Source organism: Sapajus apella, unplaced genomic scaffold (assembly GCF_009761245.1).
Source record: "Sapajus apella isolate SASKATOON/1434 unplaced genomic scaffold, GSC_monkey_1.0 scaffold152, whole genome shotgun sequence".
Classification (NCBI taxonomy): domain Eukaryota; kingdom Metazoa; phylum Chordata; class Mammalia; order Primates; family Cebidae; genus Sapajus; species Sapajus apella.
The window spans coordinates 535,415-601,180 of NW_022437092.1; the positions used below are offsets into that span (position 1 = coordinate 535,415).

The 65,766-nt window shown below is 54.5% G+C and overlaps 6 protein-coding genes across 21 annotated transcripts in view; 3 read left to right on the top strand and 3 right to left on the bottom strand.

Moving 5' to 3' along the window:
* Nucleotides 1-3,659, top strand: part of BEST2 (bestrophin 2) — an 8,016-nt gene extending 4,357 nt beyond the window's left edge. For all 3 annotated transcript variants that reach the window (XM_032265857.1, XM_032265858.1, XM_032265856.1), the window contains 4 exons: nucleotides 42-194; nucleotides 282-362; nucleotides 555-709; nucleotides 2,841-3,659. In XM_032265857.1, coding sequence (XP_032121748.1) covers nucleotides 42-194; nucleotides 282-362; nucleotides 555-709; nucleotides 2,841-3,273 — 822 coding nt within the window. In that variant the 3' untranslated portion in view covers nucleotides 3,274-3,659. The remainder of the gene's footprint in view (nucleotides 1-41; nucleotides 195-281; nucleotides 363-554; nucleotides 710-2,840) is intronic.
* Nucleotides 3,660-7,672: 4,013 nt separating this feature from the next.
* HOOK2 (hook microtubule tethering protein 2) lies at nucleotides 7,673-25,813 on the bottom strand. Of its 7 annotated transcripts, XM_032265815.1 has the most exons (23): nucleotides 21,454-21,661; nucleotides 20,869-20,954; nucleotides 20,726-20,798; nucleotides 18,516-18,566; nucleotides 18,302-18,434; nucleotides 18,134-18,201; nucleotides 17,709-17,771; nucleotides 16,937-17,017; nucleotides 16,699-16,859; nucleotides 16,471-16,611; nucleotides 15,270-15,471; nucleotides 13,790-13,900; nucleotides 13,601-13,688; nucleotides 13,181-13,250; nucleotides 11,624-11,761; nucleotides 11,451-11,538; nucleotides 11,353-11,358; nucleotides 11,216-11,250; nucleotides 10,216-10,298; nucleotides 10,031-10,134; nucleotides 8,334-8,444; nucleotides 8,194-8,265; nucleotides 7,673-8,100 (listed from the first exon to the last, which is right to left on the bottom strand). In XM_032265815.1, exons 1-23 carry the CDS (start codon nucleotides 21,496-21,498, stop codon nucleotides 7,951-7,953), a joined length of 2,160 nt encoding a protein of 719 aa, XP_032121706.1. In that variant the 5' UTR covers nucleotides 21,499-21,661; the 3' UTR covers nucleotides 7,673-7,950. The 7 variants fall into 7 exon arrangements, with proteins under 7 accessions (XP_032121706.1, XP_032121704.1, XP_032121703.1 ...); XM_032265813.1 differs by lacking the exons at nucleotides 20,726-20,798; nucleotides 21,454-21,661 and adding an exon at nucleotides 24,298-25,813 and having other exon boundaries at nucleotides 10,031-10,131; XM_032265812.1 differs by lacking the exons at nucleotides 20,726-20,798; nucleotides 21,454-21,661 and adding an exon at nucleotides 24,298-24,487.
* Nucleotides 25,814-36,994: 11,181 nt separating this feature from the next.
* JUNB (JunB proto-oncogene, AP-1 transcription factor subunit) lies at nucleotides 36,995-38,853 on the top strand. Its single transcript, XM_032265819.1, has one exon. It carries the CDS (start codon nucleotides 37,308-37,310, stop codon nucleotides 38,349-38,351), a length of 1,044 nt encoding a protein of 347 aa, XP_032121710.1. The 5' UTR covers nucleotides 36,995-37,307; the 3' UTR covers nucleotides 38,352-38,853.
* Nucleotides 38,854-43,486: 4,633 nt separating this feature from the next.
* On the bottom strand, nucleotides 43,487-47,442 carry PRDX2 (peroxiredoxin 2). 2 transcript variants are annotated; one of them, XM_032265833.1, is made up of 6 exons: nucleotides 47,300-47,442; nucleotides 46,720-46,824; nucleotides 46,476-46,629; nucleotides 45,763-45,885; nucleotides 45,453-45,583; nucleotides 43,487-43,833 (listed from the first exon to the last, which is right to left on the bottom strand). In XM_032265833.1, the coding sequence occupies exons 2-6, from the start codon at nucleotides 46,820-46,822 to the stop codon at nucleotides 43,748-43,750; spliced, it is 597 nt and encodes a 198-aa protein (XP_032121724.1). In that variant the 5' UTR covers nucleotides 46,823-46,824; nucleotides 47,300-47,442; the 3' UTR covers nucleotides 43,487-43,747. The 2 variants fall into 2 exon arrangements, with proteins under 2 accessions (XP_032121724.1, XP_032121725.1); XM_032265834.1 differs by having other exon boundaries at nucleotides 46,720-46,831.
* Nucleotides 47,443-47,691: 249 nt separating this feature from the next.
* Nucleotides 47,692-58,124, top strand: RNASEH2A (ribonuclease H2 subunit A). 4 transcript variants are annotated; one of them, XM_032265826.1, is made up of 10 exons: nucleotides 47,692-47,779; nucleotides 50,706-50,911; nucleotides 51,863-52,002; nucleotides 52,487-52,558; nucleotides 52,673-52,799; nucleotides 52,903-52,990; nucleotides 55,858-55,995; nucleotides 56,104-56,191; nucleotides 57,566-57,689; nucleotides 57,811-58,124. In XM_032265826.1, the coding sequence occupies exons 4-10, from the start codon at nucleotides 52,492-52,494 to the stop codon at nucleotides 57,947-57,949; spliced, it is 771 nt and encodes a 256-aa protein (XP_032121717.1). In that variant the 5' UTR covers nucleotides 47,692-47,779; nucleotides 50,706-50,911; nucleotides 51,863-52,002; nucleotides 52,487-52,491; the 3' UTR covers nucleotides 57,950-58,124. The 4 variants fall into 4 exon arrangements, with proteins under 4 accessions (XP_032121717.1, XP_032121718.1, XP_032121716.1 ...); XM_032265827.1 differs by lacking the exon at nucleotides 47,692-47,779 and adding an exon at nucleotides 50,063-50,191; XM_032265825.1 differs by lacking the exons at nucleotides 47,692-47,779; nucleotides 50,706-50,911; nucleotides 51,863-52,002 and adding an exon at nucleotides 52,037-52,282.
* A 3,585-nt stretch (nucleotides 58,125-61,709) lies between these two features.
* Nucleotides 61,710-65,766, bottom strand: part of RTBDN (retbindin) — a 5,537-nt gene continuing 1,480 nt past the window's right edge. For 2 of the 4 annotated variants that reach the window (XM_032265830.1, XM_032265829.1), the window contains exons 3-6: nucleotides 65,176-65,260; nucleotides 64,962-65,072; nucleotides 62,691-62,787; nucleotides 61,710-62,158 (exon numbers count right to left, since the gene is read on the bottom strand). In XM_032265830.1, the coding sequence (XP_032121721.1) occupies nucleotides 61,931-62,158; nucleotides 62,691-62,787; nucleotides 64,962-65,072; nucleotides 65,176-65,260 (521 nt within the window). In that variant the 3' untranslated portion in view covers nucleotides 61,710-61,930. The remainder of the gene's footprint in view (nucleotides 62,159-62,690; nucleotides 62,788-64,961; nucleotides 65,073-65,175; nucleotides 65,261-65,766) is intronic. The other 2 variants (XM_032265832.1, XM_032265831.1) reach the window with 1 other exon arrangement.

A 65,766-nucleotide genomic window follows, 5' to 3' on the forward strand; every position in this document is an offset into this window, starting at 1 on the left:
GCCTTCAATGACCGCCCTGAGCCCTGCCCCGCACTGCCCAGGTGGTGACCATCGCACTGTACAGCTACTTCCTGGCTTGCCTCATTGGTCGCCAGTTCCTGGACCCAGCTCAGGGTTACAAAGACCATGACCTAGACCTGTGTGTGCCCATCTTCACCCTACTGCAGTTTTTCTTCTACGCCGGTTGGCTCAAGGTAAGTGGGTGCTCCAGACTGGAATTTCATGGGTGGGGCGGGCACAGGGTTCCCAAGTTTCCACCTAACTCCTCCCTCTCCACTCAGGTAGCTGAGCAGCTCATCAACCCCTTCGGAGAGGATGACGATGACTTTGAGACCAACTTTCTGATCGATCGAAACTTCCAGGTGAGACTCAGGCTCCAGGTGAGACCATTCCAGAGTGCTCAACAGGGTCCTGGTCCCAGGCCTACCAAAACTTGCCAGGTCTCGTCCTGGACCACTCTTCCCTCTGTGGTCCCCACCCACCCAGAGGGGTTCACCCCGTGGTCCCGGTGCACTGCCCTACCCCCACTGTACCTTGCGTGTTTGCACTCGTAGGTGTCCATGCTGGCAGTGGACGAGATGTATGACGACCTGGCTGTGCTGGAGAAGGACTTGTACTGGGACGCTGCTGAGGCTCGCGCCCCCTACACGGCGGCTACGGTCTTCCAGCTGCGGCAGCCCTCCTTCCAGGGCTCCACCTTCGACATCACGTGAGCTAGTGGGTGAGGTGGGCAGGGCTGCCTGGGGCAGGGCTTAAGGCTCTGCAGGACGCATCTGATTGAAAAGATTAAGGGGGCCTGGTGTGGTGGCTCACACCTGCAATCCAAGCACTTTGGAGGCCAAAGCGGGTGGATCACCTGAGGTCGGGAGTTCAAGACCAGCCTGACCAACATGGTGAAACCCCGTCTTAAAAAAAAAAAATCCCAGTACTTTGGGATGCCGAGGTGGGTGGATCACCTGAGGTTGGGAGTTCGAGGCCAGCCTGACCAACATGGAGAAACCCCCGTCTCTACTAGAAACACAAAATTAGCCAGGTGTGGTGGCGCATGCCTGTAATTCCAGATACTCTGGAGGTGGAGGCAGGAGACTCAATTGAACTCAGGAGGCAGAAGCTGCAGTGAGCCGAGATCCTGCCATTGCACTTCAGCCTGGGCAACAAGAGCGAAACTCCGTCTAAAAAAAAAAAAAATTAAGGGGACTCAACTCTAGAGATGGGGATAAGAGCAAAAGTCTCAGAACTGTGATAAGAGCAGAGGCTAAGGTAGGAGTCAGGGTACAGGGTCAAGGTCTGAGAACGGGCCACTGAGTGGGGACAGATCTAAGGGCTGAGGTTATCGAGGATCAGACGAGTCAGACATGATACCAAAGGAGATGAGGGCTGAGGCCAGGAGCAGTTGCTCAATGCCTGTAATCCCAGTACTTTGGGAGGCTAAGGTGGGAGGATTGAGCGAGCCCAGGAGTTCAGACCAGCTTGGGCAACATAATGAGACCCCCGTCTCTCCTAAAAATAAAAAATTATCCAAGCTTGGTGGTGTGCACCTGTAGTCCCAGCTATTCAGGAGGCTGAGGTAGGAGGATCACTTGAGCCCAGGAGTATGAGGCTGCAGTGAGTCATAATGACATCACTGAACTCCAGCCCAGGCAACAGAGCAAGAGCCTGTCTCTAAAAAAATTAAAATGAAGGCCAGGCACTGTGGCTCTGGCCTGTAATCCCGGACGTGGGGGTGACCAAGGCGAGTGTATCACTTGAGGTCAGGAATTTGAGACCAGCCTGACCAACATGGTGAAACCCCATCTCTAATAAAAATACAAAATTAGCCTGGCGCGGTGGCTCAAGCCTGTAATCCCAGCACTGTGGGAGGCCGAGGCGGGTGGATCACGAGGTCAAGAGATGGAGACCATCCTGGTCAACATGGTGAAACCCCGTCTCTACTAAAACTACAAAAAATTAGCTGGGCATGGTGGCGCGTGCCTGTAATCCCAGCGACTCAGGAGGCTGGGGCAGGAGAATTGCCTGAACCCAGGAGGCGGAGGTTGCGGTGAGCCGAGATCGCGCCATTGCACTCCAGCCTGGGTAACAAGAGCGAAACTCTGTCTCAAAAAAAAAAAAAAAAAAAAAAAAAAAAAAAAAAAAATACAAAATTAGCTGGGCTTGGTGGCGCATGCCTTTAATCCCAGCTACTCAGGAGGCTGAGGCAGGATAATCACGTAAACCTGGGAGGCAGAGGTTGCAGTGAGCTAAGATCACGCCATTGCACTCCATCCTGGTCAACAAGAGTAAAACTCCATTTCAAAAAATAAAAATCAGCTGGGGGCAGTGGCTTACTCCTGTAATCCTCAACACTTTGGGAGTCCGAGGCGAGCAGACTTTTTTTTTTTTGAAACGGAGTCTCGCTCTGTCGCCCAGGCTGGAGTGCAATGGAGTGGTCTCGGCTCACTGCAACCTCTGCCTCTCGGGTTCAAGCGATTCTCCTGCCCCAGCCTCCTAAGTAGCTGGAATTACAGGTGCCCACCACCTTACCGGCTAATTTCTGTATTTTTAGTAGAGACAAGGTTTCACCATGTTGGTCAGGCTAGTCTCGAACTCCTGACCTCGTGATCCGCCCGCCTAGGCCTCCCAAAGTGCTGGGATTACAGGTGTGAGCCACCGTGCTCGGCCTGAGATCTAAGATTAAGTGGAAACAGAGGGTGAGGCGAGGCTCTGGGTTTAGGAGCTAAGGTCTTTGGGGATAAGTGGGACAAAGGGGCGGTGGAGTCAGGGAAATCTGAAAGCCTGGGACCCCGCTCTGTCAACAAAAGGCGAGACCGCAGCGCTGGCTCACCCCACTGTCCGTCCCGCAGGCTGGCCAAAGAAGACATGCAGTTCCAGAGGCTGGACGGCTTGGATGGGCCGGTTGGCGAGGCGCCCGGCGACTTCCTGCAGCGCCTCCTGCCGGCGGGCGCGGGCATGGCCGGGGGAGGCCCGCTGGGCCGGCGCCTGTCCTTTCTACTCCGCAAGAACAGCTGCGTGTCGGAGGCGTCTACTGGGGCCAGCTGCTCATGCGCGGTTGTCCCCGAAGGCGCGGCCCCGGAGTGCAGCTGCAGGGACCCGCCGCTCGACCCCGGCCTGCCAGAGCCCGAGCCCCCGCCCCCGCCCCCTGCGGGTCCTGAACCGCTTGGCCTCATCCCTGGGCCTGCCGAGCCCTTTACCACCGTGACCGTGCCCGGGCCCCGGGGTCCGGCACCACCCTGGCTGCCCAGCCCTATCGGCGAGGAGGAGGAGAATCTGGCCTGAAATCTAAGAGCCCAGCCCCCCTAAGGACAGCGAACCAGGTCCCTGCAGGGCACACAGGCAGGAGTCCAGGTCTGGATAAGCCTCGTATACCTTCGTCAAGTCCACCTGCACTTTTGACCAGCTCTCGCAGCCCGCTGGGGTTTGGCACTGTGCTGGGGCGGGGGTTCTTCCAGACTCTTGGACCAGCCCACCCTGACCACCAGCCCTCCTTCCCAACCCCCACTGCTTGAGAGGTCTCCGTCATTGTCCTGCCTGAATTCTTTCCTTCAAGTGGCGATGTGAGTGACTACCTCATGGAGCTTTCGTGAGGATGAAATGAAAGAATGACATTAAAGCATTTGGTATACAGTAGATGCTCAATAAATTGCTAGTGGTTTTTACTCAAATGTTGTTAGTCTGATTTCTCCTGGCAGGCATTATGCTAAGTAAGATTTGGGAGTTCTTGCAGGTTTCTTCTTTCTTCTTCTTTCTCCTCCTTTTCCTCTCTTTCCTCCTCCTCCACCACAACCACCAAGCAGAGCTTATTCCAGGCTTGTTTTTTTCTTTGAGACAAAGTCTCACTTTGCCACCCAGGCCGAAGTGCAGTGGTACGATCTTGGCTCACTGAAACCTCCACCTCCAGGTTCAAGTGATTCTCATGCCTCAGCCTCCCGAGTAACTGGGATAACAGGTGCACACCACCACGCCTGGCTAACTTTTGGTATTTTTTTTTTAAAGGTGGGGTTTCACCATGATGGCCAAACTGGTCTTGAACTCTGGACCTCAGGTGATCCACCCACCTCGGCCTCCCAAAGTGCTAGGATTACAGGCGTGAGCCACAGCACCCGACCAACTTTTTGTATTTTTAGTAGAGATGGGGTTTCACCTCTTCCAGCTTTTTTTTTTTTTTTTTTTGAGACGGAGTTTCACTCATGTTACCCAGGTTGGAGTGCAATGGCGCGATCTCGGCTCACCGCAACCTCCACCTCCTGGGTTCAGGCAATTCTCCTGCCTCAGCCTCCTGAGTAGCTGGGATTATAGACACACACCACCATGCCCAGCTAATTTTTTGTATTTTTAGTAGAGACGGGGTTTCACCATGTTGACCAGGATGGTCTCGATCTCTTGACCTCGTGATCCACCTGCCTCGGCCTCCCAAAGTGCTGGGATTACAGGCTTGAGCCACCGCGCCCGGCTCTTCCAGCTTTTATAATGGTGCCCTGCTTACTTCTTCCCTAGCTCTGCTCTCTGAAAATACCCACATCAGTGCCCTGGCATTACTTATTAATGAGCCAGCCACTGTCCCAGGATCATGGCTTCTTCTTGTCCCAAGCCTCTGCATTCTCAGGCCTTCAGGGCTTTAGGTCTTACTAATTTAATCATATGAACTGATGACTCCTGAATATAAAAGTCCAGCTAAGGAAGTGAGCTGTGATCTCACCACTGCACTCCAGCCTGAGCAACACAGTAAGACCCTGTCTAAAAAAAAAAAAAGAGAAAAAAAAAAAAAAGGCCCTGCCGTGGTGGGGCTAATGCTTGTAATCCCAGCTGGGAGGCAGAGATAGGTGGATCATTTGAGGTCAGGAGTTTGAGACAGGCCTGGCCAACATAGCGAAACCCCATCTCTACTAAAATAAAAAAAAAGTAGCTGGGTGTGGTGGCACATGCCTGTAATCCCAGATACTCGGAAGGCCGAGGCAGGAGAATTGCTTGAATCCGGGAGGCGAGGGTTGCAGTGAGCTGAGATTGTGTCACTACACTCCAGCCTGGGCAACAGAGTGAGACCCCGTCTAAAGAAGAAAAGAAAGTCTGGGTGCGGTGGCTTATGCCTGTAATCCCAGCACTTTGTGAGGCTGAGGTGGGTGGATCACGAGGGCAGAAGATTGAGACCATACTCAGAAGGCTGAGGCAGGAGAATTGCTTGAATCTGCGAGGCAGAGGTTGCAATGAGCCAAGATTTCGCCACTGCACTCCAGCCTGGAGACAGAGCAAGACTCCATCTCAAAAAAAAAAAAATCTCAAAAAGAAAAAAAAGAAAGAAAAGGAAAAGAAGGAAGAAATCCAGCCAGGATCCCTTCTCTAACTGTAGACCCAGAAAGCCAACTGCCTCTTAGATGTCTCCTTGCAGAAATCTCGCAAGCACTTCAAACCTAACACACTTGAAATCCAGCTCCTAATCAACTCCCCAGCCTGCCCAACCCTGTGTGTTAGCTGTGTCCTTCCAGGTGATGAGGTCAAAAGTAGTTATGTGGATTTCTCTTCCTGTCACAGGCTATCACATCAACCCAGTGGCCACACCAACCCAGCAGCAAATCCTATCAGCTTTGCCTTAATTATTTTTTTTTATTTTTGAGATGGAGTTTCGCTCTTGTCACCCAGGCTGGAGTGCAACGGCGCAATCAGCCCACTGCAACCCTTGCCTCCCAGATTCAAGTGATTCTCTTGCCTCAGCCTCCCAAGTAGGTGGGATTACAGGTGCCTGCCAATACACCCAGTAAATTTTTATTTTTAGTAGAGATGGGGTTTCATCATGTTGGCCAAAGTGCTGGGATTACAGGTGTGAGCCACTGCACCCTGCCAGCCTTACCATTAAATCGTATCTAGAATCCAACCATTTCTCACTCCAGGGCTCCCAACCTGGCCAGAACCTTCACTATCACCCACCCACCCACATGGACTACCAACCTGGTCTTCCAGCTCTGGCCCTGGCCTCCTAAGCCTGTTTCTCTCAGAGTGGCCACCAGAGGGCGCCTACGAACACCCGAGTCAGGTCACATCCCTCCTTGCTTAGAATCTTCCATGGCTCCCACTACACTTAGGATAAAAGTTAAAGTACAGGCTGGGAGCGGTGGCTCACACCTGTAATCCCAGCACTTTGGGAGGCCAAGGCGGGTGGATTCTTGAGGACAGGAGTTCGAGACTAGCCTGACCAATATGGTGAAACCCAGTTTTTTTTCTTTTTTCTTTTTTTTTAAAGACAGGGTTTCACCATGTTGGTCAGGCTGATCTCAAACTCCCGACCTCAGGTGATCTGCCTGCCTTAGCCTCCAAAGTGCTTGGATTACAGGCGTGAGCCACCACGCCTAGTGAAACCCAGTCTTAAAAAAAAAAAAAAAAAAAAAGTTAAAGTACTCTCTGCAGCTCACAAATCCCTGAATAATCTCCCCACCCTCATCTGCTTTCTCATTCACTCCACTCCACTATGGCCCCTTACTGTTCCTCTAGCACATCAAGCAAGCTCTCACCTCACGGCTTTTGCACAAACTGTTCTGCCTGGATCTTCCCCAGATACCTACATGGCCTCTCCCTCAGGTCTCTCCTTCACTGATGTCACTTCTTTGATGAGGCCTCCTTTCCTGGCTTTTTTTTTTTTGGAGATGGAGTCTCGCTCTGGTGCCCAGGCTGGAGTGCAGTGGGACAATCACAGCTCTCTGCAGCCTCCACCTCCCAGGTTCAAGCAATCCTCCCACCTGAGGCTCCTGAGTAGCTATAACCACAGTTCACCACCATGCCTAGCTAATTTTTTGTTTTTGTTTTTAGTAGAGATGGGGTTTCTTCATGTTGGTCAGGCTGGTCTCAAACTCCCAACCTCAGGTGATCCACCCACCTCGGCCTCCCAAAGTCCTGGGATTACAGGCATGAGCCACCCCACCACCCCTAATTTTTAAAATTTTTGTACAGACGAGGTCTCAGTATGTTGCCCAGGCTGGTCTGGAACTCCTGTGGTCAAGAGATACTTCCACCTCAGATTCCCAAAGTGCTGGGATTACAGGTTTTAGCCATGGTGCCCAGCCTCTGGCCGTTTATTATAAATTGACAACTCCCAAGTCTACCACTTCTAACCCCATCACTTATTGCAGCTTTATTTTCCTCTGTGATATTTCTTCTCATATCAAGCTTTTGTTTTATCTACTTTAATGTCGGCCTGTCTACCCTCAGCTTCATGAAGGCAGACATTTTCGTCTAAAACAGGAGTGCAGTTGCTTGATCTCTACTCTGCAGCCTCCACCTTTCTGGCTCAAGCCATTCTCCTACCTTAGCCTTCCTTTTTTGAGACAAAGTCTTGCTCTGTTGCCCAGGCTGGAGTGCAGTGGAGCAGTCTCAGCTCATTGCCTCTGCCTTGAACCTCTGCCTCCCGGGTTCAAGCAATTCTCCTGCCTCAGTCTCCCAAGTAGCTGGGATTACAGGCATTTGCCACCATGCTTGGCTAAATATTTTTGTATTTTTAGTAGACATGGGGTTTCACCACATTGACCAGGCTGTTCTCAAACTCCTGACCTTGTGATCTGCCTGCCTCAGCCTCCCAAAGTGCTGGGATTACAGGTATGAGCCACCATGCCCAGCCAAATCAACCTTTTCTTAAAAGCAATGGGCTGATCCCCTGGCCCACTTTCCCTTACCATGGTGCCCAGAGCACAGCCAAAGATTGAAAGTCTTTATTTTTCTCAAATATAAAATCAGACTCTCCCTAGGCAGCACATGAACTCCAGAGAGAATCAACGATAAGAATCACATTGCTAAAATGAACAGTCCTATATCTACCTCCCGCCCTCCCTCCCCACCAATCTGGGAGAGCGAAGGGTGGAGGTCATGACCTCAAGGCTCTCAAGCCGCTGGCTGAAGCCTGATGCTGGGCGCCACGTGAGTTGGAGGAAGCCAGGGTGGATGCAGCCCTGGCTGGCTGGATCATGAGGTCTGTCAGTGCTTGTCGGTGGGGCGAAGGCTCAAAGATGCCAGGCGTCCCAGGGGTCCACGGCGAGCATTGGTTGCCAGCCGCTGCTGTGCTAGGAACGACTGGGCATGGGCAGGTGCCCGCTCTTCCCCGGCTCGCTGCTGCAAGGCCATGCCCTTCAGGAGGAGGTGCAGTTGGGATCAGGTGAGCCCACAGGACCCCTAAAATACTCTACCCATGAGATCTTAGAGCCCAGACCTCATACTCACCATGTTACACCAGGCACTGATGAGCAGCTTTTCTTCTTGCTCCCGCTGACTTCGGCTTTTCTCAAAGTCCATCTGTCAAGGAGGCAAGTTTCAGGGACCTGGATATGCTGGAGGCAGCATAAAGGGACGAGGACACCCACCTCCAGGTGCCGGATGCGGACATCCCGTTCTCGGAGCTTTGTCCTCAGAGTGTGAAGGTCTGGGGGTGCCCCGGCAGCTGGCCGCTGCTTCGGTTCCAGGGTCTGCATAACCTACAGGTTGGGGAAGTTACAGCCAGGTGACTTTGGCCTTGAAACCCCCTGGGACACATGGGTGTGTATATTCATTCATTCTTTTTTTTTCTTTTTTTGAGACAGAGTCCCACTCTGTCAATCAGGATGGAGTGCAGTGGCACAATCTCAGGTCACTGCAACTTCCGGGTTCAAGCGATTCTCTTGCCTCAGTCTTCTGCATAGCTGGGATTACAGGTGCCTGCCACTATGCTTGACTAATTTTTGTATTTTAAGTAGAGATGAGGTTTCACCATGTTAGTCAGGCTGGTCTTGAACTCCTGACCTTGTGATCCACCCACCTCAGCCTCTCAAAGTGCTGGGATCACAGGTGTGAGCCACCACACCTGGCCTCATTCATTCTTTCATTCATTATAGAGACAGAGTCCCCCTATGTCACCCAGGATGGTCCTGAACTCCTGGCATCAAGCAATCCTCCTGCCTCAGCCTCCCAAAGTCTTGAGATTACAGGCATGAGCCACTGTGCCCAGCTGTACAGTACTTTATTTTGTTTATTTTTATTTTTGAGATGGAGTCTGGCTCTGTTCCCAGGCTGGAGTGAAGTGACGCAATCTCAGCTCACTGCAACCTTTGCCTACCGGATTCAAGCTATTCTCCTGCCTCAGCCTCCTGAGTAGCTGGGATTATAGGCACGTGCCACCACACTGGCTAGTTTTTCTATTTTTAGTAGAGACAGGTTTTTATATGTTGGCCAGGCTAGTCTCGAACTCCTGACCTCAAGTGATCACCCACCTTAGCCTCCCAAAGTGCTGGGATTACAGGCATGAGCTACTGTGCCTGGCTGTGCAGTATTTTTGTTTGTTTGTTTGTTTGAGACAGTCTTACCCTGTCACCAGGCTGGAGTGCAATGACATAGTCTCGGCTCACTGCAACCTCCACCTCCCAGGTTCAAATGACTGTCCTGCCTCAGCCTCCCAAGTAGCTGGGATTACAGGTGCCCACCACCATGCCCAGCTAGTTTTTGTTTTTGTTTTTAGACGGAGTCTTACTCTGTCACCTCGGCTGGAGTGCAGTGTCGTGATCTCAGCTCACTGCGACCTCCACCTCCCAGGTTCAAGTAATTCTCTGCCTCAGCTTCCTGAGTAGCTGGGATTACAAGCAACCTGCCACCATGCTCGGCTAATTTTTGTATTTTAGTAGAGATGGGGTTTCACCACGGCCAGGATGGTCTCGATCTCCTGACCTCATGATCCACCCGCCTCAGCCTCACAAAGCGCTGGGATTACAGGCGTGAGCCACTGCGCCTGGCCTAATTTTTGTATTTTTGGTAGAGACTGGGTTTCATCATGTTGGCCAAGGTGGTCTCCAAGTCCTGACCTCATCCTCGGCCTCCCAAAGAGCTGGGATTACAGGCGTGCGCCATGGCGCCTGGCCGGCTGTGCAGTATTTTAATGTGACAATCAGTGGCAGTGGGGTCTATCACATGGTGGGGTATGACAGGTGGGAGCTGGGGGCACAGACGTCCAAGCAGAAGTTTTGACTCAATGGGAGGCACAAAAGACTGGGAGCCAGGGCAGGCAACTTGTGGGAACACCCAGTGTCCTCACCATGTGGGCCTTGTCCACGTAGCGACGGTATCGCTCCTCCATGGCCCGCAAGTCCGCGTCCTTCTTCTGCAGGCTATGCTGCAGCTCCTCGATCCGCCGGGCTGCTGGCAGAAGACGTGTCCTGTCAGCTCCACACTGTTGGGCTCTGGGCTCTCCCCACCCTCTGGTTGCCAGGTCCCACTTACTGGGGCTGTCAGTGGGCGGCTCCAGCTCCTCAATGTACTCCCGCTTCCTCTGCAGCTCCAGATCTGCCTCATGAAGCTTCTGCCTGTGGACCAGGGTTGGGTAACAGTGGGTTGACCTCCGAGCTGGCTTCTCTTTCATTCCAGTGGTAGCCACAGCCCTCCCTGTCAGCCAGAAATGCCCCTACATGGCCACAGAGACCTAACTGCCTGTCTCCCATGCCTAGGGGCTGTGTGCCCTGGTCCCACCATCTCCTCAGCCATCAGAGCCACAACCTTCCCTGCACCTTTAGCAGGTGTCCCTGAAACAGCCCTCTGCTGCCCACTTCTTCCCATCACATAGCTCCCAAGTTGGTCCAGCCACCATCATTCCTTGCTAGCCTCTTCTACCCTCAACCCCTCCATCCAGCAGCCAGAGACCTTTCTAGAACACAAATCTCTTCAATAGCAGACAGGTAAAAGAAAAAAAAGAAGGCAGCTGGGCACCACGGTTCACATCTGTAATCACAGCACTTTGGGAAACCGAGGCAGGCAGATCACGAGGTCAAGAGATCGAGACCATCCTGGCCAACATGGTGAAACCCTGTCTCTACTAAAAACACAAAAATTATCTCAATGCGGTGGTGTGTGCCTGTAGTCCCAGATACTTGGGAGGCTGAGGCAGGAGAACTGCTTGAACTCCGGAGGGGGAGGTCAAAGTGAGCCGAGATGGCACCACTGCACTCCAGCCTGGTGACAGTGTGAGATTCTGTTTAAAAAAAAAAAAAGAAAAGAAAGAAGGCTGGGTGTGGTGGCTAATGCCTGTAATCCCAGCACTTTGGGAGGCCAAAGGGGGTGGATCACCTGAGGTCAGGAGTTCGAGACCAGCCTGGCCGATATGGTGAAACCCCGTCTCTACTAAAAATATAAAAAATTAGCCAGGTGTGGTGGCACACGCCTAAGAAACTCCCCACTAATGTCGAATCCATGCCCCCACCAGGAATGCCCTCTTTCTGCAACTTACAGATGCTCCTCCAGCTTCCTTTTCAGCAAGATGGACTGGGGGAGAGAAGAGGCAAGGTGAATGGGGGGTCCAGAGAGGCCCTAACTCCTCCTTCCAGGGTGAGGGTAGGGGTGCCACTCTGGGCCCATGATACTTACGATGGCCTGTATAGGGCATCGGGCAGCATGGAAGAGAGAGGAGGGTTACTTCGGGGCACGAGGGAGGGCCAGGCGGGGAGGTGGTGGGGGGTACTCACGTCTTCAGTCTTGCCCCCCTGCTCCTGCAGGGATTTCTGCAGGTCCTCCACCTGGGCCCGCAGCTCGGATAGCTGCTGCTGGTTCAGCCTGCGAGGGTCGGGGGCCGCTTAGTGCCTGTACCCGCTTTCAGCCCCCTCTGTCCCCGCACTTCGCAGGATCCCCAAGCTCTCACCGGTGCTGCGTCTCCAACCCGTGGCGTGCGCGGTTGGCCTCCTCCAGGTGGCGCTGCAGCTCCTCCTGCCGCTCCCGGTCGGCCGCCTCCTGCCGGCACAGCCGCTTGTTCTCCAGCTGAAGCCGCAGGAGCGTCTCCCTGCAGACCCGAGAGGAGAGAGCAGCGCCAGGGACAAGTCACTCCGCAGGCCCACTGGGGCTCCGGGCGGGCGAAGCTGGGGCGGGACAGAGCCCTGGGGAAGAGCCCAGCCAGACCATGGGGTAGGACCACCGAGGACCTACAAGGGGCTAAGGCTCCCCGGCCAGGGTTGAAGTGGGCGGAGCTCTAAGCTGGGGCAGGGGGTGGAGCTAGGCAAGGGCGGAGCTACAAGAGCAGATTCGCACAGCTGGGATGCGGCTGTGGGAAAGCGGGAAGCAGGAATGGGAAGAACTAGGATGGGAGAGTTTTATGGGTTTGTTTGTTTTTGGGTTTTTTTGGGGGGAGGGGGACGGAGTCTCCCTCTGTCACCCAGGCTGGAGTGCAGTGGCACGATCTCGACTCACTGCAACCTCCGCCTCTCAGGTTCAAGTGATTCTCCTGCCTCAGCCTCCTGACTAGCTGGGATTACAGGCATGCGCCACCATGCCCAGCTCATTTTTGTATTTTTAGTAGAGACGGGTTTCGCCATTTTGGCCAGGCTGGTTTCGACCTCAGGTGATCCGCCCCCCTTAGCCTCCCAAAGTGCTGGGATTACAGGCGTGAGCCACCGCGCCTGGCTGTTTTGGGGTTTTTCAAATCATTTTTATTTCGTAGAGAGGGCCACTATGTTGCCCAGGATGCTCTTGAAATCCTGGGCTCAAGTGATCCTCCCGCTTTGGCCTTCCAAAGTGCTAGGATTTAGAATCGTGATCCACCGTGCCTGGCCTGGGGTGGGAGACTTAATCCAGGCAGGGCAGAGGGGATTGAAACTCAGAGGCAGGCCGGGTTTGGGAGGCCGAGGCGGGCGGATCACGAGGTCAAGAGATCGAGCCCATCCTGGCCAACGTGGTGAAACCCCGCCTCTACTAAAAATACAAAAATTAGCTGGGCGTGGTGGCGTGTGCCTGTAGTCCCAGCTACTCGGGAGGCTGAGGCAGGAGAATTGCTTGAACCTGGGAGGCAGAGGTTGCAGTGAGTGGAGATCGCGCCACTGCACTCCAGCCTGGCGACAGAGCAAGACTCTGTCTCAAAAAAAAAAAAAGAAAGAAAAAGAAACTCACTGACAGGGCTGGACCCTGAGAGATGCGATCAAAGTCAGCGGGGTTAGGGCATAGGATTTTTGCGCAGGAAGTGGAAACAGGTGTTCGATGTAATTTGTGTACTAAGGATAGACCCTGGAGAGGCAAAGTCGTCTGGTAGGGCGAGGGCCGTGGGTAGGTAAAAGCCAAATTAGGAGTAAGTGAGCCTAGGAGCCCAGCTAGGACCTGGAGCTGAGACCAAGAAACGTGGGCTAGTGGAAGGTAGGAGGGCGGGGGCGGGGCTGAGGGCAGGCCTTGGCAGGCCTGGGTGGGGCCAGAGTTTTGAGTGACCCCAGGGTACCTGAGCTCTGCAGGAAGGATCTCCGCGGCTAAGTTATCCACGGCTGGGGAGGTGGCATCCATTGAGGGGTCTGAAGAAAGCGAGAAAAGTCTTCAGGTCTCTTCGCATCCCCTGTCCCCACCCCTAGGGTCTTCTTTCCAACGATCATCTTTTGGGGCTCAAGTTCAGCCAAAAGCCTGACTTGACACAAGCCCCATCCAAGGCTTGATAGAGAACAGTGATGGTTGGCCCGGGTTTTTCGCCTTTGCTCCTCCCTGAGCCCATGAGCCTCTCTCTTCAATTTGACCGTGTCACCTCTTTCTGGTCACCTCCAGCCTGGCCTAGCTCTGTCCCCAGCCTAGACATGCCGTGAGACACAACCTGTTCTGCCCAAACAGTACCCCAGGACAGGCAAGGCCTGGGGATGGGGCTTCATCTCACCCGCCTGGGTCATCCCCCGCGGCTGCAGCTGGGCGCAGCGCAGCTCTTCATTGGCCTCCCGTAAGGAGTCCCTCTCCGCCAACAGCCGCTGCAGGGACAGGGAACAAGACACCACACGGGCCAGGCTCAATCTTCTGGGAAATGCCAGGATTGGCAGGGTGGGGTTGGGCAGTGGGACCCCAGCCTCACCTCTTTCTCCTTTGTCACCGACTCATACTTTTCCTCCAGGTTACGGCATTCAAATAGCCATTTCTCAGCCTTCATGGCTTCCTCCTGCCGCTGGCCCTGCAGTTCCTGCACCTGAACACGGAAAGGGGAGGAATGAGGACTGCAGAGATGGAAGGAAGGGCAGGGGCTGAGTACGGATGGTGTCCAATCCAGGATGGTTTGACTTATAATCTTTTGACTTTACTATGGTGGTTTCAACTGTGTATGTTTTTTCCTTGTTTTTTTGTAGAGACAGGGTCTCGTTCTGTTGCCCTGACTGATCTCAAACTCCTGGCCTCAAGTGATCCTCCCACTTCAACCTCCCAAAGCACTGAGATTACAGGTGTGAGCCACTGCACACAGCCAGTTGTGAATGTTAATAGTAAGAACCCATACAAACATTCTGTTTTTCAATTTCAATGAATTACGGTCTTCAGTAAACTGCATATAATTGATTCCTTATTATAAAACAGGTTTTGTGGTAGATGATTTTGCCAAAGTAGGCTAAGACAAGTTTTCTGAGCATGTTTAAAGTAGGCTAGGCTAAGCTGTGATGTTCAGTAGGCAAGGTATATTCAATGGATTTTCTTTTTTTATTTTTTAAAAAAGATGGGGTCTTGCTATGTTGACCAGGCTTATTCTCGAACTCCTAGCCTCAAGTTATCTCCCATCTCAGCCTCCCAAAGTGCTGGGATTATAGGCATGAGTCCCCCCGCCCAATCCTCTTTTTTTCCTTTTGAGACAGAGTCTCACCGTCTCACCCAGGCTGGAGTGCAGTGGTGCAGTCATGGCTTACTGCAACTTCCACCTCCCAGGTTCAAGCTATTCTCGTGCCTCAGCTTCCCGAGTAGATTATAGGCGCCCGCCACTATGCCAGGCTAATTTTTGTATTTTTAGTAGAGGCGGGGTTTCGCTGTTTGTCAGGATGGTCTCAAACTCCTGGCCTCAAGTGATGTGGGGTTACAGAAGGAGTAATGGAGTGCCTGCCTTGGCGAGCCACCACACCTGGACTTTCTATTTGAAGCAGGGTCTCAGCCTGTCACCCAGGCTGGAATGCAGTGATACATCCACAGGTCACTACAACCTCGAAATCCTGGGCTCAAGTGATCCTCCTGCCTCAGCCTCCCGAAGCGCTGGAATACCAGGCCTGGCCTTTCAATGCATTTTAGGATATTTTCAGTTTATGACGAGTTTTTGTTACATGGGTAACCCGAAGTAAATCGAATAGCATGGTGAAGGGGCGGGACCAGAAGTACTGGCCTCAAAGAATTTAGGGGAGAGGTACTTAAGGGAAAGCTTACAAACCCATACAGAAGAGCAGCCTGGGTGGAGGGATGAGGCCTGGAGGGCGCGGCCTATGTACAAGTGAGGGATGGGCTCAGGGAGCGCGGAGGGAGGGCCAATGGGAAGGGACTCGCTGCTAGGGGGCGGGGACCCGGCCCTAATCCCGCCCCCACCGCACCTGCCGCCGCTGAGCCTCCAGCTGCGCGCGTAGGGAGCCGGCCCGACGCAGCTCCTCCTCCAGCTGCCGCGTGCGCTCGGCGTGGCCGGCGTTGCGTTCCTCCAGCTGCCGCACCTGCCGCCGCAGCTCCCTCAGCTCGCCCAGGCGGCGCCGGCAACTGGTCAGCGTGGCCTCCAGCTGCCCAGCACGCTCCGAGGACTGCCTGGGGGATGGGGAGGGGAGGGGATCGGGCTGGGAGCTTAGATAAAGGGTCAGCTGGGAGGGGCCCTTGGCGCAGAAGAGGGTGTTCAGTCCGAGGTGTTTGGGTTCAAGGTGAAGGGGTCATGAAAGTCGAGTGTCAGGGGTCAACCCAGGAACTGGTGCTGTTGGGAGTCGTTACAGCAATGGTTAGCCCAGGGGTAAAATCAGGGATCCTCTAGGGTGGAATTGTGGGCATACACAGGGTTGTGGGATCATAGGGGTAGTGATGAGGGGCCTGGAGAGGTCTGAGCATCTGCCAAGGACACTTTGGGGTCATTGGGGGAGCTGTAGGACAAGAGCACTATGGGGTCCTTTAGAAGTGCAATGGGGTGGCTGGGCGCGGTGGCTCACGCCTGTAATCCTAGCACTTTGGGAGGCTGAGGTGGGTGGATCACCTGAGGTCAGGAGTTCAAGACCAGCCTGGCCATAATGGTGAAACCCCATCTTTAAAAAAAAAAAAAAAGAAGAAGTGCAATGGGGTTGTGCACTGAGACTTTTACATTACAGGGGTGCTATGGGGGCCCAATGGAGCCCTTTGTGGTTACAGAAGGCACAGTAGAGTCAAAAGGGGTTGCAAAGTAATTGCATTGTGGAGTCCTAGAAGGTACCATGGGATCCAGGGACATTATGAAGCCCAAATGGTGCAGTGGGGTCTGCAGAGCATTGTGGGGGAGATTCCTGTGTTTGGGGGACCACAGGGATGCTATAGGGTCTTGGAAGCATAATGTGAGATAAGATGAGAGGGGACAGTATAGGGTTCAGGGGATATGGTAGAGTTCAGGACAGTGCAATGTGGCCTTGGGCATTCTGTAGGGCTCTGGGTGGCACTGTGGAGTCTGGGGCAAATTGGGGGTTCTCTGGGTATAGGGAAATTATAGAGCTGCTATGGCATCAGAGGGGAACTCTGGCGACAGGTTTCTCCCCCGCCCCCATGGTGGGGACCCAGGAACCCACCACTCACCGCAGCTCGTCCATCTCATCCTTGAGGGCCTGTGCCTCCTGGGCCAAGCTGGTCAGCGCCTGGTTCCGGTGCTGCAGCTCGGCAACCTCCCGCTCCAGCTCAGCACAGCGCAGGCGCTCATCCTCCCTGCCACTCTCCAGCCTGGGGGTGGTAGGGAAAGGGCACATGAGGGGGCTGCCCTCACCCCTGTCCGCTGACTTCCCTGGCCCAGTCCCCAGCTGACCCCACCTGAAGTTCTCCTCCTGCAACTGCTCCAGCTGTGACTGCAGCAGCAGCAGCTTCTTGGCAGTGAGACCTGGGGTACCCTCGCCTTCAGGCTGGACCACCCGCTCCCGCAGCGCTGCATTCTCTTGCGCCAGGCTCTGCTTCTCCTCTGACAGGAGCATCAGCTGCAGGCAGAGCAGGAAGATGAGCTGGGGCTTGGAGGGGCGCTATGCAAGTGACCCACCCTCACCTCGGGCCCTACCTGCCGCTCCAGGTCCAGACAGCGTTGCTGTAGCTCATCCCCCTCCTCAGCCTCCTCACTTAGGAAATAGTACCTACGGGACTAGGAAGATGAGGGGAAGTGGAACTCAGGGATCCAGGAGAAGGATGGGGTGGGGGTAGGCTGAGATCTCTAGGGGTTGACTGGAGGAGGCCAAGAAACCCTCAGGATCGAAAAGAGGCCTGATGCTAGGTGCGGTGGCTCACGCCTGTAATCCCAGCATTCTGGGAGGTTGACACAGGTGGGATACCTGAGATTAGGAGTTCCAGACCAGCCTGGCCAACATGGGGAACCCCATCTCTACTAAAAATACAAAAATTAGCGGGGCGTTGTGATGCACGCCTGTAGTCCCGGCTACTCGGGAGGCTGAGGCAGGAGAATCACTTGAACCTGGGAGGTGGAGGTTGCAGTGAGCAGAGATGGTGCCACTGTACTCCAGCCTGGGTAACAAAGTGAAGACTCCGTCTCAAAAAAAAAAAAAGAAAAAAAGAAAAGAAAAACAGGGCTGGGAAGGAAGATTGATTCCACAACCCTGAAGACCTAGCACAAGAAGTCACTAGCACCCTGAAAGATGGGCGTGGCCTACAGGCCTAAGGACAAGTCCTCCCCCTTAGGCAGCCCTGAGCATGTGTATGGGGTCTGCACCTTTAACAAGGTTAAGTCATAAGGTTAATCATAGCAAACCTATTCCCAGCTCTGGGCCTTTGTATGTGCTGTTCCCTGTGCCTGGAACACCTTTCCCCCAAATTCTTACCTGGCTATCAAAGTTGCCATATGTCTCTGGTGACAGGGAGTCAGGAGTATCTTTGGTCATGAGCTGGGGAGTGGGAAGGGGCACTGTGATGAACTGGATATCTGAGGGCAGCCTTCATGGCATCTAATATCCAACCTGAGAACCTCTCCTTCCTCCCGTCATCAAGGCCACTTCTGCCCAATAACCCCAGCCCAGTGGCTGCCCTCCTGCCTCCAGTGCAGAAAGAAGCCAGATCCCTTGAGCCTCCTGGATTGTGACTTAGAGCAGGGAGAAGCTGGCAGACACATGAGACAGAGATGTCTGGCCAGCTGAGTCCCAGGCAGTCTAGACCTTACCAGGGAAGGGCCTGTGCCCAGTTGCCTCTGCCCTAGAGATGTCCCCTCCCCTGACATTTTCCAATTGCCACACTGAGCGCCTCCACCCACCTCCTGGATGGCTTCCATCACCACATGCTGAACCGATTCTTCCAGCGTCATGATTCTCTGGATATGCTCTAGAGATCAAGGTGGGGGAGGCTGAGACCCAGGGGTCGGGTGGGGAGGAAGGAGGATTTCCTCAGGCCAGCCCCTGGGGACCCCCTAAGCTCCCCATACCCTGCTTTTTCTCACAACTGATGGCACAGCCCAGCACCAGCTGAAGCAGTTTGCCGAGCTCTGCCGGGTCTGAGAACTCGCCAATGAGGCCCACATCTGGGAGGTGCTCTTCTGACACAGGATGTGCCAGGACCTGGGGAGAAGGGGGTGTCAGGGGCTCATGGAACCACCCTTCTCCCAACTCAACCCCCTAAATCCTTTTGCAGTTACTCACATCCTGGGAGTACTCTACCAGGCTCCGTAAGACGGTCTTCAGATTGCTGACCTAGGGAGGAGCAAGGAGCTATGGACAAGTTTGGAGGACTCCCACTCTGAATCTGTACATCCCAACCCTTTGTTCACCTCATTTCTCATTCCCTGCTCATCTCATCCTGTTCTGCATGCATGTGCCTTCCTCTAGCGGTGACCTGCCTGGCTTTCTGCCCTTTTGTCTGCCTGTCCACCTTTGTTTTGTTTCGAGGTGTTGTTTGTTTAGTTTTTTGCTTTAGTTTTTTGAGACACAATCTTGCTCTGTCACCCAGGCTGGAGTGCAGTGCTGCAATTTATTTATTTATTTTTTTGAGACAGAGTCTCACTCTGTCACCCAGGCTGGAGTGCAATGGCATGATCTCGGCTCACTGTAGCCTCTGCCTCCTGGGTTCAAGTGATTCTCCTACCTCAGCCTCCTGAGTAACTGAGACTACAGGTGCATGCCACCACGCCCAGATAATTTTTGCATTTTTAGTAGAAACAGGGTTTCACCATGTTGGGCAGGATCTCCTGACCTCGTGATCTGTCCGCCTCAGACTCTCAAAGTGTGCCACCGCAACGAACTTTTTTTTTTTTTTTTTTGAGATGGAGTTTCACTCTTGTTGCCCAGGCTGGAGTGCAATGGTACCATCTTGGCTCACTGCAACCTCTGCCTCCCGGGTTCAAGGGTTTCTCCTGCCTCAGCCTCCTGAGAAGCTGGGATTACAGGCATGCGCCACCATGCCTGGCTAATTTTTATATTTTTAGTAGAGACGGGGTTTCTCCATGTTGGTCAGGCTGGTCTTGAATTCCCAACCTCAGGTGATCCATCCACCTCAGCCTCCCAAAGTGCTGGGATTAAGGTGTGACCCACCACAGCTGGCCAGTGGTGCCATCTTAGCTCACTGCAGCCTCGATCTTCTGGGCTCAAGCAATCCTCCTGTCTCTGCCTCCACAGTAGCTGGAACTACAGGCATATGCCACCACACCTAACTACTTTTTTTTATTTGTAGAGAGAAGGTATTGCTATGTAGCCCAGGCTGGTCTCAAACTCTTGAGCTCAAGCAATCCTCCCACCTCAGCCTCCAAAAATGCCGGAACTACAGGCATGAGCCACTGTGACAATCTTTCTAAATATGTCCCCAAAACCAAGTCACATCTCACCACCTGTCCCACCATCCTTCAGCCCTAGCCATCTATTCTCACCTCTCACCTGGATTCATGCACCAGCTGCCTCTCCTCTTCCACCTTTGCTGCCTACATTTTATTCCTCTCCACACAGCCAGGGGGAGCCTTATAAAGCCCAAGCCAGGTTGCATCTTTGCTCTGCTAAAACCCTGCCTTGACTTTCCACAGCACTTAAAAATAGAATCCACATCCCTACTGTGGCCTGCCAGGCCCCTGATGACCTCATGTTGTGCAAATCTTGCCGTCTTCCTCTCTGTTCTACCCTCTCTGCCATTCCTCCATCACACCAAGTTTGTTCCCAACTCAGAGCCTTTGCATCTGCTATTCCCTGTGCCTGGAACACTGTTCCCCCAAATCTCACTTGGAGATTAACCCATCTGACATAATCATCCACCCATGCTTTCACTGCTCTCTCTTAAGGCCCTGCTTTTTTATTGTCTTCATAGAACTATTGGCATCTAAAGTGTGGATTTTTTTTTCTTTTTTCTTTGAGACAGTCTTGCTCCGTTGCCCAGGTTGGAGTGCAATGGCTCAATCTCGGCTCACTGCAACCTCCACCTCCTGGGTTCAGGCGATTCTCATCTCTCAGCCTCCCAAGAAACTGGGATTACAGGTGTGCACCACCATACCTGGCTAATTTTTGCATTTTTGGCCAGGCTGTCTTTAACTCCTGGCCCCAAGTGATCCACCCACCTCAGCCTCTCAAAATGCTGGGATTATAGACATGAGCCACTGCACCTAGCCTGGAAGTTAATTTTTATGGTTGTGTATGTGTCTCTTGTAACTAGAATGATGGCTGTGTGCAGCAGGTTTGTCTGTGTTATTCCTTGCTGAATGCCCAAGGCTGGCACAGGGTGAATGCTCAATACATGCATGGATGAACAAATAGTTGGTTGATCACTAGACATCTGTCCCTCTTCCTGCCATCACCCAGGACATGTGCCTAGCTGGCCCATCCCTGGTCATCTGTTCACCAGTCTGTCCTCTAGTCATGAGTCCACCTGTCACCTTCAGCTTCCAGTTGGGACCTGGATCTTCTGAGATGCCCTGGAGCCATGCCTCGTTGAACCAGGATGGGTCTCTGGGGGCAAGAAGGTGGAATAAGCAGGCTGGGGGACACTTTTGGGATCCTCCCCCTCAGCTCCACTCACATCTGGTTCAGCGCATAGGCTATGGCAAGGCCGCTGCTCAGGTCCTGTGGGCTGGCACAGGGAGATGGAACGTGGAAAGTCTGTAACTGAAGGGTAAAGGAAAGGGAGAGTTAGGGCTCGGAGTGCTGAACCACTCCGCTTTTGCAGACTTTTCCAGCCAGCAAACCCCACGTGGTGGAGCCGGTGTTGCTCCGCCACAGCAGCTCTGCGAGGGAGTGGCTTCTGCTCACCTGAGACCAGAGGGGGCGTGGCCTCACTTCACCTCTGCCCAACAAACCATGCGCGTCCAGGCCAGGGCGGTATCACGAGTTACCTGGACCCTACAGGCGCCACGTGACCAGGCCGATTCACCTGTGCCCTCGCCCCACTAGAACCAGACACAGAGGGGCGGGGCCTCACCTGTCCTTTCCACGCAGACTTGCCACGTGAGGAGGGCGGGTGCTCGGGCCAGAGTCCAACGGTCCAGCAAGCCGACGACCCCTGCACCTCCCAGCCCCAGCACCAAGGGGCTGACCGAACCAGGGCCAGGATCCCAGGCAAGACGAGCGGGCTCTCACCTTCCCCCAGCCCCGCCCCACGACCTACCCAGGTGAGCAGAGACCCGCATAGCTCGGCCTTGTCCACGCTCATGGCTCCCGATCGGATTCGACCCCGGCCACAGAGCCCCGGCGCCGCAGCCGCCTCCGGGTCCGCCACCAGCGAGCGCCCGCAGCCCCGACCTCCCGCTCGGCCTAGAGCGCCGCCCCGCCCCGCCCCCTAGCGCAGGCCCCGCCCCGCCCCCAACGCAGGCTCCGCCTCGCTAACGTAATCACCTCCCACGCCCGCTCGTGCCTCCAGCCCCGCCATCTTGGATCCGGGCAACCTTCGTGCGCCCGCCCTGCCGCTAGGGGTCAGCCTGGCCCAGCCTTGTGCATCTGCCGGTGGTCCCACCTCCCTTCCTCCCTCTGGCCCTTTTTGGAGTGAGGAGGTCCTCGAGATCCTTTTGAGGCGGAGGTGCTCCACCCTGTTACACAAGTGCAGTCACGTCGTTTCCCTGCAACTGAAATAAATTCATGTGTCTAACCATTTTATGATCGGAGTCTTTATCTGTGTGAGGGGGCGGGGGGGGCGGGGGGCGAGCCCTGGCACTTTCTTTTTTTTTTGAGACGGAGTTTCGCTCTTGTTACCCAGGCTGGAGTGCAATGGCGCGATCTCAGCTCACCGCAACCTCCGCCTCCTGGGTTCAGGCAATTCTCCTGCCTCAGCCTCCTGAGTAGCTGGGATTACAGGCACGCGCCACCATGCCCAGCTAATTTTTTGTATTTTTAGTAGAGACGGGGTTTCACCGTGTTGACCAGGATGGTCTCGATCTCTTGACCTCGTGATCCACCCGCCTCGGCCTCCCAAAGTGCTGGGATTACAGGCTTGAGCCACCGCGCCCGGCCTGAGCCCTGGCACTTTCTACGGATTCGGAGAGGGGATACTGTCAGTACTTCGGGAGGCCTAGGAAGGAGAATTAGTTTGGCCAGAAGTTCGAGACCAGCCTGCACAACATGGAGAGCCCTCGTCTCTTCAAAAAAATTAAAAATTAGCCATGTAGGCCAGGCACGGAGGCTCACGCCTAGCACTTTGGGAGGCCGAGGTGGGCGGATCACGAGGTCAAGGTCAGGAGTTCGACACCGGCCTGGCCAAAATACAGAAATCCCGGCTGTGCTTAAAAAAAAAAAAAAAAAAAATAGCCGGGCATGGTGGCGTTTCTGTGATCCTAGCTACTACAGAAGCTGACATGGAAGGATGGCTTGAGCCGTGATAGGGCCACTGCACCCCAGCGTGGGCGACAGAGAGAGACGCTGTCTCAAAAAAATAACTAAAAATTTTTAGGGCCGGGCGCGGTGGCTCAAGCCTGTAATCCCAGCACTTTGGAAGGCCGAGGCGGGTGGATCACGAGGTCAAGAGATCGAGACCATCCTGGTCAACATGGTGAAACCCCGTCTCTACTAAAAATACAAAAAATTAGCTGGGCATGGTGGCGCGTGCCTGTAATCCCAGCTACTCAGGAGGCTGAGGCAGGAGAATTGCCTGAACCCAGGAGACGGAGGTTGTGGTCAGCCGAGATCGCTCCATTGCACTCCAGCCTGGGTAACAAGAGCGAAACTCCATCTCAAAAAAAAAAAAAAATTTTAGACCGGGCGCGGTGGCTCACGCCTGTAATCCCAGCACTTGGGGAGGCCAAGGCAGGGGGATCACAAGGGCAGGAGATCGAGACCATCCTGGCTGAAACGGTGAAACCTCGTCTCTAAAAACGAAAAAATAAAAACTTTAAAATAGGCCGGGCGCAATGGCTCACATCTGTAATCCCAGCACTTCTGGGAAGTCGAGGAGGGAGGATTGCTTGAACCCAGGAGTTCGAGAACAGCCCTCGAAACACAGCAAGACTCCCTCTCTACAAAAATAAAAAAAAAAGTAGCTGGGCGGGGTGGCACATGGCTATTTCCTGCTACTCCAGAGGCTAAGGTAGGAGGATCCCTTCAGCCCGCGAGGTAACGCTGCAGTGAGCTGTGGTCGCGCCACTGCACTCCAGCCTGGACGTCAAGGGGAGACCCTGTCTCAAAAAATAAAGGGATCCTCCCCGCATTCTTGACCCCAGGAGAAGAAAAGGGGACACGGTTGTGGTCCTAGGTCGAGGGCAGGAAGTCAGCTAGACATGTGTCCTGGCTGATGGACAGGCATCCTTGCCCAGCCTGGATCCGCCTTCCCCTACCTAGATGCGCGCCGGGTATCCCCCCAACCTCAGAACTCACGATTTCGCTGAAGCTGCCGGTTAGCCTACCCCCACCAGGGGGCGCGGCCACCGCAGAACGCGGCCTAGGGTGAAGACTTTGCGCCAGCGGTGAGACCCCTGCAGGGGCGGTGGAGGGGTGGAGGGGACTCAATGGAAAGTGATACCAATTATAGTTAACAATAAAATTGCAGTCACCATGTATGGAGTGCTTACTGTATACGCAGTCCCTGCGCTAACAGATTTAAATACGTAGACTATTGAATCCTCCCCTTGTATCTAGATGGCAAGTGCTGTTTTAATTCCCTGCTTTGCCGGCGAGAAAACAGAGGTTCCGAGTGGACCCGGTTTTGAGGGGAAGGGTGAAGCCCAGGCTCGCGCACTATGACCCCAGGGTCCCTCGGCAACCCCTCCCCCGTAGGCGGGCTGGGCAATGTGCGCTAATTAGAGGTTATTAGCTGTACCCGGAGGGAGGGACGGGCTTTGCATTGGGGGCGGGCCCAGATCAAAGGGGAGGGGCGCTGCTCCCATCCACCCAGAAGATCCTGGCGCCAACGACCTTGCCCTGGAGCTGGGTAGGCAAAGTGACAGCTGCTCCCCGCGCGCATCTCACGAACGCACTCACCCCCCAGACACCCGATTACAGCCCACTCATGCGCAGCCGTACGCACCAGGCCTCGGATGCTCGTCCACAACCCCACAACCTCCTCCCGCGTTGTTTTCCAGACTCCAGCCCCTGGGAGCGGTTGGGGAGGATAGTGGGGGAAGGGGACAAGGGCCTGCAGCACTGGCTTCCGGACTGGGCTGTCTTCCGGCAGTCGTGGGAACAGCTGCCGTTGGCTCCATCTCGCATTCACCAGAGGAGAGGGTGCTGCCAATACAGGGAGACAGGGCCACCCGGTTCCCAGGTAGCAGTGGGAGGTGAGCCAGGAACCACAGCTGTTAGAAGCATGGGTGGCTGGACCTGCTGAGATCACCACATTAGGACGAAGGTCGCAGGGATTTTGACGTTTAGGGGAAATCTGGAAATTCAAATATTTAGGGAAATTGACTTAAATTGTCCTAATGTTGGCATGATGTTGTGGGCATCCCAGATGTTCCGGGAGCCAGCAGTCCCCAGATTTAAGGAAAGGTCTGGGTGTGCTCAGTTTCTGGAGGAGCACAACCCTCTATTTTGGGGTCAGGGAATCCCAAGTCTGGGGAAAAGCAGTGAGCTTCTATGTTGGCAGGGAAGAGAGCAGGAATTCCTGTTTTGAAATACAGGGAGCCCCACTGTGAGGAGATCCAGGCACCTTTAATTCAGCAAGAAGGGCTGAAAATCTTCCACATTTTGGAAGAAGGATGCAAACCCCTGTTTTAAGTAAAGAGAACCCCAGCGTTTTGGGGGATGGTCTGAAGGCCTCCATTTGTAGGGACATAGAGCCCTGGTGTGCAGGTCTGGGCCAGCAGCAATCAGCTGGATTGGGGACCTCACCCCCTCCTATTGGTTTCCAGGAACAGCTGGGCCCAGCCTGAGTTGTACTGCTGGGAAGCGGCTGACTCAACCCCTCCCTGTGGCCACAGCTGGACCCCGGCCTGCCCCCTCCAGCCTTCACATCTGGGCAGGGACCCAGTCTTCACCAGGGCTGAAAAGGGGACCCTCAGTCCCACAACTGGAGAACAGTGCCCCTCTGCCACTCCCCTGGCTGACCACAGCCACTGGGTGTACTCCACACATCATTACCATGGAGGACTCTGGCAGGCCCCCTTACGGCCCTGATATTGACATCCTGCCAGGAACTCCTAGCCAGTCCCCCACTGCATATGTCTGTGTGTGTCTCAGTCCATGTGAAATATGCTGGTTTTGTTTTTTTTTTTTTTTGGGAGGGGGAGAGAAGGGGTTTTGCTATGTTGCCCAGGATGGTCTCGACTTTCTGGACTGCAATCCTCCTGCTTCCGCCTCCTAAAGTGTTGGGATTACAGGCGTGTCCGTGCCTGGCCAAATGTGCTGGAGTTTGTAGGTGTGAGATGGTGGGTCTGTGACTGTGTGACGTGGGCATGTGTCCTGCATCCATTGTGTCATAAGGCCTTGGAGTTTGTGCAACAGGCTGTGTGTGATTTCATGGTGGGGGTTGCTTTCAGGGACTGGAGGAGGGGGGAATCTCTAACATCCTTGTCTGTAACATCCAGGGGTCCAGGTGCAGTGGCTCATACCTGTAATCCCAGCACTTTGGGAGGCTGAGGCAGGCGGATCACCTGAGGTCAAGAGTTCAAGACCAGCCTGACCAACACGGAGAAACGTTGTCTCTACTAAAAATACAAAATTAGTTGGGTGTGGTGGCGCAAGCCTGTAATTCCAGCTACTCAGAAGGCTGAGGCAGGAGAATAGCTTGAACCTGGGAGGTAGAGGTTGCGGTGAGCCGAGATCATGACATTTGCACTCCAGCCTGGGCAACAAGAGGGAAACTCTGTCTCAAAAAAAAAAAAAAAAAAAAAAAAATTTCAGGGGTATGCACCCACCTAAAAAAAAAAAAAAGAAACCATCCAGATTTGGGGTGACTAGGGAGCCTCTAGTGTGTGCACCTGTGTATCTCTGCATGGTCCCAGCAGAGTTAGAATCTTCACGTGTTTCTTGTCTGTGTCTACTATATATGTCTATATGGGACCTCACTTTGGGTCTATATCTCTGTCATTTTTTTTTTTTTTTTTTTTTTTTTTGAGATGGAGTCTCGCTCTGTCGCTTAGACTGGCTTAGACTGGAGTGCAACGGACAGCACACTCTCGGCTCACTGAAACCTCCGCCTCCCGGGTTCAAGCAATTCTCCTGCCTCAGCCTCCCAAGTAGCTGGGATTACAGGTGTGCACCATTTTTTTTTTTTTTTTTTTTTTGAGACGGAGTTTCGCTCTTGTTGCCCAGGCTGGAGTGCAATGGCGCGATCTCGGCTCACCGCAACCTCCGCCTCCTGGGTTCAAGCAATTCTCCTGCCTCAGCCTCCTGAGTAGCTGGGATTACAGGCACGCGCCACCATGCCCAGCTGATTTTTTGTATTTTTAGTAGTAGAGACCGGGTTTCACTATGTTGACCTCGTGATCCACCCGCGTCGGCCTCCCAAAGTGCTGGGATTACAGGCGTGAGCCACCGCGCCCGGCCCACTTTTGTATTTTTAAGTAGAGACCAGGTTTCACCATGTTGGTCAGGCTGGTCTTGAACCCCTGACCTCGTGATCCACCTGCCTCAGCCTCCCAAAGTGCTAGGATTACAGACGTTAGCCACCGCGCCCAGCTTGTATCTGTGTCATTCTTTGTGTGAGAAGTGAAGGCATGAGAATCAGTGCCTTAACATGGCTTTACCTAATGTGTCTGTGACCATGTCCTACTTTTGTCTTCGTAGTCTGAGATGTGACCCTGTCATGAGTGTCCTTGGTTTATCCATGTCCACGTGACATTCTGAGTGTCCCTGTACGTGGCCTTGTCTTTGTGACTATATCCTATTCTGTGCCTCCTATTTGTGATAACAGGGGTCAGGTGATGGCATGACCGTCCTGTGTCCGTATCTGTATCTCTGTACCACCATAATCTTCATGGGAGAGGTGTGGCAGTGTAACAAACTAAGCCCTGGTGTCCAAGACTTTCTCCCTGCCTGTTTTTGTTTTTTCATTTTTGAGACAGGGTCTCCTCTGTTGCCCAGGCTGGAGTGCAGTGGTACAATCAAGACTCACTGCAGCCTTGAACTCCTGGCCTCAAGCGATCCTCTCACCTCAACCCCCACATACCTGGGACTATAGGCAGGGCTGCAGGCATGCACCACCATGTCCAGCTAATTAAGAAAAAACTTTTTTTGTAGAGACAGGGGTCTGGCTATATTGCCCAGGCTGGTCTTGAACTCCTGGCCTCAAGCGATCCTCTCTGGCCTTGGCTCCCCAAGTGCTGAGAATACAGGCCTGAGCCACTGCACCCGTTCTACTTTGGCTAGATGGGGTTGCTTTATCAGGATATATGTGCCACCTACCTGTGTATGAATATGGCTCTGTTTGCGTCCCTATCACAAGCGCTATGTGACTGACGTGACTGCGTGACTATCTGCGTATCCATCCACGTGTGTCCGAGTTCGCTGCGAGGCTGGCTGGACTAGAGAGGGTTGGTGCCAAAATGTGGCAGGTGTATCCTGCGTCCGAGTGACACTGTGGGTCGGGAAGTTTGTTTGTGACCTTGCGTGTGGAGAGCGGGAAGTGGGAGTCAAAGTCACAAAGGACAGCAGGCTGCGCGTAGGCAGTGAAGTGCGCAAGGGGCCCCGCGTACCGCCCAGCCGCTCTCCTCCAGGAGGGCCCCCTCCCCGCGCTGCGTGGGCGCGTGCGTCGTGCGTGACGTGAGACACGACGGGGGTCGCTGCGTGCGTGGAACACGACGCGGTCGTGCGTGCGAGCGCTAGGGGAGGGAGGGTAGGAGCTGGGCGCTGACTGGGTGTGCGCGCGCGTGGGCGGTGGCGGGGGCTGGGCGCGCGGAGACACGCGGATCAGGACCAGCCCCGCCCAGGCCAGGACCTTGGGGCGCCGGTGAAACCCGGGAGGGGGCCGCCGTTAACCCCTTCCTGCCCGATCCGAAACTTGTGGCCCCTCGACCGAGCGCGCGGGGGCTTCCCCTGCGTCTGGCGGGAGGGCAGTCCCTGTTGGGGGAGGGACCCTTCCCTTGGAGCTGAGACCCCCCCAAGTTGCCATGGGAACCAGCGCTTCCCGCGCGGCCTGGCGCGTGCTTCCTCTCCCCGCCCCGCCATCCTGCTTTTCCTCCAGCTGCCTAGTCCATCGACAATGCGCTTCCCGCTCGTGATCTCAGAAGGGGGCTGGGGTCAGCATGGCCCGGGCGTGCGTGACTCAGGCCAGCTCGGGGGTCCCCTGACCGCAGCTGGCCACGCTCCCGCTTCTCCGGCCCCGTGACTCACCCCTCCCGGCTTTCCCCGTCTGTGACTCAGGCCCCTGGGGAAGGGGCTGCGGAGTCTGGGACCCCTCCAGACTGTGGGGCCGACAACCAAGTTCTGGGGACTTCGCTTTCCGCAGGGAAGACGTCCCCCACCAGCGAGCATCCGCCGGGCAGCGACTCCCCTTAGTAGGCCAGAGGCTCTCCACCTCACCCCGCCCCCGAATTAATTGGTAGACCCCCCCCACCCCCACCCCTGCAAACCTCCGGGAACCCAGCCCCCAACCCCTCCTCCCAGCCCACAGGAAGTTTTGGCAGAGCCTGTCGCGGCGATGAAACGGTTAAAGCCGTTTTCTTATTCATTTCATCCAGGGGCCCATTTTGACTCAGAGCTTGCCGGCGCCCCCCTCGAGCCTGGCCTCCTGGGGGCCTGAGTGCATACTCCACCTCACATGTGCCATTTTTAGAGAGGGGAGGAAGGCACTTGGTGAGCTAGCTGGGGGTCTTGGATAGCATATAGAGCTGGGTTCAAATCCTGTCTCTGGCTTCATTGCTGCCTGGACCTCAGTTTCCCCATCTGAAAATGGGGGATCATTGTGTTCAGCTTATTGGGTTGTTGTGGGGATTAGGTGAATAATAGATGGAACACTCTGCAGCCAGGGTTGGGCACAGGAGCCAGGAGAGGGCTCCTCCTTTCTCTCAGGCCTGGGTGTCAGGGTGCCCAGCAGAAGCCAGTCCTTTCCGGCCAGGCCATGCCCCACCCAGGCACTCTAAGGGCATGGGGTTCATCTTGTCCACCCCCTGCCCGAGGCAGGCACCCAGGAAGTGAGAGGCGGGGCAGGAATGAGGCACAACCTGTTGGGCCCGTCACCTCCCCACCCCCCACCCTCATTCCAGTGCCCTGACAGGGCCCCCCCACGCTGCAGCCCCACCCCCGCCACCCTGGACGCCTGGGTCCTGACCCGCGGGTGGCCCGAGGGAGGGGACGTCGGATGGAGACTGTGTCTCGGGAACATCCTGTGGACTGCTGGCTGGACAGACTGAGGAGGGTCAGCCCCTCCCGGGGCAGGGCAGACATCGGCTGGGGGCAGAGTAAACATGGCCCAGGGTGACCAGACGGGGTGGGCGGGGGGCTGTAGGAATGTACACACACACAGTCACCCCAAGAGAGCCAGTCCAGACATATAAACCCCTGTCACCTTGGCCACAGAGAGACTGCCAGCCAGGGACACACAGACAGGGTCAGACATACAGCTGGGCAATATGAGCCAGCAATGACTGCCACACACAGACGCAGTGACAGACCAACCCTAAAGCAAGAGATGCACACTGTCAAACACACGAACGCATCCACAGGTCAAGAATATGTAGGCAAGCTGTGTGCAGCAGGGATAAATCAACCCAGGACATAAGCGTGATAGACAAACACAGAGACTGACACTCAGGTGAGAGGCGCACAGCAAAGCAGACACAGTGGCATGTCACACACATGGAGACAAATGTGACAGGCTAGAAACGGGTAAGACAGACACACAGAACTGTTGGTGAGACAGGCAGGCAACACGTGCATGCTGATAGGAGAGACAGTCACCTTTGGCACCAGCACCCTGGGAGCCACATGAGAGACAAGCAGACACAGGCATGCACTATCAGATCCCGACACATAAGGCAACACACACATGCCCCAGATCTCCAACTCAGAAGAGACAAGAGAGACAAACCTAGCGACAGAGAAGATGTGTTCACAGTGTGGCAGAGTCCCTGGCACCCTGCCCCACCACTGTTGCACACACATCAGAGATGCTTCCAGGGACACCAAGCTGAAGCCTTAGACGTACACACCATCTCATCAGGATCACACACATGTGGGACCTGTCAACAGATTGGGCAGATTTGGGCAGACAGACTGACACATTCACAGACATGGTCTGGCCAGACAGTCACACCCAGTGCGGAGAGGCACGGACAGGCCACAGTGGGACATTCATAAACACACTGGCAGAGAGAGACCCTGACAAAACCTACTGGCACACACACACACATACACACATATACTCACACGGAGATTATAACAGACAACACATACACACACGGATCAGCCACGGAACACATACATGGAAGCAAGCCACAGACCTCACACACAGAGACCACACACACACACACCAACCAAACACAAACCAGCCACAGACCTCTTTTTGACACACACACACCAGTTACAGGTTGTATACACACACGCATACAGACAAGCCACAGACCACACGCACACAAACACACAGACACAGGTTAGCCATAGGAACTCTGAAACAACCTACGGGCACACACATCTAAGCCACGTGCAACCCATCCCATAGAGCTCACACACAGACACAAACACACACACACACAGCAGAACAGAACCCTACATAAATAGGCCCTACATAGCCCTTTGCATCCAGGGCTGGCACAGAAGCAGGCAGAGGGTTCCTCCTGTCTCTCAGGCCTGGGTTGCACCACACTCTCACACTGTACCCTATAGGCCAGCCACACGCTTCCCCCCGGGACCTTGCCAAGCTTCTGTGGGGGCACTGGACACCCCACCCTGTCTCTGCCCCCTGGAGATCCTGGCACTTCCTCTCTCCAAACATCACCCCCACTTCCCTCCTTCTTGTTTTTGCCACTTCCCCTAGGAGACCTAGCTCAGCAGCATCTGCTCCCGCTGTGGTTGGGGCCTGCTATGAAGGGGTCACTCAGGGTCTTGGTGATGCCCAGGCCCCCCAGGATTCACCGGCAGTGGCAGGGACGGAAGCAGCTTCCTGGGAAACTCCCCCCATGCCCAACCATGTCAGCCTGGGGAGAAATAGAAAGAGAGAGTCTCTCCTTCCTGCTTCCAAGAAAACCCAGCAGCTTCCTCTCCAGGAGAGGAGGTGAGGGACCCCCAAACCACAGAGGTGGGAAAGAGAGGCGGCTGGCAAACCAGTGGTTCCTGAGGGAGGGCTACTGTGATTCTCAGCTTCTTCCTGCCGGGCCTTGGCTCCACACCCAGGGGCAGGGACACGGGAGGGAGGCTGGGTGCTGTGTGCTGAGACTTGTGGGTTCTCGTCCTGGCCTGCCCACTGGCTGACTCACGGGTAGCCCCCAGCCCAGTTTCCTAGTGAGGGCCCCACCGGTCAATGGGGACAGCAGGGAGGGGGGTCACCAGGCTATTTATAAGAAGGAGAAGTCCCTCGTGCCAAGACCAAAAGCCCCAAAGAGACTTGTGGGTGGGGGTGGGTGAACTTCCTCCTTATCCTGTGCCCTAGGCCCCAGGCCCTGGGGCATTGGGGAAGCCTGGGCACGGACTTCTTAGCCAGGTGCTGGTCTGGAGCCCAGGGCCTGGGCAGTACCCAGCTGCCAGTCTGGGCGCTCAGGCCAGGTCGGGGAGGGGTCTGTCCTCCCACCCTCCTTGTGGGGCCGGCCTGGCGCCAGTGGGGCGGCTTGAGGGGGTGGTGCCCAGGCCACAAGGGTGAGACTGGCAGAGGCCTGGAACCGGCTGTACCAGCTTGGCTGGGCCCCCGCCCTCCCTGGTGGCCCAATCCCCACCCTCTGCTCAAACACCCATGCAGAGTGCTTAGAGGGACCCTACCCCACATGCTGGCCTGTCCACAGAGACCCATGTCCCTCTCTCTGTGTGTGACCTCATTTCTCCCCCAATTAAAGGAGACCTTCAGCGGGGTGTGGGGGCTAACACCTGTAATCCCAGCACTTTGGGAGGCCCAGGTGGGAAGATCCCTTGGGGCCAGGAGTTCCAGATCAGTCTAGGCAATACAATGAGGCCCTGTCTCTTTAAAAAGTTAAAAAAGGCCGGGCGCGGTGGCTCAAGCCTATAATCCCAGCACTTTGGGAGGCCGAGGCGGGTGGATCACCAGGTCAAGAGATCGAGACCATCCTGGTCAACATGGTGAAACCCCGTCTCTACTAAAAATACAAAACATTAGCTGGGCACGGTGGTGCGTGCCTGTAATCCCAGCTACTCAGGAGGCTGAGGCAGGAGAATTGCCTGAACCCGGGAGGCGGAGGTTGTGGTGAGCCGAGATTGCGCCATTGCACTCCAGCCTGGATAACATGAGTGAAACTCCGTCTCAAAAAAAAAAAAAAAAAGTTAAAAAAATAAAACTTAGCCAGGTGTGGGGTCCTTGTAGTCCCAGTTACTCTGGAGGCTGAGGCAGGAGGATCGCTTGCACCCAGGAGTTCAAGGCTGCAGTGAGCTATGATTGCGTAGCTGCACTCTAGCCTGAGCGACAGAGTGAGACAGAGTGAGATGGTTTTGCTGTGTTCCCAGGCTGGAGTACAGTATCAAGATCATGGCTTGTGTGATCCTCCTGCCTCCAACTTCGGAATAGCTGGGACTACACACACCCACTGACCCCAGCTCATTTTAAAAATTTTTTGTAGAGATGGGGTCTTGCTGTGTTGCCCAGGATGGTCGTAAACCAGGGTTAGGGCTGGGCGCAGTGGCTGATGCCTGTAATCCCAGCACTTTAGGAAGCCAAGGCTGGTGGTTCAGTTGAGGTCAGGGGTTTGAGACCAGCCTGGCCAACATGGTGAAACCCATCTCTACTGAAAATACAAAAAATTAGCCGGTCATGCTGGCACACGCCTATAATCCCAGCTACTGGGGAGGCTGAGGTGGGAGAATTGCTTGAACCTGGGAGGTAAATGTTGCAGTGAGCTGAGATTGTGCCACTGCACTCCAGCCTGGGCAAGAGAGTGAGACTCCATCTCAAAACAAAACAAAACAAACAAACAAAACTCCTGGGCTCAAGTGATCCTCCGTCAGCCTCCCAAAGTTCTGAGATTACAGATGTGCGCCTGCCCAAAGTGAGGTTCTCTTTTAAAAATAAAAAAGGGCTGGGCACAGTGGTTTATACCTGTAATCCCAACACTTTGGGACGCCAAGATGGGCAGAGCACGAGGTCAGGAGTTGGGAGACCAGCCTGACCTGCATGGTGAAGCCTCGTCTCTATTAAAAATACAAAAATTAGCCAGGCATGGTGGCGCGTGCCTATAATCCCAGCTACTCAGGGGGCTGAGGCAGGAGAATCGCTTGAACCTGGGAGAGGAGGTTGCAGTGAGCTGAGGATCACTCCACTGCACTGCAGCCTAGGCGGCAGAGTGAGACTCCATCTCAAAAAATAAGATAAAAGAAAACAAAATGACAGAGACCCTTTATGAGAGGGCCTGCAACTGCCACCACATAGATGCCTCTCTGATTGTCAGCATCCACAATATAGCGGCTAAAGCTCTGAAGCCAGACAGCATGGATTATATCTCAAAACTAGTGCTTACAGCTGTACAGACAAATTCCTTAAGCTCCTGTGCCTCAGTTTCTCATCTGTTAAATGGGGATACAAAGAATGTTCATTTTGCTGGGTTGTTGAAAGCAGTCGATGACTTATGTTAACCACTTAGAAGAGTGCCTCGCCCACAGTAAGAGCCATGTAAGTGCTGGCTATTAAAATAGTAATTATTATTTCTCAGCCTGTCTATCTTCAGTGTCTCTGAGTCTCGCCGTCTGTCTACACAATGCTAAGCTTGAACCCATTTGTCTCTCTGGCCATCTCTCCCTGCCCTGCCCCCCTACACCCACTCTTCCTTGCCTTCCCCCTAGGTTAGACTCTCTCTGGAATGGCCTCACCTCTCTCTAGGACTCCCCTCTGGCATGGCCAGCCTCAGCCCTAGCCAGGGCTGAATCACCATGGCCTCCTGGCTTGTGGGACCTGCAGGTTGGCTTCCCGAGGTGCTGCCCTCTGGCCTGCCCTGCCCAACCCCCCAACACTGCTTGCTGCGCCCCCGCGGGGCCGGCCAGATGTCAGCTGCAGTTATTAGCCTGGGCGGGAGACACAGGCCTGGCAGCGTGCCTGCCAGACTCACAGGCCTCCGGAATCTCCCTTGAGCCTGAGGCGGGGGAGGGGAGCCATTCAAGGACGGGAAGAAGGGAGGGGGCATTTAGGGGTCACAGGGACCCTCCAAGGACGGGACGCCCCCAGCTTCTGCTGGGACCTTCCTCCAGCAAGGCCACCGCCTTGCTGGACTTCCCCCAGCCCCCACATAGCTCAGTTTCTTTTTCACCTCTTTCGTTTTCCTTCTCTTTCCCACACTTAGTGAGATCTAGGCTGCCCCAGAAAGGCTGTTTAACCCCAACCCTTGGCCTTTCTACCCTAAAGAAGAGAGAGGGTCTCTTAATCTTCCAGAAACAGAGGCCTGGGAACCTGAGAGAGAGGGAGAAAGAGACTGGGCTTCTCACCTCTTGGTCTAGTGGGTTCACACACTAACTGCTCGGAAGTCCCACCTAAATCTAACTGGGAGCCTCACCATCTGCACCTCCCCGCAGTCCTTCCTGGGGAAGGGGCTCTGGCTTCCCTCATATTATCCCCTTAGATTCTCAGGTCCTCTCTAACTCGGGGAGGGAAGACCTCAGATGAGGGAGCCACTCTAGGGAAGGGTGGGGGTTCCCTCTAAGTATTCTGAATGATGGATGATGGAGCTCGCAGACTAAAACGAGAGTGGGGCCCCTGACCTACATGAGTGAGTGAGGGGTACCTGCAGCCCCCAGGGGTGTGGAGGAAGGAGCCTCAGACCTCCTGTCAGAAGAGAAGGGAACCCCACCCGAGGGAGGAGGCAGCCGCCACTCCAGCCCGGCCAGGCGCCGGGGGCGCCTCGAGGCATCGACTCGCCCTCTCCGCGCGCGCCCGGTCGGGCCGGGGGCGAAGTCCGACCCAGGCCCGCGGGCAGGCGGGGACCTGCCGGGCTGGGCTGGGCCAGGCCGGGCCTGGCAGGACGCAGCCCCAGAGCGGCGGGGTGGGGCGGGGCCGGGCCAGGCGGCCGTGGGGGCCCCGGGGGCGGCGGTCGGGGCTGGTCGGGACTAGCCGTACCGGGGCCCAGGCGCGCCCTGGGAACTGGCAGATACTCGGGCTCCCCACTTCTGGCTCGGGGCCCCAGGACAGCACTGGTCCCACCTCTTCCTGTGCCCTAATATGGGCGGCGGGGAGAGACTCCGGGGGCCACCCGGCCCTGAGTCCTGCCCGCGGACTCCAGCCTGTTGCCATGGCGACCAGGCCCAGCTCTTGGGCTGCGTCCCCCGCTGTCTGTCCAATGGAACAGTCCCCGGGCTGCCTGCCTCCGCGGTCCCCAGCGGGCGCCGCGGGCGGAACCATTGCCTGGGGGGAGAGGATGGTAGCTGGAGGCTTCTGCGGCTGGGCCGGCTCCAAGCACCAGGGCCTCCGCGGGGGCTCGCACGCCCAGGTTCCTCTTCTGAGGCGCAGGATGCGGCGGGACCCAGGGCGGGGCGCAAGGTCTCGTAGGATCCGAGTGACGGAGACAGGGCCGGGCTCCTTCCCCCGGGGCTGTTGCCACACTTCCTGCCTCGGCGCTCTTTCCCCAGCCTGTTTCTAAGGAAGGGAGTGGGGTTGGGCGACCGCGCCCCAGCCGTCGGGCTAGGTCCAGGCGCCGACACGGTGTCGGGCAAAGCCCAGGGTCAATTGGGGAGAGTTTTAGGATGGGGGACAGGGAATACAGATGCCTATAGGGTCACCCACGACAGGGAGCACCAGTCATGGAAGATCAGCAGTCCGGGTGCGTGGACCCCAAAGCCCCCTCCTCACGTCAACTGAGTACCCTCTTACTGTCTTCTCTGCTCCGAAGATGGTTCAGGATCCTTCTATCTCTCCTTCTTCCGGGCTTCGCAGATAACTGCAGTGGTCCCCAATCTCTGCTAGACATGTCTCCATCTTCTACCCCGTACACTTTACCTGCCTCAGTGTACAGCAGGACTCTTACTCGCTTTCTGCATATCTAGATTTCTCCTAATTCCTCTTTGCCACTTATGCGGAGCTCTCTGATCCTCCCATGGGCTTCGGGACCCCTACTCATTTCTTGCAATTTAATGGTCATGCAGCCCCACCACTGTCCCCTTTTGATCTCTCCCCTCCTCCATCCTGTGAAAATTCCAGTACTCCATCCCTCTGTGCTTGGGACACCCAGTCAATTCCTGTGTCAGATGTCTCCTTATCCCTCCCGATTTACCGTGCGTAACCCTAATTCCTGCTTTTTGGGGTCTCCTAACGAATTGTCAGTCCTTCCACCCCTCTCGTGCTCTGGGTACCTCAGGGGTTTCTTCGCACACCCTGGGATCTCCACCCCATTTGCTTCGTACCAGGTCCTGGTATTTGTCCTAGTGGACTCGAGGGAAATCATCCTCCTCCCCGAAACCCCTCACTCATGTGTACCGGCCCCTCAGCACCTCCTTCCACGCGTACCCCGGGGTCCTTTGAGCCCCTCCCCCTGCAGCCCCGCCGAGCCACCCGGCCCGTGGCCGCTGTTTACAAGGACACGCGCTTCCTGACAGTGACGCGAGCCGCCTCCTCCCCTTCCCCACGCTCGAGGAGGGGGGCGCGGGGGCCCGGCTCTGGCGACGGCCAATCAGAGCGCACTTCCGTGGCTGACTACCTTCTGTATAAAGGCGTGTGGCTCAGGCTGAGCGGCTGGGACCTTGAGAGCGGCCGGGCCAGCTTCGGAGCCAGCAGGGAGCTGGGAGCTGGGAGCTGGGGGAAGCGACTCCAGGAAAGCTAGCGCTCCGAAGAGGGCGAGGGGGGCTCGGGAAGCCTGACAGCTTTTGCGTACAGCTTCCGGCTGGCTGCTCCTCGCCCGCGCCAGCCCCCGAGAACGCGCGACCAGGTACCCAGTCCGGCCACCGCAGCGGAGAGCGCGGCGCTCGCTGCAGCGAGGCCCGGGGCGGCCCCGCAGGGACCCTCCCCCGACCGCCTGGGCCGCCCGGATGTGCACTAAAATGGAACAGCCCTTCTACCACGACGACTCGTACACTCCTGCGGGATACGGCCGGGCCCCCAGTGGCCTCTCTATACACGACTACAAACTCCTGAAACCGGGCCTGGCGCTCAACCTGGCCGACCCCTACCGGAGTCTCAAAGCGCCTGGGGCTCGGGGATCCGGCCCAGAGGGCGGCGGTGGCGGCAGCTACTTTTCTGGTCAGGGCTCGGACACCGGCGCATCTCTCAAGCTCGCCTCTTCGGAGCTGGAACGCCTGATCGTCCCCAACAGCAACGGCGTGATCACGACGACGCCTACACCCCCAGGACAGTACTTTTACCCCCGCGGGGGTGGCAGCGGTGGGGGTGCGGGGGGCGCAGGGGGAGGCGTCACCGAAGAGCAGGAGGGCTTCGCCGACGGCTTTGTCAAAGCCCTGGACGACCTGCACAAGATGAACCACGTGACACCCCCCAACGTGTCCCTGGGCGCTAGCGGGGGGCCCCCGGCTGGGCCCGGGGGCGTCTACGCCGGCCCCGAGCCACCTCCCGTTTACACCAACCTCAGCAGCTACTCCCCAGCCTCTGCGTCCTCGGGAGGTGCCGGGGCTGCCGTCGGGACTGGGAGCTCGTACCCGACGGCCACCATCAGCTACCTCCCACACGCGCCGCCCTTTGCCGGTGGCCACCCGGCACAGCTGGGCTTGGGCCGCGGCGCCTCCACTTTCAAGGAGGAACCGCAGACCGTGCCGGAGGCGCGCAGCCGGGACGCCACGCCGCCTGTGTCCCCCATCAACATGGAAGACCAAGAGCGCATCAAAGTGGAGCGCAAGCGGCTGCGGAACCGGCTGGCGGCCACCAAGTGCCGGAAGCGGAAGCTGGAGCGGATCGCGCGCCTGGAGGACAAGGTGAAGACGCTCAAGGCCGAGAACGCGGGGCTGTCGAGTACCGCCGGCCTCCTCCGGGAGCAGGTGGCCCAGCTCAAACAAAAGGTCATGACCCACGTCAGCAACGGCTGTCAGCTGCTGCTTGGGGTCAAGGGACACGCCTTCTGAGCGTCCCTGCCCCCTTACGGACACCCCCTCGCTGGACGGCTGGGCGCACGCCTCCCACTGGGGTCCAGGGGACAGGCGGTGGGCACCTACCCTGGTACCTGGGGGCGCCGCTAACCACACTGGACTCCGGCCCTCCCGCCCTGTGCCCAGTCCTTCCACCTCGACGTTTACAAGCCCCCCCGTTCCACTTTTTTTTGTATGTTTTTTTCTGCTGGAAACAGACTCGATTCATATTGAATATAATATATTTGTGTATTTAACAGGGAGGGGAGAAGGGGGCGATCGCGGCGGAGCTGGCCCCGCCGCCCGGTACTCAAGCCCACCGGGACATTGGGAAGGGGACCCCCGCCCCCTGCCCTCCCCTCTCTGCACCGTACTGTGGAAAAAGAAACACGCACTTAGTCTCTAAAGAGTTTATTTTAAGACGTGTTTGTGTTCGTGTGTGTGTTTGTTCTTTTTATTGAATCTATTTAAGTAAAAAAAAAAAATTTGGTTATTAATTTCTGTTGTCTTTTTTTCCAAGCTGGGAGGGCGGAGGGAAAAAAAAAAGCCATGGTTTGCCCCAGCCCAGTGCTGTAAGTGGCTCGGTCCTGTATGTGTCCCCTTCTTCGGCTCTGCGCAGGTATCTTGTGGCCCGCCCAGGAGTCCCACCCTACACGCGCCCCCTGATCTCCAGGGTTGGATGGTTGGGGCGCGGGAAGCGATCCGGGAGCCCAGTAGCTGAAGGCAGGGAGCGCTGCGCGAGACGCGGAGTGCGCAGGCGCGGCCCCGCCCAGCCGCGCGCGCCGGGGCTTTCCCCGCTGACGCGGCGGAAGCGCTGCCCATACAAGGACCGATTCTGCCCAGTGACGCGACCGCGGTCTCTGGGCAGATTCCGGGAATCCCCTCCCCCGCTCTGCCGGGCAGGGCCGCGGCGCCGGGAAGGGGGCCGGGATTTTCCCGGGCAGGCGGCTGCCCGGGCACGGAAAGCCCCAGGCCTGGGTCCAGAGCGGCCGCGGTGGGCGGGCGGTGCTCCTGGGCTCCGGGAGCCACCCCTGTGCCACTCTCAAGACACTGGCGCCTGGGCCCTGCCGCGCCCACGCCCCCTCCGTCTGACCTGACCGGGGCGGAGGGTTGTTGCTGCCTCGGCTGCTTTGCCGACGCGGTCCCCTCTACCCCCACCCCCGCCAGGAAGGGCGGCGCCCGCCTGCCAGTTTCCCCTCCCGGGTGCCAGGCCAGGAACGGGGCGACTGCCAGGTCTCGTCGTGCCGGGGCGGCTGCTCGGGCCGCTGGGCGCCGCCGCCGCCCTCGCGCTGGGCTCCCTCCCGCGCAGCTGGGACACAGGGATGGGGATGGGGGTGCGGGTGCTGCTGGCATGCCTGGAGGGAGTCTGGCCGGCTTCGGAGCTGGAAGCCCCCAGAGCAGTGGAGAAAAACAGGTAGAGAACCAGACAGGCAGTAGGGTTCGTGGAACAGACACTTCATCAATTCATTTATACAATGCCTAGAACAACTACACCCTGGAAGACACAGCCTGGACCACTCCAGACAAGACAATAAATAAACAAGGAAACATGGTTCTTTGGAGGTGGTGGTAAGTGCTAGGAAGAGAAAAAAAAAAAAAAAAAACAGGTCAAGGTGGCAGTGGTGGAGCGGTGAGGCAAGTTGCTTTGCAGAATGGAGTGGGAACATGGACCTTTAATGAGGCCACTTTTCTTTTTTGTATTTTAGAGACAGGTCTTGCCCTGTTGCCCAGGCTGCAGTGCGGTGGTGCAATCAGCTAACTGCAGCCTAGACCTTCTGTGCTCAAATGATACTCCCACTTCAATCTCTCAACTAGCTAGAGCTACAGGTGCACACCATTAGGCCTGGCTAATTTTGTTTATTTTTGTAGAGATGGGGTCTGCTATGTTGCCCAGGCTGGTCTTGAACTCCTCCTAGGTCAAGCAATCCTCCTGCCTTGGCCTTCGAAAGCACTGAGATTCCAGGTGTAAGCTACCACACTTTTTTTTTTTTTTTTTTTTTTTAAGACAGGGTTTCGGGCCGGGCGCGGTGGCTCAAGCCTGTAATCCCAGCACTGTGGGAGGCCGAGGCGGGTGGATCACGAGGTCAAGAGATCGAGACCATCCTGGTCAACATGGTGAAACCCCGTCTCTACTAAAAATACAAAAAATTAGCTGGGCATGGTGGCGCATGCCTGTAGTCTCAGCTACTCAGGAGGCTGAGGCAGGAGAATTGCCTGAACCCAGGAGGTGGAGGTTGCGGTGAGCCGAGATCGCGCCATTGCACTCCAACCTGGGTAACAAGAGCAAAACTCCGTCTCAAAAAAAAAAAAAAAAAAAAAAAACAGGGTTTCACCATGTTGGTCAGGCTGGTCTTGAATTCCCGACCTCAGGTGACCTGCCTGCCTTGGCCTCCAAAGTGCTTGGATTACAGGCATGAGCCACCACACCGGGCCACCACCACACTTGTCTTGCAGTCACTTTTTTTTGAGATGGAGTCTTGCACTGTTGCCCACACGGGAGTATAGTGGTGGGATCGCAGCTCACTGCAACCTCTGCCAGCAGGGTTCATGCGATTTTCCTGTGTCAGCCTCCAGAGTAGGTAGGATTATTGGTGCCTGCCACCACGCCTGGCTAATTTTTGTATCTTTAGTAGAGTCAGGGTTTTGCCATGTTGGCCAGACTGGTCTTGAACCCCTGACCTTGGGTGATCTGCTCGTCTCAGCCTCCCAAAGTGCTGGGATTACAGGCATGAGCCACTACACCTGGCTGCTACTTTTTTTTTTTTTTTTTTTTTTTTTGAGACGGAGTTTCGCTCTTGTTGCCCAGGCTGGAGTGCAATGGCACGATCTCGGCTCACCGCAACCTCCGCCTCCTGGGTTCAGGCAATTCTCCTGCCTCAGCCTCCTGAATAGTTGGGATTACAGGCACACGCCACCATGCCCAGCTAATTTTTTGTATTTTTAGTAGAGACGGGGTTTCACCGTGTTGACCAGGATGGTCTCGATCTCTTGACCTCGTGATCCACCCACCTCGGCCTCCCAAAGTGCTGGGATTACAGGCTTGAGCCACCGCGCCCGGCCCCTGGCTGCTACTTTTTAACAGATTTGAAGAAGTGGTGCCCTGAGGAAATTGTGGGTAACAACAGCATCAGAGGGAAGATTTTTGGTTCTTATTTTTTTTGATTCAAAGTCTCATTCTGTCACCCAGGCTGGAGTGCAGTGGCACTATCTCAGCTTACTGCAACCTCTGACCCCCAGGTTCAAGCCTCCTGCCTCAGCCTCCTAAGTAGCTGGGATTACAGGCTCCTGCCACTGAACCTGGCTACATTTTGTATTTTTAGTAGAAACGGTTTCACCATCTTGGCCAGGCTTGTCTTGAACTCCTGACTTCGTGATCCACCCACCTGAGCCTCCCAAACTGCTGAGATTACAGGCATGAGCCACTGTGCCCAGCCATTTTTTTTTGTTTGTTTGTTTGAGATGGAGTCTCCCTCTGTCTCCCAGACTGGAGTGCAGTGACACAATCTGTTTATTGCAACCTCCACCCCCGGGGTTCAAGTAATTCTTCTGCCTCAGCCTCCCAAGTAGCTGGGTCTACAGGAGTGCATCACCACGCTCAGCTAATTTTTGTATCTTTAGTAGAGACGGGGTTTCACCGTGTTGGCCAGGCTGGTCTTGATCTCCTGACCTCAGATGATCTGCCTGCCTAGCTAACTGCAGCCTAGACCTTCTGTGCTCAAGAGATCCTCTCACTTCAACCTCCCAACTAGCTAGAACTACTGGCACACACCATTAGGCCTGGCTAATTTTGTTTATTTTTGTAGATATGGGGTCTGCTATGTTGCCCAGGCTGGTCTCAAACTCCTGGGCCAAGCAATCCTCCCGCCTTGGCCTTCCAAAGCACTTGGATTCTAGGCATGAGCCACTGTACCTAGTTAATTTTTGTATTTTTAGTAGAGATGGGATTTCACCATGTTGGCCAGGATGGTTTCAATCTCTTGACCTTGTGATCCAGCCACCTCAGTCTCCCAAAGTGCTGGGATTGCAGGCATGAGCCACCATGCCCACCCTTAATTTTTTTTATTTTTAGTAGAGACAGGGTTTCACCACATTGGCCAGTGGTCCACCTGCCTCGGCCTCCCAAAGTGTTGGGATTACAGGCGTGAGCCACCGCACCCAGCTGGGAGCAGCTCTTACTTGGCAAAATTCCTGTAGCCAGGTCAGCCTGTGAAAGAACATCAGGAACCCAGAGTGTCTGGAATAGAGTGAAAAGGGCAGATGTCAAGGGAGACTGAGCAGGGGCCTTGGGGAGGAGTGTCAATCCCAAGGGAAATGAGTGAACCTGAGAGGGTATTAGGCGAGGTACCAGCATTAATAGTGGATCTGTGGATTAAATGAGCATATTAGTCCTATTCTGTAGAAGGAAATTAGGGCATAGAGTAGCAGAACTACTTGCCTGAATGGATAAAGTATTAAACTGCACCTCTGGGATCCTTGCCTTGCTACTAATACCTGTCTCGTAGCCTAACTGCCACTCTCCCACCCCAGGGGCAGAGAGTCAACCTTTCCAGGGTGCGGTGGGGCAGAGCTCACAGCAGCGAGTCTGCACTCTGCACATTGTCAGGCTCTCAATCTTGGTTCCGCTCTTAAGACTAGGTACCCACCCTCTTCCCCATAAGACTAGGCCAGGCTGGGTTCCTTCCAGCTCGAGGAAGCCGTCTTAGGAACTAGGAACTGGGCCCCACACAGGGGCCTGGACCCTGAGCTTCACATAACATCTCCTTTAACTTGTACCACGCCTATGGTGATCTGGGTTTGCAGTCCCATTTTACTGCTGAAGAGATCCAGAGGCGATCACAGCTCTTAATCGGCATTTGAATCCAAGCTGACTGTTGACAAGATGTGGGCGCTGCCTTGCAAGGCCAGATTTCTGGATGTAGGGCATCCTGGGATTTGCAAGGGACAAACAGCATTCCCTACCCCTCGGAAACCGCCTTGCGCGCAAGGGAGGAGAGAGCAGGCACTGAGTATGTGATAATACCGCCACCGCGTGGCAATGATGCGCAACTACAGGGTCAGTTTCCCAAGCCGGAGCCTGGAGAAGGGATGGGGATTGAGGGGAGGAAAAAAGGTCAGAGCACACCAACACAGACTCACACCTGTCCCTAATACTTTATTGGTCACCTTTAGGCCTGTGTGCGGCTGGGTGGGCTCGGGGGAGGGCGTCACTATTCAGCTCCCAGGTGGAGGCATGGGAGGGCGTGGGCCTAGCCCTCCAGGGCTCCAGACTGTGGAGTTTGGAGGGGCAAGTCTGGCCTTTCCTGGGTCAGCACAGGGCACCCAGGTGGGGGCACAGGTGGGCACCCAGCACAGGCACCTAGGTAGGGGCGCGAGCTTACTATCCGTTGGCCAGCCTAATTGTGTTTGGAGAAATATTCCTTGCTGTCATCCACGTTGGGCTTAATCGTGTCACTGCCAGGCTTCCAGCCAGCGGGACAAACTGTGGAAAGACACAAGGATGCACATGAAGGCTACAGCCCAAGGTTGAAGGTGAAGCAAAGCAAGAGCCTGCGTTGCAGAAGCAAATGCTGGAGGGAAGCAAGTAGTCCAGGGCCAGGAACATGCATATTAAGAGAAGCCCTCCAAGCCCAGTTCAGTATTTTCTTTTCTTTTTTTTTTTTTGAGACAGAGTCTTGCTCTGTTTCCCAGGCTGGAGTGCAGTGGCATCGTCTTGGTTCATTGCAACCTCTGCCTCCTGGGTTCCAGCAATTCTCATGCCCCAGGCTCCCAAGTAGCTGGGATTACATGTGTGCACCACCATGCCTGGCTAATTTTTGTATTTTTAGTAGAGACAGAGTTTCACCATGTGGTCCAGGATGGTCTCGATCTCCTGATCTCATGATCTACCCGCCTCAGCCTACCAAAGTTCTGGGATTACAGGCAGGAGCCACTGGCCCCAGTATTTTATTTTATTTTATTTTATTTGGAGATGGGGTTTCACCATATCAGCCAGGCTGGTCTCAAACTTCTGACCTCAGGTGATCCGCCTGCCTCGGCCTCCCAAAGTGCTGGGATTACAGGTGTGAGCCACTGCGCCTGGACTTTCTTTTCTTTTTTTGAGATGGAGTCCTGCTCTGTCACCCAGGCTGGAGTGCAGTGCAGGCTGGAAGCACTGCAACCTCTGATTCCCCAGTAGCTGGGACTACAGGTGCCCACCACCATGACCTGCTAATTTTTTTGAATTTCTTTTTTTTTTTTAATAAGATGGGGTTTCACCGTGATGGCCAGGCTGGTCTTGAATTCCTGACCTCAGATGATCCACCCACCTCGGCCTCCCAAAGTGCTAGGATTACAGGCGTGAGCCACTGCGCCCGGCCGATTTTTTTGTATTTTTAGTGGAGATGGGGTTTCACTATATTGGTCAGGCTGACCTCGAACTCCTGACCTCAGGTGATCCACCCACCTTGGCCTTCCAAAGTGCTGGGATTACAGGCATTAGCCACTGTGCCTGGCCAAGTTTAGTATTTTCTAGTTGGTGTTTTTCCTGCTCTAATTCTTCAGTTTCTTTTTGTCACCCACCTGTCCTTTTTCCTTTTCTTTTTTCTTTTTTTTTTGGGGGGGGGTTTGGAGTTTTGCTTCTTGTTGCCCATGCTGGAGTGCAATAGTGCAATCTTGGCTTACTGCAATCTCCATCTCCCGGGTTCAAGCAATACTCCTGCCTTGGCCTCCTGAATAGCTGGGATTACAGGTGCCCATCACCACGCCCAGCTAATTTTTTGTATTTTTAGTTTCACCATGTTGATCAGGCTGGTCTCAAACTCCTGACCTCAGGTGATTCACCCACCAGAGCCTCCTACAGTGCTGGGATCACAGGCATGAGCCACCATGCCAATATGCCTGACCATTTTGTTCACCTTGGTTGAATGTCAGGGGTATCTCTCCTACCACAGTAGAAATGTCCTGCAGGCAAAGCCCTGAGCTGAATCTTCTGTGGGGTGCTAACACCCATCTGTACAGGTAAGAGGACAGGCAGTGAATGTTTGCATGAGTGACAGAGGTGCTGAGTATGTACCCATGTGTCATGTGTGCACACATGTATGAATGTGTGTGTCCACTCACCTTCCCCATGCTCGTCCGTGTACTGGAAGGCCTGGACCAATCGAAGAGCCTCGTCCACGGAGCGTCCCACAGGCAAATCATTAACAGTGATCTGGCGAAGGACACCCTTGCCATCGATGACAAAGAGACCCCTGAAGACATCAGGGTTCCCAGTGAGGAGCTGGGAGCTCCCACTGCCAGAGACAAGGAAGGGACTACCAACCACCCGCTGCCAACCACAGGGCTGGGGGCAGAGAATACATTGCACAGGAGTGGTCCCAGCATCATGGGAATGGGGGCTCCCTGTGCCAGGCTGAGGATCTGACGGTACCTGTAGGCAATGCCCTCATCTGTTTTCAGCACGCCATAATCCTCAGACAAGCGTCTGGTCACATCAGCAAGCAGGGGGATGTTCAGGGGGCCCAAGCCTCCCTCCTTTCTGGGGGTGTTGATCCTGGGAGGAGGAGAGACAGAGTTGGGGCCTCAGGATGCCTGGCACAGTAGCGTCCTCACCCTGTGGGTCCAATGTGATAAGCACTGGAGGCCAGAGATAAGGGGCTTTAGAGTAGGCCACTGGGAGCCCCACCCACCCCATCCTGGGTTGTGTGTGAGGACTGTATGCCCACAGCTGGGAAAACTAAGCTTAAGAGGCAAAGCTCCAGCTAAGTGGCTTCACTTGTGCTTGTAACTTGCAGCATCAGCCAGCAGAGAGCCCGTGTTGAGTTCCCCTCCTCCTCTAACTTTGTCCTGGGGAACAGCCCATCCCTTAGGTGAAGTGGAGTTTCCTTCTTCATGAAATAGGGCAGCACAGCCTCCCTACTGGGAACTAAGTAGATAAAGCATCTGCAACTCTGTATGCCAGGCAACTAGTTGCCAGTGCTAACTACTCTCATCATCCTTAAAGACTTGGGCGGCAATATTTCCATTATTTTCAAGATGGGGAAATGCAAGTTCCAGAGGTTGAGCAATGGCCACGAAGCCACGCGGCTCTGACCCGAGGGTGTGAGCTTAGCTGCAGCCTCTCTCTTTGGCCCCTGCTCATACCAAGCCAGGTGGGTGAACTGAGAGTCCACCGAGACGCCCAGCACTTCACAGCCCAGCTTGCGGAAGTCCTCGGCACGGTTGCTGAACGCGATGATCTCCGTGGGGCACACAAAAGTGAAGTCCAGAGGGTAGAAAAACAGGACCAAGTACTTCCCTGGGGAGGAGGGACAAAGAGGAGTTAGAGCCCAGCCTCTCTCATTGCACAGCCCCGTCCCTACCTGGGCGCCCTCTGGGTCGCGCTCACCTTTGTAGTCCGATAGCTTCACCTCTTTGAAGGCGCCATCCACCACGGCTGTGGCCTTGAAGTCAGGGGCAGGCTTTCCGATGCGCGCGTTACCGGAGGCCATGACTGAAAGCTGAGACCCCTGCCCTGTCAGTGCGCCCGGGAAGACCCTTTGCCCTCCCTCCCCAAGGTCGCGCTGCGTGCTAGGCCCCGTGACTGAGTCAGCACGGCGGAGGCGACAGCACTAACCCTCACCCTCCCGAGTACAGGATCTACGCGGTCCGGAGGCTGCCAGAGACCCGCACTCTTGATCAGAGCACGAGTGACCCAGCCACTGCACCGGCACCCCAATAGCGGGCCGGCTGGAGCTTGGTGTCCCAAGCCCCCAGTCCAGAAGGAGACAGTGAGGCCCCCACGAGCAGGGGGTGGGGAGCCGGGCGATCCGGCCTGCGCTGCAAGGCCGTGGCCTCGGTTTCCCCCGCAAGGACAAAGGAGGCCACTACGGCGGAAGGAAAACAAAGGCGCCCAGCACTGAGGTCAGGATCAGGCCAAAGCGGCTTGAAGGGGGTCCCCCCGCCAGGTGCACTCTGGGTGTCCATACCTGCGTGGGCAAAGGCTAGCCGCACGGATGATCACACGCGTGGACCTGCGTTCTCAGCGCCAAGTGAGCCCTGGGCTGCGAAGCCTTTTATGCCCGGCCCGAACCAAGACGTGCAGGGCGCGGGGGAGGGAGCGAACGAGAGGAACGGTCGGGCCCACTGATCCCATAGGTGCGGGGGAGTGTGTGGCCCGGTCCATGCGCCTGCGGGCAGCGGGGGGAGACGCGTTGCCTTCGGCCCGGACCACTGCACCAGCCCGCGGGGGTAAGGCGGCAGCCGCCGACTCCGCGCTCCACTCAGCCTGGGAGCTCGCTGGGGGCCGTTGGAATCCGGCATGGCCCGGACCCCGGCGGCGCTGGTGCTGCCGCCTCTGCTACTCCTGCTGCTGGAGACTCCTGCGCAGGTCTACCAGGACTATCAGTACTTCGGCCAGCTGGGCGAAGGTGACACCTGGGAGCAGCTGAGGCTGCAGCATCTAAAGGGTAACTGCAAGGCGGCGGGGATGTCGATGCCCAAAGGCTCCTCGTTGCCCTACTTCTCCAGCTGGCTGCAAAGAAGCCTTCCTCCGCGGACTGCAAATCTCTAACCAGCTTCGCACTGGAGGCGTCCCTTTGGGCTGGTTACTTTTTTCTGAGGCTGGGTTTACTCTTGGATACATTGAAATAGATACTGCTTTAAAGCAGCTCACAGGGGAAGAGGGGGTGTGGGCAGGATACTGAAGCCACACATCCAGAAACCCTGGGATAGGTGCCAGGAAGGGCAGAGACAGAAAAAGAATGGGGCGGGCAAGCTTGGGAAGTCAGAGAGGGCCCGGTTTCAGAAGACAGGTGACCAGTGCAGCGAGAACGACAAGCAAAAGCCCCAAATGGAAAGATTTGGGGAAAGAGTGTCCAAGGAAGAGGAAATAGCGAGTGCCAAGGTGAAAAGGCCTGAAGGAGGGCCGGGCACGGTGGCTCATGTCAGTAATCCCAGCACTTTGGGAGGCCAAGGCGGGAGGATCACCTGAGGTCGGAGTTCGAGACCAGCCTGACCAACGGGCATGTTGTTTTTTTTAGTAGAAGCCCCATCTCTACTAAAAATAAAAAATTAGCCAGGCGTGGTGACTCATGCCTGTAATCCCAGCTACTCCAGAGGCTGAGGCAGGAGAATTGCTTGCACCTGGGAGGCGGAGGTTGCAGTCAGCCAAGATCATGCGCACTCTAACCTGGGCAATAAGAGCAAAACATCGTCTCAAAAAAATAAATAAAAAATAAAAATACGGCCGGGCGCGGTGGCTCAAGCCTGTAATCCCAGCGCTTTGGGAGGCCGAGGCGGGTGGATCATGAGGTCAAGAGATCGAGACCATCCTGGTCAACATGGTGAAACCCCGTCTCTACTAAAGCTACAAAAAACTAGCTGGGCATGGTGGTGCATGCCTGTAATCCCAGCTACTCAGGAGGTTGAGGCAGGAGAATTGCCTGAACCCAGGAGACGGAGGTTGCGGTGAGCCGAGATCGCGCCATTGCACTCCAGCCTGGGTAACAAGAGCGAAACTCCGTCTCAAAAACTAACTAACTAACTAAATAAATAAAAATAAAAAGAGAAAAAGAAAAGGCTTGAAGGAAAAATGGAAAGAGGTCAATGAGGTGTGGCAGAGACATGGGTGTGGCAGGGTAGGAGGTGTCAGACCTTTCTGAGCGGTGAGGTGGGATAAGATTGGAGTTGGGATAAGATCTGTCTCATAGGAAAAAGGGGCAGATTCAGTAAAGAGCCCTTTAAAGTGATCATAGTGGCCGACCCAGTAGCTGACGCTTGTAATCCTAGCACGTTGCAGGCTGAGGTGACAGGATCCCTCGGTCTCGGAGGCCAGACCAGCCTGGCCCACATAGCAAGACTCCATCTCTACAAAATATATGTGTGTGTGTGTGTGTGTGTGTGTGTGTGTGTGTGTTCCACCCCCCCTCCTACAAAAAATATATTTTAAAAATTAGCCTGACTTGATGGCCCAGGCTGGTAGTCCCAGCACTTTGGGAGGCCAAGTAGAGAGGACTGCTTGAGCCCAGGAGTTCAAGACGAGCCTGGGCAACATGGAGAGACCCTGTCTCTTAAAAAAAAAAAAAAGAAAAAAGTTAGCCTAGCATGGTGGCATGCACCTGTAGTCCCAGCAACTCAAGAGGCTGATACAGGAGGACCATTTCGCCAAGGAATTTGAGGCTGCAGTGAGCCATGAATATGCCCCTGCATTCCAACCTGGGTAACAGAGCAGGATCCTGTCTAAAAAAACAAAACAAAACAAGACCTGATCATAATAAATTGGTTTGTATATGCTAACACAGGGGCAGGAGCTTTAATTACCCTCATTATGTCAGTTATGCCATTTATCACTTGACAGTCCTGCTGGTCAGGTGGCATAATACCTGCTAGGTGGGGCCTTGGTCACACCCCTGAAGACAGAAGTCAGCTTCAGAAGCAAGCATCAAGGATTTTTTGTGTGTGTTTTTTGTTTGTTTGTTTTTGTTTTTGAGACGAAGTCTCGTGCTGTTGCCTGGGCTGGAGTGCAATGGTGAGATATTGGCTCACTGCAAATGCAACCTCTGCCTCCTGGGTTCACACGATTCTCCTGCCTCAGTCTCCCAAGTAGCTGGGATTACAGGCGCCCATGACTACACCCAGCTAATTTTTTGTGTATTTAGTAGAGACAGCATTTCACTGTGTTGGCCAGACTGCTCTTGAACTCCTGACCTCATGATCCACCCGCCTTGGCCTCTGGAAGTGCTGGGATTACAGGCATGAGCTACCGCGCCCGGCTGTCCCAAGGATGTTTTAGCACACTCACAACTGGCCAGGCTGGCACAGCTTGGAAGCGTCAGGCTGTAGTTTTTCTGGACCACTTACCCCATGTATGAGCTTGGAAGGTTGGTTTCCTGTCTCTGGGTCTTGGTTTCCCCACCTGAAACTCATAGAAAGATTAAGTGTGGGCATGGTAGCTGGCTCACACCTGTAATCCCAGCACTTTGGGAGGCTGAGGTGGGAGGATCACTTGAGCCCAGGGGTTCCAGACCAGCCTGGGCAACACAGTGAAACCCCATCTCTGCAAAAAATACAAAAAATTAGCCTGGTGTGGTGGCATGTAGTCCCAGCTACTTGGGAGGCTGAGGTAGGAGGATAGCTTAAGCCCAGAAGGTTGAGGCTGCAGTGGGCTACGACTGGACCTCTGTGTTCCAGCCTGGGCGACAGTGCAAGACCCTGTCTCAAAAAAAAAAAATTACATCAGATAATCTGTGTCGGGGTGCCTGGCATAGAGGCAGAATCTACTGGATATGCGCTTCTTTTATTTGTTAGTATCTTTTATCATTCTCCCACTCTGGGAGAGGGGATTGGGAGTAGGCCGTCTCTACATGGGTCTTTAGCTTTACCTTCTATCTCTAGAAGTCGAGGACTCGATCCTTGGCCCGTGGGGAAATTGGCGGTGTCTCTGCGACCAGGGCAAGCAGGAGCGCAGCCGCGAGGTGCTAGGCACAACGTCCGGCCCGGTTTTCATGAACCCAGAGAACCTGATCCAGATACGGCCCTGCCGGCAACGGGATTGTCCATCCTGCAAACCCTTCGACTGCGACTGGAGGCTCTGAGCCCAGGTGAGAGAGGGGCCCACGGGCGGCAGGGCCGGGGCAAACCCTAAGCCGCGGGACCCAAGGTGGTTGGGGAGGGAGGCCTTGCGATGCGGGGCGCGTATGAGGCGAGTTTGGGGAAGGGAGAACTGAAGCTCCAAGACTTGAGTGACTTGAGGCTGATTTGGTTAGGGGGAAGCTGAGTCAGGAGCTGTGAGCCCCGTGGATAGCTAGGGAGGCAGAGGTGGCCGGATCGCTTGAGCCCAGGAGTTTGAAGCCAGCCTGAGCAACATACTGAGACCCTGTCTCTACAATAAATAGTCGGGCCTGGTGGCGTGTGGTGTGCTCCTGTAGTCAAGCTGTTTGGGAGACTGAGGTGGGAGGATAGCGTCAGCCCAGGAGGTGGAGGTTGCACTGAGCCAAGATCGCGCCCCAGCACTCCAGCCTGCGCAACAGAGGGAGATCCCGTCTCAAAAAAACAAAACGAAACAAACAAAAAACAAAAAAGACGGAGACAGGCCGAGAGGTGGGGTAGGGGACATTCATCCTAAGTTGGAAGGACTGAGCTTCCATGGTGGGCAGAGACCCTGAGCAGGAGTCGACTGAGGTCTGGGATCTCCATTGGGGGTGGGGAAGGCTTGGCCTGAATAAGAGAGAGGATACGAAGCAGAGATGTTGAAGGGAGTTCGGGTGGGCCAGAGGGAGCAACTAAGGGAGGGAGTTTGGGGACTCCAAATCCAAAGGCCTGAGCCCAGTGGAAGCGGGGCTACCTGGTACAGGGGACTTAGAATGTGTGCAGAAAAAGGGACCGCACTCGCGGAATCCAGGTGGGGATTCAGTGATCATCCCCAGTCACGCGAGGACCTGTGTCCTGGGAGTGGAGTGATACTTGACCCTCTAGTTCCTCATTAGGCTGGGTCTTCCAAGCTGCGCCTCAGTTTCCCTTTTATTTCCCTCTCTTCCCACTGGCTAATGCAGGCGGGGCCCCAGAGACCGTGAAGCAGAGCTTGCAAAGCGACCCAGTCCAACGAATTCACCACACTTAAAGCTCTCGGCTATAACCCTTCAGGACTACAATTCCCAGGGGGGCGCGCAGCAGCGACGTCGGCGACGGCTGCGTAAGCGTCTACGGCGGCAGGAGCGTCTCAGGGGCGTGTTCTGCGCGCGGATTGGCCGGAGACAGGCGCCGCCGCGAGGCTCGCGGAAAACGCGCGCTGAGATCTGGTCTTCCGGCCTTGGTTCTTGCAGCTGGTGGCGGCTGCCGAGGCGGCATGGATCTCAGCGAGCTGGAGAGGGACAATACGGGCCGTTGTCGCCTGAGTTCGCCTGTGCCTGTACTGTGCCGCAAGGACCCTTGCGTCCTGGGCGTCGATGAGGCGGGCCGGGGCCCGGTGCTGGGTGCGCCCCTAGGGCCAGAGAGGGGAGGAGCGTGGTACGCAGGATGCAGGAAACGGGAGTAGGGACTGTACCGCACCTGGGGAGGGGACGTGGTAGTGGTGATAGCTCCCAAAGAGGTGATGATAGAACAGGGATGAATAGCAACGTTCACGGGCTCCGCGATTGGACCCCGGCTCCCAGAAATTTGACACCCTTCCTCCCCAGGCCCCATGGTCTACGCAATCTGTTATTGTCCCCTGTCCCGCCTGGCAGATCTGGAGGCCCTGAAAGTGGCAGGTGAGCCCGGGGTGTGCGTCTGGGAAGGGATTCCTGGGTATGTGTAGGGGCACGTGAAAACTGGAGGGGAGGGCAGGAACTGGGAGAAACAGCCATTCCTCTTTTCTTTCCCAGACTCAAAGACCCTATCGGAGAGCGAGCGGGAAAGGCTTTTTGCGAAAATGCAGGAGGACGGGGACTTTGTGGGCTGGGCACTGGACGTGCTGTCTCCAAACCTCATCTCTACCAGCATGCTTGGGCGGTGAGGGGTCCCCGGGAGGGGCTGTGGGAGAGGGGCAGCCAGCATAGGCTGGCTGGGCTTTGTTCCTAGAATGAGGTTAACTGGGCTCTGTCCCCCACCACAGGGTCAAATACAATCTGAACTCCCTGTCCCATGATACAGCCACTGGGCTTATACAGTATGCATTGGACCAGGGCGTGAACGTCACTCAGGTGAGCTAACTGTTGAGTTGTCTCCATTTGGTCACCTCAGGATCAAATGGGGTCAAAACAGGAGTTCAGGACTTCAGTGAGCCATGATCATGCCACAGCACTCCATCCTGGGTGACAGAGGAAGACCTCCAACTAAAAAGTAAAAATGGAGGCCAGGTGTAGGGGCTCATGCCTATAATCGCAGCACTTTGGGAGGCTGAGGCGGGTGGATCACCTGAGGTCAGGAGTTCGAGACCAGCCTGACCAACATGGCGAAACTCCATATCTACAAAAATAAAAAAAATTAGCTCAGGATGGTGGTGGGTGCCTGTAATCCCACCTACTGGAGAGGCTGAGGTGGGAGAATCACTTGGAACTCGGGAATTGGAGGTTGCACTGAGCCAAGATCGAGCCATTGCATTCCAGCCTGGTCAACAGAGCACAAAATGAAAATTTTAAAAATAAAAATGGGGCAAAAACCTGGAATAGGCAGATCGGGCAACAGATACATCTGGAGTGCCTCAGGCATATTCATTGCTACTGTTGATTTCATGCTTCTGTTCTTACCCTAAATGTATGACTCACTCAGGACCACAGTGTAGTCCCTATTCCCATCTCCATTTAATCTCTCTCTCATCCTAAAGGCTCAGTCTCCACGTGTCTGCCTGCCAACTCTCTCTGTCCTAGCCCAGGACACCCCCCATTCCCTGGACACCTGCTGAGCTTCGTCTCTCATCCCCCACCCTCCTATCCCCTCTAGTCTGTTCCCCATACAGCAACAGAAGGTAGTCTTTTTGAAATGCACATCTCGACATTTAATTTTCCTATCACAGTGGAAATTAAATCAGGAAAATTCACAGTGGGGGAGAATTACATTAAATTACCAGAGAAAAACATAAATCAGCATTGCCTTGAGTGCTCTCAGGGAAAGAACAGACCGGTTTTGAGAGAATAACAAGACAAAATAACCTCAAGGTAGGAATTGTATGCTGAGTGTGGTGGCTCACTCCTGTAATCCCAGCACTTTGGGAAGCTGAGGTGAGCAAATCCATTGAGGCCAGGAGTTCCAGACCAGCCTGGGCAACATAGCAGGTCTTTTGAAGACCCCTTCTCTACAAAAAGAAGAAAGAAAGGAATTAGAGCAAAGGAGGCCTTGCTGAGGAGGGGTCTGAGGACCAGGCCCCAATGCAGAGCTGACCATGCAGTAACGGGTAGACAGACAAGGGTCCTGCCCATTAGGGTTCAGGGCTTAGCCTGAGCAGAAAGGTGGTCAGCTGGTTAAAAAAAAAAAAAAATTAAGATGGTTTCTGAAAACAGTACTGCTGTGGAGACAGCAGTTTCCCCCAGCAGCTCCAGGACCCTCACTTCTCTGCTGCAGCCATAAGCCCCCATACATGGGTCAGCATGATGAACCTGGTCCCCACTCAGGGACTTTGTACTATCTGTTCTCACACCTAGAGCCTTCTTCCCCAGATCTTTTCACGGATTCACTTCCTCACGTCCTTCAAGCCTTTATTCACTGCTGTGCCTAGCTAATTTTTTATTTTTCATAGAAACAGGGTCTCCATATGTTGTTCCAGGTTGGTCTTGAACACCTGCCCTCAAGCAATCCTCCCACTTTGGCCCCCTAAAGTGTTATGATTATGGGCATGTGCCAACACACCCTGCCGGTTTTCTTCTAGTGTGTTTGTTACCACCTTCTTGGTTCCTAGAATGGCATCTGGCATGCAGTAGGTGCTAAATAAGTGTAGAGTAGATGCAGTGTGATCAGAGAAAGCCTCTTTAAGAGGTGATTATTTTTTCCTTTTTTTAAGATGGAGTTTCGTTTTGCTGTCATTTCCCAGGCTGGAGTGCAATGGTGCTATCTCAGCTCACTGCACCTCCACCTCCTGAGTTCAAGCCATTTTCCTGCCTTAGCCTCCTGAGTAGCTGGAATTACAGGCATACACCACCACTCCTGGCTAATTTTGTATTTTTAGTAGAGATGGAGTTTCTTCATGTTGGTCAGGCTGATCTTCAATTCCTGACCTCAGGTGATCCTCCTGCCTTGGCCTCCCAAAGTGCTGAGATCACAGGCGTGAGCCATGATGCCTGGCCCTATAGATTGGCCTTTTGAGGTGCCTTTTCAGGTTTTTGCATTTCTGACAACTGGATGACCCCACCCACACTAGCGACTACTCTATGAGTCCTCACCCAGAAGCTGACCCAGCAACTGTTTTCCAAATCCCCATGACTGCATCCAAGTCACTGTGTTGGCCAGGCTGGTCTTGAACGTCTGACCTCTTGATCCACCCACCTCAGCCTCCCAAAGTGCTGTGATTACAATGTGAGCCACTGTTCCCAGCCTATTTATCTTTTTTCGAGGTGGAGTTTTGCTTTTGTTGCCCAGGCTGGAGTGCAGTGGCACTGCCGCAGCCTCCTGAGTAGCTGGGATTATAGGCATTTGCCACCACGCCCAGCTAATTTTGTATTTTTAGTAGAGACAGGGTTTCTTCATGTTGGTCAGGTTGGTCTCGAACTCCTGACCTTGGATGATCCTCCTGCCTCAGCCTCCCAAAGTTCTGGGATTTTTTTTCTTTGTTTTATTTTATGTTTCTGTAAAGATGGTGTCTCACTGTGTTACCCAGTCTGGTCTCAAACTTCCAGGCTGAAGTGATCCTCCTGCCTCAGCCTCCCAAAGTGATGGGACCACAGGCGTGAACCATTTTGCCTGGCCTGGGAGGAGATATTTAGTTGAAATCCTTGATAGGTCCAGCCTGGGGGTGAGCTGTGAGAAGAGGATTCTGGGTGGCAGGAAGAACGTGACAGGGCTTTGAGGCTAGAGCATTGGTACAGTTGTTTTTTTTCAGATGTTGTGTTCAATTAATATGTTTCTGTTGCCATGGCAGGTATTTGTGGACACCGTAGGCATGCCAGAGACATACCAGAAGCGGCTGCAGCAAAGTTTTCCCGGGATTGAGGTGACAGTCAAGGCCAAAGCAGATGCCCTCTACCCTGTGGTCAGTGCTGCCAGCATCTGTGCCAAGGTCAGTACCATACTACCCGCTGCCAGCTTCCACCATCCCCCTGTATAGGGATCAGGCATGGCCACCACGGGGAAGGAGGGAGATTCCAGGTACCCGTCCTGCCCACAGGTGGCCCGGGACCAGGCCGTGAAGAACTGGCAGTTCGTGGAAAAACTGCAGGACCTGGATACTGATTATGGCTCAGGCTACCCCAATGGTGAGCAGGCAGTGACCCTGGTACTAATGTTGACATGGCCAGGGCTGAGCACGCTTCCGAGGTTTTCTTTTTTTCCTTTCATTTATAATTTTATTTTGTTTATTCTTTGTTTTTATAGAGGTGGGGTCTTGTCCCATTGTCCAGGCTGGTCTTGAACTTCTGGAGTCAGGCAGTCCTCCCACCTTGGTCTCCCAGAGTGTGCTGGGATTACAGATGTGAACCACCAATGTTTTTTTTTTTTTTTAAATAAAAAAGAGATGAGGTCTCCCTATGTTGCCCAGGCTGGTCTTGAATTCCTGGGCTTAAGTGATCCTCCTGTCTTGGACTCCCAGATAGCTAGGATTACAGGTGTGAACTGCTGTGCCTGGCTGCAGGTTTTCTAAATTGTTCTGGTCACCCCACTGCACGGTGGAAGAGGCCAAGTTCTAGACGGTGCTGCCATTTGTTCACAGCCACACAGCCAGTGAGTGATGGAGCTGGATTCCAGGCTATTGGATTCCTGCTCTCTTCCCCGATTCCCACTTTGCTGTCTCTCTGGAGCTCCAATGACTGACTGAGACCCCAGGTAGGCATCTGTCCCTTTGTTAAGGGGAAGAAGAACAGGCGTGGTGGCTCATGCCAGTAATCCCAGCACTTGGGGAAGCTGAGGTAGGATAACCGCTTGAGTCCATGAGTTCAAGACGAGGCTGGGCAACATCGCAAGACCCCCATCTCTATAAAATTTTTTTAAAAAATTAGCCAGTTATAGTGGTGCCCACCTGAACTCCCAGCTACTCAGAAAGCTAAGGTGAGTGGGTTGCTTGAGCCCAGGAGTTCGAGACTGCAGTGAGCTATGATTATGCCACTGTACTCCAGCCTGGGTGACAAGGTTAGACCATGTGTCAAAAAAAAAATTTTGGCTGGCTGGGTGTGGTGGCTCACGCCTGTAATCCAAGCACTTTGGAGGCCAAGGCGGGTGGATCACCTGAGGTCAGGAGTTCAAGACCAGCCTGACCAACATGGTGAAACCCTGTCTTAATAATAATAATTATTATTATTATTATTTTGGCCAGGCGCAGTGCCTGCAATCCCAGTACTTAGGGAGGCCAAGGCAGGTGGATCACTTAAGGTCAGGAGTTCAAGACCAGCCTCACCAACATGGTAAAACTCTGTCTGTACTAAAATTACAAAATTAGCTGGACGTGGTGGCACACACGTGTAATCCCAGCTACTCAGAAGGCTAAGGTAGGAGAATCGCTTGAACCCGTGAAGTGGAGGTTGCGGTGAGCAGCCTGGGTGACAGAGTGAGACTCTGCCTCAGAAAAAAAAAGAGTGGCAAGGAGCTTGGATGTTATGGTGCAACTTGGACTGTCACCGTTGCCCACCCTACCCCAGATCCCAAGACAAAAGTGTGGTTGAAGGAGCACGTGGAGCCTGTGTTCGGCTTCCCCCAGTTTGTCCGGTTCAGCTGGCGCACGGCCCAGACCATCCTGGAGAAAGAGGCAAAAGATGTTATATGGTGGGTATCATGGGTGTCTGGGAGGTGTTATAGGGAAGGAAGGAGGGAGGCTAGGGTTCAGCCCTGCCTGGGAGCGCTGCTCTCCCTAGATGTGGTCACTGTCATCACCTCTCTCCCACAGGGAGGACTCGGCACCAGAGGATCAGGAGGGACTTGGGAAGATCACATCCTACTTCCTTAATGAAGGGTCCCGAACCTGTCCCCGTGCTTCCCACCGGTATTTCCTGGAGCGTGGCCTGGAGTCAGCAACCAGCCTCTAGCAGCTGCCTCTCCTTGCTCTACCTGTCTCCCTGACCCAGACATTAAAGTTGTTAAAGGAAAACCACACATAGGAGATGTACTTTTGGGGCAGAGCGAGGTGGCAGTGTGCTCTGCAGCTGGGTCCAGCTGCTGCGTTTTGGAACCTAATTAGAATGAGTGTTGGTTGATTGATTTGATTTGGTTTGATTTTTTTTTTTTTTTATTTTTTTGTTTCGGAGTTTCGCTCTTGTTACCCAGGCTGGAGCGCAATGGCGCGATCTCGGCTCACCGCAACCTCCGCCTCCTGGGTTCAGGCAATTCTCCTGCCTCAACCTCCTGAGTAGCTGGGATTACAGGCACGCGCCACCATGCCCAGCTAATGTTTTTTGTATTTTTTTAGTAGAGACGGGGTTTCACCATGTTGATCAGGATGGCCTCGATCTCTTGACCTCGTGATCCACCCGCCTCGGCCTCCCAAAGTGCTGGGATTACAGGCTTGAGCCACCGTGCCCGGCCAATTTTTTAAAAAAATTTTGTCCAGGCGCAGTGGCTCATGTCTGTAATCCCAACACTTTGAGAGGCCGAGGCAGGCAGATCACCTGAGGTCAGGAGTTTGAGAACATCCTGGCCAACATGGTGAGACACACCTGGCCAACGTGGTGACACCCCCGTCTGTTCTACAAACAAAAATTAGCCGGGTGTCATGGTGGTCGCCTGTAATCCCAGCTACTCAGGAAGCTTACACAGGAGAATCGCTTGAACCTGAGAGGCAGAAGTTACAATGAGCTGACATTGTGTTATTTCACTCCAGCCTGGGCGACAGAGCAAGAGACTCCATCTCAAAAAGAAATTTGTTTTAAAAGATGGGGGTTTTGCTGTGTTGCACAGTTTGCTCTGAAACTCCAGGGTCCAAAAGATCCTCCCACTGCAGCCTCCCAAAGTGTTGGGATTACAGGCATGAGCCTCGGTGCCCAGCCATGTGTCCTAATTTCTTATAATCATTGGATTAGAGCTCACAAATATGACCTCATGTTACCGTAATTATCTCTTTCAACATGCTGTCTCCAAATACAGTCACATTTTGAGGTACTAGGAGTTACGACTTGAACATATGAATGTGGGGAGACCCATTCAACCCATAACATAGCATTTCTTCACTCCATGCAACTTTATTTTGGAGATGAGGTCTGGCTATGGTGCGCATGCTGTTTCCGAACTCCTGGCCTCAAGCAATACATTCACCTCAGCCACCCAAGTAACTGAGACTGCCAAACCTTGTATCACACACACTTTTTTTTTTTCTGAGACATGGTCCCCGTTGCCCCAGCTGGAGGGCAGCAGTGCCTCCACCTCCTAGGCTGAAGCAATCCTCCCACCTCAGCCTCCCAAGTAGCTGGGACTGCAAGTGTGTACCACCACGCCTGGCTATTTTTTATTTTTAGTAGAGATGGGGTTTCACCTTGTTGCCCAGGCTGGGTCTCAAACTCCTGATCTCAATGCACCTGCCTCAGCCTTCCAAAGTACTAGAATTACAGGTGTGAGCCACCATGCCTGGTACATCACACTCTATCCTTAGGTTCAAGTGCCTTTGCCTGGCATCCAGTGTCTTCCAGGACCAGACCCCATCTCCTATACTGTATCCTAGGCCTCCTGAGAAGCTCGGAGTTCCCAGAACATGTAATCTCTAGGCCTTTGACTTGGAATGTCCTCCATGGCTTTATTATCTGACTGGAGATCCTTCAAAGACTTGCTTTATTTTTCTTCCTTGAATGCTCCGCCTTGTCACAATTACACAGTCTATAACATCAATAACAGTACCTAACAGCCACAAGAAGCAATCATAATAGATGGTGTCTACATTCTTTGATAATTATGTGCCACACTTTCTAAGCATTTTATTTGACATCCCTCCCATTGGAGGTGGAGTCTGTGATGCCTCTTTTTGAATATGAACTGGCTTCAGTGACTCACTGTAGTGAATAGAAAGTGAAAGATGTGACACTGTGAGTTCCAGGGTTAAGTCATCAAAAGTGAAACAGCTTCCACCTGGTTTTCTCTCTTGGGACATTTCCCTTAGAACTTAACTGCCATGTTGAGAGGAAGCCCAAGCCACAGAGAGGCTGTGTGCAGATATTCTGCCCAACAGCCCGAGCAGAAGTTCAAGGCAACAGCCAATGCCTTGATATATCAGCAAGGAAGACTGCATGATTTCAGCCCCAGCCACTATCTCCAAGTGCATGACAGAGCTTCAGGAAGAACTGCCCAGCTGAACTGAGTCGAAGCCCAGAACTATGAAAATGTCTCACTCTGTTGCCCATCCATGCTGGAGTACAATGGCACGATCTTGACTCACTGCAACCTCTGCCTCCTGGGTTCAAGCGATTCTTCTGCCTCAGCCTCCCAAGTAGCTGGGATTACAGGCACGCACCGCCACTCCTGGTCATTCCCATCAAACTCTGTAGTCTGTATATGTATAATATGTTAGGAGGTCTTGGACAAGCTCTACTAAAAATACAAAAATTAGCCAGGTGTGGTGGTCTGCACCTGCAATCCCAGCTACCCTGGAGGCTGAGGCACAAAAATCACCCAGGAGGCAGAGTTTGCAGTGAGCCAAGATTGCACCACTGCACTTCAGCCTAGGAGACAAAGCCAGACTGTGTCTGGGGGAAAAAAAAAGCCAGGTGCAGTGGCTCACCCATGTAACCTTAGCACTTAGGGAGGCTGAGGCGGTGGATCACCTGAAGTCAGGAGTTTCAGACCAGCCTGACCAACATGGTGAAACCCCGTCTCTATTTAAAAATACAAAAAATTAGCCAGATGTGGTGGCAGGTGCCTATAATCTCAGCTACTAGTGAGGCTGAGGTCCTGCCATTGGACTCCAGCCTGGGTGACAAGAGTGAAACTCAGTCTCAAAAAAAAAAAAAAAAAGTTGGGGTCTGGCCTTTGCCCAGGCTGGAGTGCAGGATCATAGCTTACTGCAGCCTCAAATTTATGGATTCGAGTGATCCTCTTACCTCAGCCTCCCAAGTAGTTGAGAGTACAGCACATACCACTATGCCCAGCTTGGTATTCAGTGTCTGCGTGTCTTATTATTTTTTTTTTGAGACAGGGTCTCACTGTGTCACCAGGCTGGAATATAGTGGTGTGATTGTGGTTCACTGCAGCCCTGAACTTCTGAGCTGAAGTGATCCTCCTGCCTCAGCCTCCTGAGCAGCTAGGAGTACAGGCACCCACCACTATACTGGGCTAATTTTTCCTTCCCTTCCCCCATCTCCTCCCCCCTCCTCCCTTCCCCCTCCACCTTCCCCCCTTCCTCCTTCCCCCTTCCCCTTCCCCCTCCCTCCCTTCCTTCCTTCTCTCTCTCTTTTTTTCGAGACAGGTTCTCACTGTATTGCCAAGCCCGGTCTTGAACTCCTGGGCTCAAGCGATCCACACACCTCAGCCTCTCAAATTGCTGGGATTACAGGCATGAGCCGCCGCACCTGGCCTTGAAGTTTGTCTTGAGGGCTATACAAGTTAGGCAGCTTCTTGGCAGCCTTGGTGGCACACAGTGGGAAGGAACTTCTCCTGCCCTTGTCAGCCCCTTTTCTGACCCCCTCTCCATTTCCAACACCTGGGTGTTCTGAGTTATGTTGACTGCTCTAGGGCACAAGCTATCCATCATTTACACTCTAGGATGAATCAGTTACTAATTCTAGGATCTGAGAATTAAACCTGAGACACCTGTTACTTTCTGACAATTCTCCTTCCCACTTATTTCCCCAAGAAGCAGCCACATCACATGCTCTAGCTGGAGACTTTATTCAAGAGGGAGAGGGAAAAGTGAGAGAGAGTTGGGTCATTTCTGGGATAAACTGGAGAGAGGTGAGTCTCTGGAGTTCCAGGGAGGGACATAAATCTGGAAACTATCAGAACGCCCAGAGGGAGAGGGGTGGGTTCTGGGTGTCTGAGGGGCGGGGCTGGGGGGAGGGACGCGCCGCCCACTCAGGGCCACGCGTCCACTAGGGACCGCTGCCGCTTCCACTGCCACTCCCGCTGCCCGCAGCGTCCAGGATGGAGTTGCGAGGGCGGCGGGAGCGCCGGGAGGGAGCTTCCCGGGCCCGCCGTCCTGGTCTGGGATGTGGTAGCGCGGAGATGGAGATGTTGAAGCAGTGACGGGCGCCAGGAGCAGCCACCGGTAGGGCGTGGCCCAGCGCCGAGCGACAAAGGTCCGTCCCATCTGCGAAGGTCTAGGGAAAAGGATGGCGTTAGGGCCCTTGTGGGCGGAGTCCAGAGACTTGGGGGGGGGCAGGTCTGCCTCCCAGGGGCGTGGCCTGTCAATTCCTTTGGGATTGGGATCAGCGCGGAAGCGTGTGGCCTGGGAGTCTGTGTGTGGGACCCGAGTGGGGGCAGGTCCCTGGGGGGTGGTGAAGGTTCTTACTGGGCCCTAGGGGGCTGAATCAGGGTTGAGGGCAGTGGGGGCGTGCGGAGAGGTCTGTATCAAGGCTGGGGTTTTATAGAGGGTGACTGGGCTTCTGGGTCCTCCAGGATGAACAGTGGATGGGCCCAGAGCAGGGACGGTTTCTTGGGAAGGGCAAATCTGGATTCTGAGAGCTTTTGGAGTCAACAGGCACAACCCAATACGGAGGCTGGCCTAGGGAAGGGTGTAAGCCGGGACCCGGGGAGTGCCAATCCGATCTCTGGGGTCTAGACACGATAAGAAAGAATTTGGTGAGGAGGCTGTCGTCAGTCTCTTCCCTTCACCCTCTGCCCCACGCTCACCTGTCCATAGGTAAGGCAGCTGGGCTCACAACCCCTTTTTTCTGAGAGTGGGAGCCAAGTTGGGCCGCAGGTGATATCATCTTCGCAGTTGGCAAACCTGGAGAGAGCATGTGGAGAGATGGCTTTGTAGCTACGTTTCAGCGGGATTCCGGCTCTTCAGGACTGAGTTCAGTTTATGCTCCTCCCTCGGATCCAGGCCCAGCCTCTTAGAACCACTTCCCTACTAACCCCATCTCTCCAGATTTCACCCCGCGCCATATTCTACCAGATCTTTCTATACTCTGGGTTATGTCACAACTGGCCTCATCCCTGCAGACCTCAGACCATTTGTTCCAGGCCAACCCCTCATATTCCCTCACTGTTTCATTTTCCATTTATTTATTTATTTTTGAGACAGGGTCTCACTCTGTGACTCAAGCTGGAGTGCAGTGGCATGATCATGGCTTCTGGCAGCTTTGCCCTCCCAGGTTCCAATAATCCTTCCACCTCAGTGTCTCAAGTACCTGGGACTACAGGTGCACGCCATGATGTTCGAATAATTTTTTTTTTTTTTTTTGAGACAGAGTCTCACTCTGTCGCCCAGGGTGGAGGGCAGTGGACAGATCTCTGCTCACTGCAACCTCTACCTTCCAGGTTCAAACAAGTCTCCTGCCTCAGCCTCCTGCATAGCTGGGATTACAGGTGCCTACGCCACACCCGGCTCATTTTTGTATTTTTAGTAGAGACAAGTTTTCATCATGTTGGCCAGGCTGATCTTGAACCCCTGATCTCAGGTGATCTGTCCGCCTTGGCCTCCCAAAGTGTTGGCATTACAGGCGTGAGCCACTGCATCTAGCCCATGTCTGATTAATTTTAAAATTTTTTGTTGATACTGGGTCTTGCCATGTTGCCCAAGCTGGTCTTGAACTCCAGGCCTCAACCAATCCTTGTGCCTTGACCTCTCCAACAACTGAGATTACAAGCACCTACCCTTTCATGTTCTCTTTTTTCTTTCTTTTTTTTTTTCCTGCCCCCTCACGTTCTTTTTTCAATCAAGAGGACTCACCCCTTTAGAAATCTTAGGGCCTGGGCCGGGCGCGGTGGCTCAAGCCTGTAATCCCAGCACTTTGGGAGGCCGAGGCGGGTGGATCACGAGGTCAAGAGATCGAGACCATCCTGGTCAACATGGTGAAACCCCGTCTCTACTAAAACTACAAAAAATTAGCTGGGCATGGTGGCGCGTGCCTGTAATCCCAGCTACTCAGGAGGCTGAGGCAGGAGAATTGCCTGAACCCAGGAGACGGAGGTTGCGGTGAGCCGAGATCGCGCCATTGCACTCCAGCCTGGGTAACAAGAGCGAGACTCCGTCTCAAAAAAAAAAAAAAAAAAAAAAAGAAAGAAACCTTAGGGCCTGACTTGGCACAGTGGTTCACACCTGTAATCCCAACCCCACTGCTGAGGCAGGTGGATCAAGGTCAGGAGTTCGAGACCAGCCTGGCCAACATGGTGAAACCCCGTCTCTATTAAAAATACAAAACTTGCCGGGTGCAGTGGCTCACGCCTGTTATCCCAGCACTTTGGGAGGCTGAGGCGGGTGGATCACGAGGTCAAGAGATCGAGACCATCCTGGCCAACATGGTGAAACCCCGTCTCTACTAAAAATACAAAAAATTAGCTGGGCATGGTGGCGTGTGCCTGTAATCCCAGCTACTCAGGAGGCTGAGGCAGGAGAATTGCTTGAACCCAGGAGGTGGAGGTTGCAGTGAGCCGAGATCAGGCCATTGCACTCCAGCCTGGGTAACAAGAGCGAAACTCCGTCTCAAGAAAAAAAAAAAAAAACCCACAAAACTTAGCTGGGCGTGGTGGCGGGCGCCTGTAATCCCAGCTACTAGGGAGGCTGAGGCAGGAGAATCGCTTGAACCTAGGAGGCGGAGGTTGCAGTGAGCAGACATCTCGCCATTGCACTGCGGCCTGACTGGGCAACAAAAGCAAAACTCCATCTCCAAAAGAAAAGAAAGAAAAGAAAAGAGAAGAGAAGAGAGAAAAGAAAAGAAAAGAAAATCTCAGGGCTATGAAAAGCCACATCGCCATACGCAGGTATCTTAAAAGTTGGGGGCTTCTCACACCTCCCACCTTTCTCCCTGGGTTCTAAACATTAAGCTGCATCTCTTAAACCTCGGTCGTGTTGGAGGCCACACACAGAAGGCCAAGCAAACCGCAGGTTCCGGCCCCCCCCCCCCCCCCCCGCCCGCGCAAGCCACAAGCCACGCCTCTTGCCCCCGCATCTCCTACCAGGCCTGGCAGAGCTCCTCGCAGAGCGGCTGTGCCTGGCGTACCCCCAATAGCCGCAGGTGGAAGCGACTGCGCAGGGCACGTTGCAGGTGTTCCAGAAAGGATTCGCACCTGGACATCGGGAGAGATAGGGTCCGATGGGTCAGGACCTGAGGGGAGTTCCAGGGAAAGTGGGGCAACGTACAGGAGAAAACGCTGGGAGTGCTGTACTCACTCAGGGCTTGGCACTCCACAGCGTTCTGGATAAGTCCTAGGGCCCGATGTCTCTGTTGTGTCCATCTCTGAGGGACAACAAGGTCCTGGCAAAGGGGACCCCTGTGAGCCAGAGTCTTGGATCCTCAGGTAAGGTTTGCGAACTGAGGCCTCGGGATCCCCCAGACAAGGGAGACCCCAATCACACATCAATCCTCACAAACCTGTAACTTAAGACCCTTCCTTTGGAATGCAAATGCAGCTTCAATTAGTAATAATCATTTCTCATTTATAATAATCAGCTTAGTATTTGTCACGTGCCTGGTAGTGACACATATGCTTAATATTTTTCCTTTTTTTTGTTTTGAGACAGGGTCTCACTCTGTCACCCAGGCTGGAGTGCAGTGGTTCGTCTCAGCTCACTGCAACCTCTGCCTCCCAGGTTCAAGCAATTCTTTTGCCTCAGCCTCCCAAGTAGCTGGGATTTCAGGCACACACCACCTCGCCCAGCTAACTTTTGTATTGTTTGTAGAGACGAGGTTTCACCATGTTGGCCAGGCTGGTCTCAAACTCCTGACCTCAAGTGATCCACTCACCTCAGCATCCCAAACTG

Coding starts and splice junctions, on each gene's coding strand:
- JUNB (XM_032265819.1), top strand. CDS start 37,308: ATGTGCACTAAAATGGAACAGCCCTTCTACCACGACGACTCGTACACT.
- RNASEH2A (XM_032265825.1), top strand. CDS start 52,156: ATGGATCTCAGCGAGCTGGAGAGGGACAATACGGGCCGTTGTCGCCTG. Junction 52,991..55,857: donor AGGGCGTGAACGTCACTCAG/GTGAGCTAACTG, acceptor TTGCCATGGCAG/GTATTTGTGGACACCGTAGG. Junction 55,996..56,103: donor CTGCCAGCATCTGTGCCAAG/GTCAGTACCATA, acceptor TCCTGCCCACAG/GTGGCCCGGGACCAGGCCGT.
- PRDX2 (XM_032265833.1), bottom strand. CDS start 46,822: ATGGCCTCCGGTAACGCGCGCATCGGAAAGCCTGCCCCTGACTTCAAG. Junction 45,886..46,475: donor CAGTTCACCCACCTGGCTTG/GTATGAGCAGGG, acceptor TCCTCCTCCCAG/GATCAACACCCCCAGAAAGG. Junction 43,834..45,452: donor CACGGACGAGCATGGGGAAG/GTGAGTGGACAC, acceptor GTCTTTCCACAG/TTTGTCCCGCTGGCTGGAAG.
- HOOK2 (XM_032265812.1), bottom strand. CDS start 24,472: ATGGAGCCAACGGCAGCTGTTCCCACGACTGCCGGAAGACAGCCCAGT. Junction 20,955..24,297: donor GGACGAGCATCCGAGGCCTG/GTGCGTACGGCT, acceptor TTTACCCTTCAG/TTACAGACTTTCCACGTTCC. Junction 10,299..11,215: donor AGGAAGCTGGAGGAGCATCT/GTAAGTTGCAGA, acceptor CCTGGTCCACAG/GCAGAAGCTTCATGAGGCAG.